Source organism: Theobroma cacao, chromosome 2, assembly GCF_000208745.1.
Source record: "Theobroma cacao cultivar B97-61/B2 chromosome 2, Criollo_cocoa_genome_V2, whole genome shotgun sequence".
In the NCBI taxonomy this organism is placed as follows: domain Eukaryota; kingdom Viridiplantae; phylum Streptophyta; class Magnoliopsida; order Malvales; family Malvaceae; genus Theobroma; species Theobroma cacao.
In genome coordinates, this window is record NC_030851.1 from 32644767 (window position 1) to 32705714 (window position 60948).

The window sequence follows — 60948 nt, forward strand, 5'->3', positions numbered from 1 at the left end:
CGTGCCTGTTCACCGGTAAGGCGATACCAAATAATGACTTCCAACATTGCGAAATGTGTTAACTCATGCTTGAAGCATGCAAGACAAATGCCAATCACTATTTTGATCAAGTTCATTAGAGACATGTTCCAACGTTGGTTCCATGACCATTACGAGGAGGTTGTCAAGGTGACCACGCCTCTTAGCCTTGGGGTTGCCAGGTAGTTGAGCAAATGGTTCAATGATGGACATCGCTTTATGGTTAAACCTATCAACCGAGTGGAGTTCGAAGTTAAAGACGGAAAGATGGACGGACTTGTAAACCTGTCCACGAAGATGTGTTCATGTTGTGAGTTCCAAATAGATTTACTACCATGCAGCCGTGCTATTGCAGTAATAAGGTCAGAATATCTTTATTTCTTATTTGAATCTTAATTGACATAGTATTTACATTGTGCTTGAACATTGAGTTCATTGTATTTTTCATTAAATGCAAATGTGAAGCCATTGAATTTTACGATAACGACTACAAGACAACCGTTTTGGTGGAGGGTTATACGGGGTTCATTCACTCGATAGGGCATCCTAGTGAGTGGGACATCCCTCTTCATGTGAAACAAATTGTCATTTTGCCACCACCTTGGCGAGGCCAAGCGGGAAGACCTAAGAGGAAAAGGATTCCATCGACTGGTGAAGGCAGTTGAGCACGGAGATGCTCGCAATGCAAGAGGTACGGCCATAACAAACAGAATTGCCCATCACCATTTGCAGTTCCATCCACAAATTCGCCACCATCTCCAAGTCAATTAGCGCCTCCAAGAGTGCACCGACTGAAAGCATGTTCAAGTTGCAGACAAACCAATCACACACGCAACAACTGTCCAATACGAAAGACAATGTCTAAAAACTAGGGTGTCTTATGGATGAAGACAGCTTGTTGGCCTAACTAAATGTGTATATAGATGTGTAGCATAGTTTCCTTTTGTAGATGAGTCTTTATTTTTTTTATTAATTTTGTAGATATATTATTTGATTATTCATTTCATTTTGTCCGTAGTTTTGAATATTGAATAGACTTGTGAAGTCCATATACTGTTGCCTCCTTTCTCACATTTTATTATGACTTGTATTAAACAATTAATGATTTAATTTAATTCCTTTCTATTTCATTTGATTTAACCTTTTATGTTCTTACAATCAAATCTCTTAAGAGATATAAAATTAATTCATCTAACTTTAGTAGCTTTCTAAATCCTCATATTCAATTTGTTTTTGTAATTTTTTAATCACAACGTTTATTTTATCTTATTAATACCTCCATATAAAACTTTAAGCCAATCACTTAACAAAATAATAATAATAATCTTGTACCAAGGAGTTTACTTCAAAGGATGCAAGTCTAGAAAGAGAAAATTTTGGACTAATTAAAAACATATGATATGAAATTTAATATTAAAACACAAGATTGACCAAACAAATTTAAAAAATTTATGGATCATCCAATCAAATTTCATCTATGAATCATCATAATTAATTTTTATTAAATTAAAATATTTAAAAAATAAAATTAAAATATAAGGACCAAAATTCCTGCAAAATATATTATGCTAAGTTGACACGTTGAGTGCATGCAGACTTCTGTAGTGACACACTAACTTCTTGCATTATTGTAGGGTGACACGGCACACCCCATCTTGTGGTGACATGCTGACTTCTTGCATTATTGTAGGGTGACACAGCACGCCCCACCTTGTGGTGACACGCTGAGTGGAACCAGATAGTTAGTGTGACATGCTGAGTGCATGCAGATTTTTGTGATGACACGTTGACTTCTTGCAATATTGTGGGGTGACACGGCACACCCCATCTTGTGGTGACACACTGAGTGGAACCAGATAGTTGGCATGACACGCTGAGTGCATGCAGATTTCTACGATGACACGCTGACTTCTTGCAGTATTGTGGGGTGACACGACACGTCCCATCTTATGGTGACACGTTGAGTGGAAATAGATAGTTGGTGTGACATGCTAAGTGCATGCAGATTTCTGTGGTGACACACTAACTTCTTGTTATATTGTGGGGTGACACGACATGCCCTAATTGTGGTGACATGCTGAGTGGAACCAGATACTTGGCGTGACAAGCTGACTTGTTCCAATTTTCAGGGGTGACACTCCATGCCCCAATTATGTGACATGCCACGTGGTTGTAGTATTAATTTAAAGGTAGTGTGCTTGAATTGAGAAAGAAAAAGTAATGTATAAAATGTACGAATATTAAAATTAATCAAATTAATTGTATATACAAAAAATGTACAGACAAGGGTCGATATGTTCAAGGTTAGCTCTCACAACTGTTGGAAAAAATTTCTAGAGCGTATTGACGACGCATATTTGCAATCATATTCTGCTTAACTCTAATCGATTCCAATTGTAAAATATCGTCAATGTACCCTATCATGAACATACCGCAACTGACACTATCATCTTGTCGATGCACTTGAGCTTTTGGCAAATGAATTTCCAATGGCATTGGCGTCAAATCCCGTGTCTTCCGACGTGTTTTGTTGAAATAACCGACTTGGTGGCAGATGATTAGCATAATTGTCGTAAGGGGTGTCATTTGAGCCGCTCGCACTTCATTATCCTTAACATCCGAAGTTCTTGCGGAGTCCACCACCTTGATTGCCCACCTCACCAAGTCGATCTTCGCTACCATCCAATGCCCACCCACATTGCAAGGCGCGAGGATGAAATCGACATCTTCCCATTTTTTCCCATATGTCAGCTTCTCACCCTCCACGTACGCTTGCAACTTATCTAGAATTTCCATAGTCGACCGGGCATCTTCAATTGGAAATGAGGTGTGTAGCATATGGATGGTGTCCTGTGAAACATGTATACATTAGCTTACACTTAATGTAATAAAAAACATAGTATTTTCAGAATTGAAAAATTTTCAAATAAACTTACGAAGAATATCGTGTCAACCACACATGCACGGGTAGTGTACAGCTTCGACTTCGGCCCTGTCATCCGCTTATAAAGTACGCTGAGGCATGCGTCTATATGTTCACTACTCATTTCTTCTTTGGGATCTTCTAATGTTGTGAAAAAGTCAGCCCTTGATCCTCTAAGATCCCGACGTTACTCCTGCATATGTAACAGAATGAGTTTAAAAAGCTTTGGTGGATTAATGTTTCATTAAATAACAATATTTACAATGCTATTTATGAGTTTACCTCGCGTACTCGTCTTTCTTGAAAGCTTTGTACGTTTCAACCGTTGTCTTTTTACATCCCGACGGCTCACTAAGGGGTTAACGTATGGGCTTTCCCTATATTTGCTTGCCATTTTCACCCGTGTCTACTCAGTTGGGTCTTAAATTTCTGCTGCACGATGATGGACATCAGATGACTCTGGTGATGACAACCGTGAGCCCCTGGCTTCAGGAGTGCTTTGAGGAAGATGGTCCCCTCTTGCTGTTGCCTCCACTAATGCATCGGCCAAAAGAAGATCCTCTCCTTCAGCCACGACTGAGTGAATGTCCCCCTCCCCTCCAACAGATGCATCGATAACCAGATCGACCTTAGGAATAGGGTCTCCCTCAGCACTAGTAATGTCATCGTAAATGTGCACACCAGGTTCATCATGGTGCCCATCATCAGCATCATCGTGGTCCTCACCAGCACCGTGAGATGAAGGACTACCCTATAGAACGAGACAAATGGAAAAATTTCTTAGCTCATATAATATCACAAACCATAAACCGAGAAACAAAAATAGAACTGCACCTACTAAACGTAAACGACCAATATATGAGCAAAGATAGAACAACATACTTGTGATTTCAGGCCGTCTAGAATTCAACCAACGACACGGTCCTCAAACATTTGCATCACCAGAGTCAACGACTGAATTGAAGCCTTCAGCTCCGACATGTCTTTTTTATACCGGTGCATGATCCGTCGCAGTTAACGCTTCGTGACTACTTCGTCATTGACTTTTGTCGAATGGGTCAACTGTAATAACATATATTACTATTTTATTCAATAATCATATATGAAAGTGTTGAACATTACTCGTTAGAACTTTAATATCCTTACCGGTGGCTCGTTACCACTTTGGGTTGAGCAGGACCGATTTGTGGTTGAGGAGTTGTGGTTGCCTCCCTCAACTACAATAATAGAAATTAATGTGTTACTTGATAAACATATGTGAAAATATTGAACACAAATTGTTAGAACCGATCTTACCGACGGGGTCGTTAACACTGTGCGTCTGAGGAAGACCTCTCATTGGTTGAGGAGCTGTCATCATATGGTCCAATTGCAAACACAAATATGTTATTCGATAATCACATATGAAATTATTGAACATAAACCGTTATAACCGTCTTTACCGGCTCCTCGTTATCATTGTGAGTTTGAGGAGGACTTATCGGAGGTTGTGGAGCTGTCGTCGCATGGTCCAACTGCAAACACAGATATGTTATTCTATAATCACATATGGAATTGTTTAACACAAACCTTTAGAATCGTCCTTATTGGTTCTTCACTACCATTGCCATAGTCGTCACCTTCCTCCATAAACTCGAGGATCGACAGCAGCGACGGTGCACCTCCGCTTCATGGAACTAGTGGCTCTTTTCTACTTCAAGTTTCTCCTCTTTTCCCTCGCACTTAAGCCCTAGTCCATCCCGATCCTCCATGTGCCCTATTGGCACATATTGGTGGCCCTCAAATAACGGGACATCAATGTCCACAAAATAATCTCAGTTGGCCTCATCCGGGGTGGGTTCCAAGGTCTCCACTACCACAACTATAAAATAGGGATTGCGATTAAATTTTTGGAAAAATTATTATACAAATTCATAGAAAAAATCAGTAGTTGTTCACTCACTTGTTGAGATGACTCCAACATCTCAATTGCATTGTAGAAGTCTTTTGGCTTCTAGTTGCATTGCCATCTGCACATGTGTGGGTAGATGTCCTTCGGAGTAGAGGGGGCAACTATCTTTCACAAGGCCAAAATTGCCTCCATTGCCCAGAACTGCAAGTCAAATGTAACTATTACTAGACTGTAAATGATAAACGATTGCAACCATAAATTATTATGTCAAAAGGAAAATGAAAAATGTTACGTGATAGTACCTGTATCACCCACGTTAATCCCTAAATGTTGTATCGTAAATGATCCTTCTGCACATTTCAGGAAGGCACTTCGAACCCCTTCAAAAGGTAGTCCAAGGTCAGCCTCCAAACGTAATGACCCCATGGGAAGACATTCCAAGCGTCGATGTCCTCCACCAACGACAAGAGCCAAAACGTCACCCGTCTATCGTAATCTTGACCAAATAAAATGTTATTTGTGATCAAGATGACTACCATCTTGGTCGCGTCTCTCGGTCGCTCAAAGTTGCCTCAGCGGAACGTATCAAGCAAGGCTTGTAGCTTAACACTCTGCTGCCCGTTCTAGTATCGCGCATGAATTTCATCTACAACAACCTCGTACGATCCTGTGAACACATCCGGCATTCAACGAAACTTCAGTTAGGTGATAAGGCAGAACTCTTGCTTTGATATGTGCACCTTACTTTTCCCAATGGAAAACCATAACTCATGCTCCATTGAATCTGTCATAGTGATTCGACGGATCATGATGTTATGTAGGTGACCAGCGGATAAGTAGCCTTGAGGATATACGTCCAGCAGCATTTTGAAGCATGTACGCTTCACTGCATTGTACTCCCTTTTCTCTTAGAGGGTCTTGTTGATGTAATGCAGTTGCGACCATTTACAGTGGGTGTTAATAGCGACATTGAATGCCCACTTCTCCCTCAGCATAATAAGCAAACTGTCAAGATCCTCATACTGTCTGGACTGCATTTGCAAAACATGACACACATGCACGAGTGAGTTAACCCATAATATGGTAATACGCCATGCATATAACGTATAATGTGGTAACACGCCATGCATATAACATAAAATGTGGTAACACGCCATACATAAAACGTACAATGTTGTAACAGGCCATGCATATAACGTAAAATGTGGTAACACACCATGCATATAACGTACAATGTTGTAACACGCCATGCATATAACGTAAAATGTGGTAACACACCATGCATATAATGTAAAATGTTTTAACACGCTATGCATATAACGTAAAATGTGGTAACACGCATGCATATAACATAAAATGTTGTAACATGCCACGCATATAACGTAAAATGTGGTAACACGCCATACATATAACGTAAAATATTGTAACACGCCATGCATATCAAGTCAAATGTTGTAACACGCCAACGCTGACACGTCAATTACTATAATTCTTGTGTCCTTACACGAACTGGCCTAAAATACCCGTGGAGTGTGACATGCCAATCAGTGTAATTCTTGACCCGTTGCACGAACTGCCTTAAAATAACTAATGTCGTGACAAGCTAAAAACCCCAAAAAGTAATTTACCCACTACACGCCATATCTGTTGTATTTCAAAACTTTGGTACGACCCTAAAACCGGGAAGAAAACAATTTAAACATAACAATTGAAAAAGATTGAAAAAACACGAACATATCACACAAACCCAGCAAAAAATCAACGAACAGAAGAAAGTTTTAAAAGTTTTATTTTCAGACTGACTGACCTCTTCACTGATAACCGACATTGTTGTTGTGGTGTCTTCAAGCTTGCAAAGAAGAAAGTCAAACACTCTGCTATATTTGGGAATGAGGAATGAGGAAGAACATAAACGTTTGCGATTTATGGAAAATATTTAATTAAAATGAAATGGCCTCACAATTTTCTCCATAAATATTCATTTATTGAATTCATTTAGTTGAAGTCCAATCGGTTTCCTCGTTATTTGCCTGCTTTTTTTTTCCTTTTTCAAACCATGTCATGTCACCCATCAATTGCCATGCCGTGTCACCCACTCTAAACCTAGTGGTGTCACGGATCTCTATGGAGTCTGACAAACTCTGAATGCTGGTGTGTCACAGATTCCCTCCATGGCATGTCACAGATTCCCTCCATAAAGTGTCACCAACTCTAAACGTTAGCGTGTCACAGCCGTATCACACATTCCCACCATGGCATGTCACAAATTCTAAACCCTGCAGTGTCACAGCCGTGTCACACATTTCAACCATGTCGTGTCACAAACTCTAAACCCTGATGTGTCACAACCGTGTCACACATTCCCACAATGTCGTGTCACACATTCCCAACATGTCATTTCACAAACTCTAAACCCTACCCTACCACAATTGTCTCACATATGGCTTGTTGTAGCACGACCACTTCGTGCTTTGGATTCACATCTTTCTCTTTTCGATTCACCACCGTATCAGGGATTTCTAGTTTCACATCATTCTCCAAACTTTCGATTCATCACGACCGGTTCCTCGTTCGGTTTAATATCACTTTTCTCCTATTATCTGAATACCATGTCCAAAATCTCTGAAAAACCATTTCATACAATATTATTTTGTTTTGCACAAGTTTCGAGAAAAAAATAGATGTTTTGCATAAAATTAGATGTTCGCAATTTCTTTACATATTTATTTTCTCATTTTCTGCTTGTTTGAGAGTGCGCCTCAACTAAGATGGCTCATTAAGGGTATTTTTGTCCCAAAATCTATTCTTGTAGTTAAAAATAGTTAAAATTATCTAGAAGCTTATTTACAAAAACACTTTATTTTTAAGAGCTAAAAAAAAAAATTTCCCCTAATTTGAATAGTAAATGCTTGGATATGAGTAAAAACATAGGTCGCAGTATGAATACTTAGTCAATTCTTATAAAAAGTCTCTTACATAAAAAGTAACCTACTTTTATACACATTGTAAATCGTAATAAAAGTTAGAAAAATTTAACTCGACCTTAATTCAAATCTATCCAAAGTTATATATATGTGTGTGTGTAAATTTCTCATTATAATTGCGGAAAGAGACTAATGTTGAGTACAAATGAGAAAAAAAAAAGAAAGAAAAAAAATTAAGAAAGGTTTGTTTCTTAGCTTCCGTATAAGATACATACTATACTTATTAATAATAAAAGAAAAAGTATGGCACCAATCTGTGACCTGTCCGCGTGTAAGGAGAAAGCCAGAGACAAATCGTCAGTGTAGCTCAACAATCCCTGGCTGCCCATACAACCTACAAATTAGGGTTCAAATTAGGAGGGAGCCAAAACCACTTTTTCACCCATGTTTATCCCCCACGTCTCGTGAACGTGAGAACCACTTTCCCTGCCTCAAGCCCAGCGTTAGGGGTCCTCATCTAATGACTCAACAGTCTAAACTGCCTTAACTTTTGTTACTTCACTCCAATATTTTATGTCTACTTCTGTATCGTTTCTTCATTTTTTTTGGACTTTAAAGTAGTCTACCTAGCTTAATTTCTATAATTCTTTAAACCAATGCTGGCTGTCCTGGAATATTTAAAAGTAAGTTTCTTTTTGCTATTAAACAAGCAGAATGTTGGTGAGAGGTGCCTCTCAGAGTGACCGCTCAAGTGGCCAACTTTCATTTGTCTGCAACTTAAAACCTAGGACGACGATGACCTGCCTCCAGTTTGTGCTCTTATCTTAGCACATTTTTCATCAAAAAGTTAGGAATAACAGGCATTTGTGAGGTGGATACGTTTTTGTTTTTCATTTTAATAAATTCGTAAGTGTTTTGTAGTCCTGCCAAAAGTTATGTTCTTCAAAGAGATAAAATAAAAGTTTCAATAAAAATTGGTGAACCCTCTAACAGAATGAAAAGTAGTAGCACAGTAAAGGTACCTCCATTATCAAACTAGGGGTGTCCAGATCATTATCCATTAGAAAACTATCCAATAATACAGTAGGCGACTAAGTAAAATTATCCAATCAAAAGATATAACTTAGGTTGCTTTCTTTATCCAACTTCCATTAAGCCAAATAATGGAGTGCCCTTAGGTATACATATGCATGCTAAATGAGGCAATGGCTGTAAGGAAACAGTGAAAGAAAGATGAAATTATAACAGAGCAGATGCAATCATGTATTGCTCTGGTACGGAGAAGAGAAAAGCTAAAAACAGAGAGGAATATGTTAAAGGTTCATTGTCTTCATTCAACTATGACCAAAATGTTTATACAAGTTATACGAGATTACACCTGTTAATATAAGAGACAAGTGTTATAAAGCTAACCATGCACAACGACACCTCATAACACACTGGTGTACAACACTTAACAACCAGTACAATGAAGCAAAATACATAATAGACAAAATGATAAAGTCGATGCATGCTTTAACTCTAACAATGGCGACTAAAATCACTTATTGCCAAACAAACTGTTAAACTCTAGTACTATATCGCTGAGGATTTTATCCAACAGTCACTAATTTTGAACCTTGATGCTATACCTACATTATCCACTGCTTACTTGAAAAGAATTAATCACTACGATGGAAAAAAGAAAAAAGAATTAATCACATTTATTAATTATCTTATATTCCTAATTGAAGGGCCAGCTTTTGCGTACGATTTCCAGTCCAAGTGGCTAATGTTTGCACCCTGGGGGTTAACAGGGGCATTATTTAACAAGTTCAGATTTAGGGTACCCTTGCAAATTAGAACCCAGACAAGGCTATTTTTGTAAAACTGGCTTTATATAAACTGTCTTTTAACTGCCTCACCTTCCTTGTTTCAAACAGAGTATACCACCTGAGCTCCCTTCATCACTTGCTAACTAGAAAGAAAAGGAGAAAGCTCGAGATGAGGAGAGATAAGAGTTTATATCTTCTAGCACTTGTGGCTATCATGTTTCTTGTATTCATCACATCTTCTATAACCTCAGTCGAGGGAAGAAAGCATAATGTCAATAAAGGCAAGCCTCATAAGCATCAAAAAGATAAGAACCACAAAGGTAACGGCGCTCCACACTCAAGCCCTGCACCAGCGCCTCTTCCTGGTTACGACTATTATCCAACTGGTTCGAACATTTTTGATGTTTTGTCTTTTGGAGCCAAGGGTGACGGAGTTTCTGATGATTCAAAGGTAAAATTAGTGGTGCAAATAAATCTGTCTTTAGAGAAGGAGACGATGATTTAGTAGTGACTTAATGTTCTAAAAGTTGTAATGCTTGAAAATGTCAACTAATCAACAGGCACTTCTAGCAGCATGGAAAGCTGCCTGCAAGGTGCCTGGGGCTACAGTAGAAATTCCATCAGAATTCAAATTCCTGGTCAAGCCCTTAACTCTTCAAGGTCCATGCATGCCTAACCTTGTTTTTCAGGTATGCTTTCTCTTCTTTTTAGCTGATCTCCCTCACCCTGACTCTCAAAAAGTATTTTACCTAAAAAGAAATAAAAACGGCAAGAAGTATATTCTGTGTCAGATTTTAATACTATCTCTCTTTACATTAAAATGCCCAATGCACGAAGCTAATCCGGATGGAATTCCAACAGATAGATGGAGCTCTGTTAGCCCCCCCAAAAGTGGGTTCATGGCCAAAGTCCAGTTTGTTTCAATGGATAAACTTCAAATGGATCCATAATTTTACTATTCAAGGTACTGGAGTTGTTGATGGTCAAGGCTCTCAGTGGTGGACTCCATCTGATCAGATTTATTATATTCAGGTTAATTATCTATACATACCATCTTATTTCTTGAAACTTCGAGTTGAAAGATTTTACAAGTACCTGAAATAATAGCTAAACCTCATTTTTAATGTCCCTTTTGCAGAAAAAATTCAAACACATTCCAAATTGGAAACCAACCGTAAGAGTTCATTAATCTTTTACAGCTAATTAGCTTCTTTTTAGTGCGACTATTTCACTAGTCACTGCTATGCCAAATTACGATTCTGATTTACTTTGGCGGGCCGTTACAGGCTTTAAGATTCTACTCAAGCTACAATGTGACAGTTCGCGACATCCAAATCATAAACAGCCCTCAATGCCACCTAAAATTTGATAGCTCAGGTGGTATCAAAGTAAACAACCTTACAATTTCTTCTCCAGAGAGTAGTCCAAATACCGATGGTATTCATCTGCAAAACACTCGAGATGTAGAAATTCTGTATTCCAATATTGGCTGTGGTAAGGTCCAAAAGAAATTTTTCATGATCAATATTCATCTTAAAATAGGACACAATGAATATGCATACTAGCTAGTAAGCTACAAAAACAAAGTTAATTGTGCTTTGTCGATACATAACCAGTAAAATATAATCAGAGCTTGAGATAGTGCACAGCACGTTATACTTTTTCAGTGAAAAAGTTACTCATCTTATAGTGAAGACGTATGATTGGTTTCAAGACCCTTTAAACGGTATAATAACTGTCACACCAAACTAACTTTTGAAACAAGCATGGACAAAAAGTAGACTCGAGCCTGTGGGGGCCTAGACATGATTATTATTAATTTATTATGTTTTGCCAAAGTTTAATACACTAATTAATTATATGGGTTTCTCTTTTCGGCAGGAGATGACTGTGTATCCATTCAGACAGGTTGCTCGAACGTTCATATTCACCATGTTAATTGCGGCCCTGGTCATGGGATTAGGTAAATTAAATTCCATGTTTGAAAGCCAAATATGAGTACATAAAATGCTTGCTTCAGCAATATGGACTAATTTTAATGTGGTAATGAAATCTGACACTTGGATATGCATTTTCCTTACAATCACAGTTTGGGAGGGCTGGGGAAAGACAAGAGTGTTGCATGTGTCTCGGATATAGTTGTTGAAAAGATCTCACTGCTGAATACACTAGCTGGAGTTAGAATCAAGACTTGGCAGGTACAAAGTTTCTGCATGCAATAAGTATTGTAAACTGATTTCTTTTTCAAAATTGGAGTAGATGTTACACGATTGCTTCAACTCTTCATTTTTTTTTCTAAATTCTTGTATCTGACGGATATGGATATGGAGTACAACCCTTTAAATCCATGAAAAACTTCGATGAAAATGGAACATATTGTGTCAGATACATACCCATATCCGATATTCACCTCCGAACGAGGGGCACAGTAGATTTCAGCTTTCACCAGGCTCAACCTCAATTTTGGAAATTTTATGATACAGGGTGGTATGGGATCTGTCAAGAACGTCTCATTCTCCAATATTCAAGTCTCTGACGTAAAGGTTCCTATAATAATTGACCAGTACTACTGTGACAAGAATGTTTGCAAGAACCAAACAGGAGCCGTGGCAATATCTGGTGTTACATATGATCAAATAATCGGAACTTATTCGGTACAACCGATTCATCTTGCTTGTAGCAATGACATCCCATGCACTGACGTTGATCTTATCGATATTCAATTAAAACCCTCCCTTAGATATCGAGGTTTCCATCAAGCATTATGTTGGAACTCTTATGGGAAATCACAGGCCCCTTTGCTTCCTTCAAACATAGACTCTTGCCTAAGAAGGGATGGTGGTTCAGTCAAGAGAATAGCTAGATCTCGCGAGCATGTTTGTTTTTAGCTTAGAAATTATAATAGTTAGGTCAGGTTTAATGTATTGGCTTCTTTTAATTTGCGCCCCGTTTCCTAGGTTTACATATGCTGTTTGATGCTTCCCTTCTACAATTTTTTGTCACTGAGAAGGTGATGCTTTGTAAAAGAATGTAATTTGTTTTCCGAAGTAATTAATGTAGCCTAGCTAATTGGTGTTTATAAAGTAAAAAGAATATGGTACAATTTTCTAGTGATCGTTGTTACAATGGCAGAGCAAAGTATAAGTTTAATAAGGAACGATAATCTAATGTTCACAATGATGGCATTCGAATTTACAAGGTAGGTTGAAAATTAAGGAAGCTCTTTCTGATCAAAATATCGAACAAACCCATCTAACTACCCCAAACATAACCTTTTAATTATGTAAAGAAACCACATATACTAACATATAGTCATAATGCTATTCTTCTACAATGAGATGCTAACAAGCAAATTAAGCAGTAGCTGCTTCTAGCTTGCAAATTAATCCATCGTGCCTAAATTAACTAATTTAGGTATTGGCACATGGTTCTTGTAGGTAGTCCTAGAGATTCTGGGGAAAGAGAGAGACATGAGGTTCATTATTAACTAATTTTCTTTTCCCCTTAAAAAGTAACAAAAGAGAGGCCAAACCTCAAAAATGGCTAGCCTAGGGTAGCGGAGTGCCCAAATGACTAGGGTTGTGGAAGCACAGGGGTTCCCATCCCACGAGAGTAAAAAGGAGACTGAGAGCTACGGCGTCTTAGACGACCTTTAGTCTGCGCTCCACCAATGCAACAAAGTAAGAGAATGGGGGATAGATCCTGTTTATGGGCTTACCCTCCTCAACTGGCTATATCATTGCCACGGTACAAAAAGGGGTGATTGCAAATTTTTATCCAGATGTTGCATTAAAAAAATTATCTCCAAAGGCTAAGAAAAGCAATTAAAAAAAACCAACTCAATTCGTTTTATACAGACACGAAAATAAATTGATCAAAGAGTGACAAGAATATGTTTCTCTTGCTCTAGTGGCAACAGCCACGAGCTAGAGAGCAAGGCCCTAGATGCTCAAGGCTCAAACCAACTCCCAAACAGCAGTAAGCATTCAAACATGCATCTACAATAATCCTTTTCTGTTCACTGAAAAAAAAGTTGAGAAGAAGGCAGAGCCTTGGGTTTCATGATATGCTACTGCCAGGGCTACATATCTTAATTAGTCATGTACCAGCTGGTGCAGGTTTTTTTTTCCTCCTCTTGCAGAGGTTGGTTTGGTGCTGGCTTTTTGAGTTAGTTGGGAGGGTGTTGGTTACCGAAAAGGTTTTTGGTGGTGATGGGGCTGATGGAGTGGTGCGTGCACCGTCCATTAACCCATCCCTTTTTTGAGAATCTCACTGCACGCGCATGGTTTCTAAGTACAAACTTTTAGTAGGGAAACATAAAAGGAAGACTAAAACCAGAAAGGGTAAAAGAGGAACGTGGGGCATCGAACCAGAAAGGGAAATAAATAAAAACGTGGGTCCTTATTAGTTATTCCTCAATCATTCCTGGGCTTGCCAATCTCCCCTTATGAGATTGTGGCAGCCAAGTCTCGTGTTGAGAATAATTGTAAGACTTTAAATCAAAGCGAACAACACCCCTTTAATTGGGGTGTGGATTTTCATAGTCACTGTCAAAGCATTCATCAATGGAGAATTGATGGAATGTCAAAGCCTTGAGGAGGGAGATTTAGCAATCTCATTAACTTGAATTTACATTTATGAGAATTTGTGAGAATTAGTTATGTTGTATGATGTAAAAATTTAAATTTATAAGATGTTTTTTATGAACAAAATTATAAAATTTTATAAATTAACGCAGATAATATATTACAATGGAGTAAAATATGCCAATATCCACCGTCAGTATTAGAGCACTCAACAGTGGAGACTTGATAGGAACACCAAAGGCTTAGCAGGGAGATTGTGGCACCTCTAATCCAATATTGAAAATTTATAAGGATCCATTATAGTATAGGTGTAAAACTTGAATGTATACTTGAGACGTCATAATCTAAAAGGAAAAAGTTTTGGGGTTAATAGTGTATACTAAAACATTATAACTGAAACACATGAAAGGAAATAGGAACATCAAGTTGTGATATTTTCAATACTTTTGCTTCTACATTTTTAATATTTGGGATGTGAGAATAAAATTGGAAATACTTTGAATCAGAGTTAAATTGACATTTTATTAATTTAAATAATTATTATAATTTTCATAAAATAAAAAAAAAGTTTTCTGTTCTTAAATCTAAATAGATAACCATGTATAATATGTTACAAACAGTTGTCAATCGAGATGAAATTTATAAAATGAGAAAGCGCTATTTTTCATGGTGTAATATAAACCGCATGCATAAAAAAATTGACATGTTATAAATGAACTCTAATTTTAACTAATTAAAATAAATCAAAGATCTTTTATTCGAAAAGCGAAATTGGAATCTCTCGCCCCTCCGTAAAGAAAACAAAAAAGAAAAAAGTCACATTCGTCTAAATGGGCTCATTTAATGGTTAGAAAAATAGTAGAGGAAAATCACATGTCGTGTAAATGGGCTAATTAGTATTTTTCTTGGTGAATTGAGAAATGGGCTCACTAATAATCAAAGGCCCCAATATCTCTCGGCCCAACCTTTCATCTTTTACCTCTGGTTAGCGGCTTAGCGCTCACGGTCGTTCGTTATCCATTTTTAGGATGGATAACTGGGAAAGTCTGTAGCTTGCTTTATGTATATATGTATATAATTATATACAAGACACGCTCTGACAGAAACAAAGTGTTTGATTTGTTTAACAAAGGAATATCTTCTAGGGTTTCGATACTGCGGAGGTATTATGTTCCTTCTTTCTTCACATGATTTGATCTTGCATTATAAATACACTCAAAACCTATGTTTTCTTCCATGGGCCATACATTCTGTTGCTGATTTACTGTCTTAACCAACATGTTTTACTCCTTAAAAATTGCTGGAATTTTTAAGGGTATTTCCTGTTGGTTTCTATGTGCAAGTAATCACTGTTACAACCTTAAAATGGACCATATTAGACAACTTGACTCATGTAGTTCTTTCTTAGTTTTAAACTACACTTCCATGGCTGTTGATAAAATATTTTTTGACAATTGTACACCAAGCCATTATAATAAAAAAACTTTTCGATTTTGTCACATCACTCTATCTGTTTGCATAAACGAGTAGATTTCTTTGTGCGCGGGGGGTTGGCTATGATTTCCTTCTGCCTTTCTTCGTTTTGCCATGTTATGATTCTTGGTTTGTGGGGTTTTTATTTTAAATGCAGCTATCTCAAGATGCTATCTTCCAAATCGGCGAGAATTAGTTGACTGGTGCTTGTTTGTTTGTCACTTATGTTTAACATTTAAACTAATAATAACATATGGTAACCTTGACTTGGATTTATTTATATTAGGTAATGAGTGGATAAGCTCCTCTTGATTTCTTGAAATTTATCATTGACTTAGCGGTGATCTTAGCATTTAAAATGAGACTCACAACCCAATTCAAGCTAATCTTGTGATGTTTGGGATACTGCTTTTGGTTCTCAAGCCATTTTGGGTGCTGTGATAAAATTTATGTCAATTCTGATGATAGGATTATTAGTGAAATGACCACTTTGATCTCCAATTGGAAATAGATAGATTAAGAAATTTATGAACTTAAGACCTAAGTTAACCTATTAGGAAGGATTTGCGTTAGTGAGGAGAATTATCTTTTTCTCTAGGATTGCATGTCCATATATTCGTACATTTGGTCCCTTAACATGTAATGATAAATCATTTCAACTAGTCAAATATAATATTACGTTTTGTTGTATATAGAGTCAAATCTCTTGCTTTTCAAGTTCAAAAAACGGTTTTGGTGCTGTTCACAAGAAAATTTTCAATTAATGAAAATCCTATGTAATAGCTAGGATAAAGGGTTTAAAAAACATTAAGGAGAAAACCCAAATCAGAAGGACCAAAACCAAAAAAAAAAAAAAAGAACAGAGAGAAACCCTATATAAACATAGATCTCTAAGGTGATTAATTAACAAATGTCTTTATTGTAACTTTGACTACTTGCAACCATTAACCTGCTCATGAAAATACTTTGGCATAAGAAATATAGACAAAAATTACATGCAAAGATAGTGGGAAAACTTGTGGGAGTGGCTAAACAGTTGTAGGTGGAGTACCATTAGAAGGCATAGCTGCAGAGTGTACCCTTCTTCCTCTTTCACTTCTGCTGTTATCAGCAAATTTCAAGCTTGCCTGATGTAGACCTTTTTCCTTCTCGTTTGAGCTCCATTCGGACAAGTAGTAGTCTTCTTCTGTGGCAATCTTTTCTGATGATGGACCACAAAACATCCCACCCCATTGTGGGAAGTATATTAGAAATATTGGGAGGGTGCAGCATACGATCATGACACCCATGAGAGTAATTCCAGTTTCTTTAGAATATTTGGATCCCTTGAAAAAAATTAATTGAGTCAAAATTGCACCCACATTTCCACCTCCTCCTGTCATCCCAGATATTACGCCCAAGGACCTGAAAGCAAAGTCAAGATATTTGGAGGATTAAGAGAAATAGGCTTTAAATGAGAGGCTGCACCAATTGCAATGAGGTATCAATGTAAACAGTAAAATCAGCCTTTTTCTATTTCTTTGTGCATGTGTGAAGTAAAGAAATGTCATGACTGAGAAGAGAAGCCCATTGATGTACGTCATATGATTTGAGAGGCAGTAGAAGTTCTCCATCTATTTTGTTTGTCTGGAAAGGTGATCCATCAGAAGTTTAGCATCTTCTTTTTTCTTTGGTTTGGTTGTTCTGCCCTTGCTTAATTGGTGATCCCACAATTTAACAAAGTCATAAGTTATACCCTACCGGAAAGCAAACAGACCTAAGGAAATAAGGGAGATATCGGACAAAAAAGACTGCTTGAATATTTTTCCGTTCTCACAGAGATAGTTAAAGAAAACTTTTCACTGTTTTGATCAATTGCTCATAAGTTCATTATTGCTAATATGCATATATATTATACAATGAGTTAGATGATGTCTGAGTTTGGCCCTTGCATTTCTTATTCATTGATGATGAGTTTTTGATTGAAGACTAGTCACATTTCAGTTTCTGTATAATTGTTCCTCAAATTATCAATATTGATCAATTTGCTATCATGAGCAGCAATGTGTGGCAAATTATTTGTGAAAACGATGCAGAAGTATAGTCTAGGTGAATTATGGAAACCATACCTCCGGGAAACAAAAGGAACCACTCCAAATGTAAGACCACAAGCAGCTTGGACAAAGACTGAGAAAATAATCATCACTATGATGGATGCGCTCAAAGATCCAACCTGCCCAAGAATGATACAGAACACCCCTCCCAAGGTTTGTATTATCCATAAGGCCCACAGCCTACCCCGCATTCCAAACCTGCTTGCCATCCTGTCAGAGATTATACCTCCTGCAGGTCTTGAAAACAAATTTGCTAAACCAAAGCTTGCTGCAATAATTCCTGCTGTATGGAGTTTCAGATTAAATCTGTCATAGAAATACTCTGCGATTATGTTGTCCACTGTCAACTCCACCCCAAAACAATATCCATAAGTCAACGCCAAGATCCATCCTCTGTAATTTGTAATCCCATGGTAGAATACACGTGAGAATTTATCTTTTTGTTTAGCCCCAGATTTCTGCAGCCTTTGATAATTCCCATCAGGTAAATCCTGGCCAAAGATCAGAATAGCAAAGGCTGCTAATGTTTGAAACAGGGCAGGAATGAAGAATGCAATTCGCCAAGCTGTAAATTTGACTGCACCAATGTCACGGATGACGGAAAAAACAAGGGGCATGATGAGCTGTGTTGCCCCACCTCCAAGGTTGCCCCATCCGGCTGCAACACCATTAGCAGTGCCAACTACTGGAGTTGAAAACATGGAGCTCATCCAGAATTGTGTTGACACAAAAGTAGCAAGGGAGAAGCCTGTGAAAAAGCGGACAAGGAGGAAGGAGACAGGTGATGAGGCAATGGAGGTGAAGTAAACTGCTGGTGCAGTGAGGAGGATCAGGGATGCAGAAGCAAGACGTGGTCCAAATAAGTCACAAGCAGTTCCCATGGCAATCCGGGCAAAGACTGCACCAGAGACTGATGCAACCCCTGCATTGCCAATGTCAGTTGCTGTGAGGTTTAGGTTGTCACGAATGATAGGGAGGAGGGGTGGAGCAGCAAAAGTGGATACAAAACAGGCAAAGAATGAGATCCAGGACAGGTGAAATGCTCTCATGTGGGGTGCAGCTACTGAGAATAATCGGAATTCAGTTGCCTTGTGTTCTGAATCCACTGGAAGAGCAAACTTTTGAGGCTGTGTTTCTGTAATGGTGCTGGATATTTCCATCTCTTATGCTTGGATAGAGATGGACTAGGTAAAAAGCAGTTGGAAAGATTCTAAGGTTGCACTCTTTCTTGGCTCATTTTTGAGGGAAAATTCTCTTTTATAGTGCTGAGTCTGGCACTTTAAGTCCCATGGTGTTAATTTCTTGTGACATACGCAAATCTTTTTTTTTATTTTAGCAGAATAGGATATGTCTTCTATAAAATTGTGGAAAGAATATGGATATTTATGTATTAAATAAGAACAAGTTGCCTATTGAAAGATACAAGGTAGCTGTCATTGTCTTTTGAAAATCGGTAACACTATGAAATTTCACAAAGGTAATGGTTTTACAATGTGTGACTTGGAGGATTGTGTTGTTCAGCAATGACTGTTTGATGGTGAAAAAGGCAACCTTGAAAGATGAGCAGAGCTCTGCCCATGCGCCGAGTCTCATTGTTTAACCATACCTTAATATGAAAAGAAGTTGAAAAGTTTGGAATTCAAAGTTTAGTTTAGTCTTTTAGCGGCCGATGGCATCAAACCAGAACGATTTCTGTGTACTAAATGAAGAGAACGCTAGTATACAAACATTGACTTTGGAGGTCTGGGAGCTGGGGGCCTCAGTTTCGAAACTGAACTTGGTATCAGATTCTTCTCTGACGTTTCCTTTCGTGGTGTGAAAATACCAATGTGCCCGGATCTTTCTCTAGCAGAGGTACAACCAAGTTCCTAAAACATGTGGTAATTTAGTGCTTAATGATACCTTTCCACAAGAATTGTGGGAGCCAAACATGAGTAGGACAATAATTCTGACAAACAGTGATGTGGACTAACAATAGGATATTTTTGTTGTTTCCATTCTCCTACAGTTAATGTACTTTTTGGTAAATTCAATCAATTTACATCAAATTTTTCAGAATATTGATTTCTTTACCTTTAGTGAAAAAAAATCTAGGCTAATTGGGCACTTCTTCCAATAAGGCAATAATCCAGGTTGAGGAGTAATGGCTTGAACTTGTTTAGACTGTTGCAATTAAGAGTATTTTGGTCTTTTTACATTTGGTTTTTCTTTATTAAAATAATGCATTAATTTGGTTGGGTGGGAATATTCAACGAGGCTAATAGAATCACTTAGATAATTCTGAGAATATTCAATGCCGATTACAGAATTATTGGCCAATTGCTTTTTGCTGTAGTCTTGAATCGTACGGGCCGCAGGCGGTGCCAGTGCCAGTGCCAGTGCCACGTGGATGATCCAAACTTGTAGCCGCAGCCTACAGAGTCAAAGTCAGCTATCAGTTTGCTCACAGGTTGGGCCCCCCTGCTGCCTTGCAGGAATTTCTTTTCAAGCCTCCTACCTAACAGGTGCAGCATTCATGCCCCTTTAATAATTTAGCAGGAAGGAGTTGTCCGTCGACCATGACTAATAGGAGACAGCTTTGATCCTTCGTCCTTGGACTACCTGTTGATATCTTTTACTAGCAGTAGCCAGTAGGCCAGGTTTCGGTTCATAGTCCTTGTTGAAGGAAATTACTAGCACTACGAAGGTGTCTTCTTCTTCCCGTCTCTGTCAAGTTACTGCAATCTGTGATTTTTATTGCCCACCGTTGGACAATAATATCAAAGTTAAATACTAATATGCTCTTAATTGCAGAAGCTGGACCATTCAATCAAATAAGTTGCTGACTTTTTATACGGTTGCCCCAAGCAGTTTTCTTTTTTTTTTTTTTATCTCAAATTGGATATTTTTTTTGTAATCTTGTGGACTTATTTTATTGGGTTTGGTGGGAAGGGTACTTATGTTGCGTGTGAATTGTAAACGTGGTTTACGGTATTTCCACTTTTACCTGGAAGTCAAATTTTGATCACAGTGGGGGGGACTGATTTGAATCAAAGCTGAGATTCTATACAAATAATACGGCCTTTTCATTGGTATCCGATCAATTCTTTTGAAAATTTAGGCAGCAGAACTTGGGAAAAGCTTAGTGTTTCTCAACCTTTTTGGCAACTTTAGAAAGCTCCCATTTCCCACGGATTTCGAGAGAGATCATAACAAGAAACAAAGATTGCATGTTCCTAGCTTCTGTCCAAACTTGCATAAGCATGGCCATTCTGATTTGCCTCACGTGAAAATATTGGTGTGGGATTCGGATAAAATATTAGCGTTTCTAGTTTCTACCCAAACATTGGCACAATTATTTATTGATTTTGCCAGTCATCAACTTTCCTGGTAGCACCTGACTACTCCAACTAACCTTTTCTCCATTGCCATCGGTTGAATCCAACTTACAATCATACAAGGGACAAAAAGAAAGGACGAAACAAACTTATGAGGGATCGGAATTGCAAAGCAACTTTAATGGCCAGTTAATGCGATGATGTTGCAATTGAACTTTGATTGTTTGAGTATTTTTTTAATCTTAATGCTTGAACCTCTTAAATCATATGAGCAGTAGTTTTTACAGTTAAAAACCTTGTAAAAAGCACTGTCTGGGGAATTTGGTTGTTGTGGGTAGTCGTTCAAATTCTTTGCAGATAGGTGTTGAGCAGTATCCCCATTAGCAGACCACAAATGGTGGTGCAGATGATAGATTAATTTAAAGTGTAAATACTTGTAAAAAAATGTCAGTGGAATATTAGCGGTGCATTTTCTTCACAAATGATTTTAAGCACATGGGACTTACAAGAATCTTCTAAATTGCTTCCCCATACTTGAGGCCGCGGAGAATGAATAGGAGATCTTCCACATTAAGCCTGCCAAGTCTGTCAGAGACAAAACAATACTTACTAATCAAAGAGTAGTCTAAACTCTCCCAGTAAGCATCACCTATAACGAACAATGGCATCTGAAAAATAAAATTCTCAAAAGAATGGAATAAGGAAAAATTTTGTATATGGAAAATGGAACCAAAGAAACCCTATTGACAAATGAAATTAGAAAAACCTTGTTCAAAATAATAGAACGAGAGAAAACTCTATTCAATTTTATTATGAAACATAAAAAGACAATTTATAGAGATAATCCATTTTAAATCTATTTGTAACGTAAGTAAATTAAATAAGTATTTTAATCTTAATTTTTTTGAGTGCAAGTAAAGTAAATGAAATAAAAATAAGTGTCCTAAAAGTTAAACTTACTTGTTTTGCAAGTAAAGTAATCAACAAGTAAAGAAAACTTAAATATAAAAAATATTCTAAATTCCTTAGAATACTTTTCTTGATTGTTACTTTTTTAACAACTATTGGACCTCTTTCATGTTGGCCATCCTGTGTGCGTTTGTCTATGTGAGTTGTATGCGTATGGCTCTCTTACGTGTATAACTCATATCTTAAGTTAATTCTCCTTTATTCTCTCTCAAGTTGGAGTATGAAGATTGGAAATGCCCAACTTGCCTAAAAAAGTTTGAAATTGCTCACAACCAAGTGTCTTATTGAATATGTCCACTAGTTGATATTAAAATGAAATCAATCGAGGTAAATGCCTTGTCTGAGTGCATTTTGAGATATTGAAGAATTCATATGACGACATCAAAGTGTAGTTGTCTCAACTTGTGCATAAATCGACTCAGGATGTGCACTGCATAACTAATATCCAAACACGTGATCATGAGATAAAATAATCTACCAATGAGACATCTACACTGTTTGGGATCATCACAAAGTTGTCTTGAATCAAGATCAAGTTTATGTTGTTGATTCATGGGTGAGGAAATCAGTTTGTAACTCGATGCTCCCCTTATTTGGTAAAGCCCTAAGGAATCTTCATGTAGACTTCTTTCTTCAAGATTACCATGAAAAAAAAAAGCTATTGACATTTAACTTATGGAGTTCCCAATTGCACACTAAAGAACAATAATAAGGCATTACGTTGTAACCATTTTGGCCACCGGGGTACATCTCTCTCATGCAAGGCCTTTAAGTGCGCGAGTGTTTTAATCAAGACCCTTTAATGTGCAATTGATCAGTTTGGGGTCTTGATGTGCGCAGTACTCCAATACGAGGCTGTTTGGGGCCCGTCCATTGTGTGCGTGGCCTCGTTGGGTGTGAATTAGGTGTGCACGACCCACTAGTGCGAGACTCCCATGTGTTAAAATTGGAATATATCTCAGCTTCAATCGAGGGTGACTTGATGATGGTTTGAATAGGTGGAGATGAGGTCACGAGCAGCAGCATGTGACTAGTCTAAAGTAGCAGTTTATGTGTTGGTTATTTTCAGTTTTTTTGTCTTCAGCATTATGTCAATTTAGCAACATGGATTTACCATGTTGAGTTGTGTTTGTTAGGATGTCAGCCACTAATATCATGCTACAACTAAACGATTATTGGTGGTTTAATTGCTTAGTTATGTACTGGTTTTTTGTTTTGTATTTTCTCTCTCTCGGTTCTGTAACTACTGCATATATATATTCAATGAAAAACAGAACAGTTAGTGTCTTTGTCTTCATAATATTCTCTTGGCTTGATTAAGTCTCAATGCTTGTATAATTCATTCCTTTTTTGAACATGGTATTAGAGCCTTTCATGTGTTCTTAAGGGACTTGTGAAAGCAATTTTTTTTTTAGAATACTTAATCTTGCTGTCTCATTTCTTCCATTAGAATACTTAACCTATGGCTTCAACCAGTTTCAATGTTGTAGCTCCACCAGTGTTTAACGGAGATGACTACCCAATTTGGGCAGTGAAGATGAAAGCTTATCTCCGTGCATTTGACCTTTGGGTAGTTGTGGAGGTGGGTGGAGATCCTCCGGTTCAAAGGCATGCCAATCCTACAATGGCACAATTGAAGCAGCATAGTGAAGAGGTTGCTAAGAGATACAAGGCCCTTTCGTGTATCCACTCTGTTGTATCCAACTCCATATTCACTAGGATTATGGCTTGCGAGAATCCTAAAGATGCTTGGGACAAGTTGCAAGAGGAATTCCATGGAAGTGATAGGACTCGACAGATGCAAGTTCTTAATTTGTTGAGGGAATTTGAAGTTTTAAAAATGAAGGACAGTGAGACTATTAAGGAGTATTCTAATAAAGTAATGAAAGTTGTGAATCAATTGAGGCTACTTGGGGAAGACCTTTTAGAGAAAAGGATTGTGAATAAAGTCCTAGTAAGCCTACCGGATAAGTTTGAAGCTAAGATATCCTCACTTGAAGAGTCCAATGATATCTCACGCCTTACTGTCACAGAGCTTGTTAATGCTCTCCAAGCACAAGAACAAAGACGAGCTCTTAGGCAAGAAAACACGGTAGAAGGAGCCTTCATGACTCGAACAAAGGAGAAATGGAGTGACAACAACAGAAAGAATGATTCAGAGAAGAGAAACAAGGACAGGAGATCTGGAGATGGAAAACAAGGCAAGCCGAGAGTTAAGTATCCTGTTTGTTCTCATTGCAAAAAGAGAACACATCTTGAAAAATATTGTTGGTATCGTCCAAATGTTAAATGCAGGTCATGCCATCAATTAGGACATGTTGAGAGAGTTTGCAAATTGAAGGGAAACAGACCTGAGGAGAAGGCTGCTGTTGCAGAACATCAGGAAACAGTTGATGAATTTTTATTCATGGCAAGGAAATCTGAAGTTTCAAACAAGAAGCACACATGGCTAATTGATAGCGCTTGTTCGAATCATATGACCGGGAAGGAAGAAAATTTTATTACCTTGGACAAGAGTTATAAATCTCAGGTTGAGATTGAAAATGGACTTAATTTGCAGATTCAAGGGATAGGAACAGTTGCGGTGCATACACTTGCAGGTATGAAATCAATTTCCAATGTTATGTTTGTACCTGAAGTTTCTCAAAATCTACTTAGTGTGGGGCAATTGATTGAGGATGGATATATTTTGTTGTTTAAAACCAATGCTTGCACTATCCTTGATGCCTCAGGCAAGGAACTTTTCTCTGTTGAAATGAGAAATAAGTGTTTCTCTGTAGATTGGATGAAGGTTAAGCATAAAGCTTACCAATGCTTGTCCACTAATTCTGAAATTTAACACCGTAGATTGGGGCATGTAAATTACCGGTCTTTAATGCATATGATATCCAACAACTTGGTTGAAGGACTCCCTAGTTTGACTCAAACAGATAGAATCTGTAGCACTTGTCAATATGGTAAGCAATGCCGAGTCTCTTTTCCAAAATCTAGCAATTGGAGAGCAAAACAAAGGCTTCAATTATTGCACTCAGATGTGGGAGGTCCTATGAAGACTCTATCATTGAATGGGAGTTTATATTATCTGATTTTTGTAGATGATTATACAAGGTACAGTTGGATATTTTTTATGAAACACAAGTTTGATGTGTTCAATTTGTTTACCAAGTTTGTTGCAGCAGTGGAAAATGAGTCTGGGAGCAATTTAATGATTCTTAGGACAGATAATGGAGGAAATTTCAACTCAACCTAGTTTAAAGAGTTTCTCGCTCGAAAAGGAATCAAACACCAGTTGACGGTTGCCTATAACCCTCAACAAAATGGAGTTTGTGAGCGTAAAAATAGGACAATGATGGAGATGACACGCTGTTTGTTATTTGAGAAAGATTTGCCAAAGAAATTTTGGGCTGAGGCTACTAATGTTGCTGTGTATTTACTAAATGTTCTCCCAACAAAAGCTTTAAATGTTAAATGCCCCTATGCAGCTTGGCATGGTACAAAACCATCAGTAGCGCACCTCAAAGTTTTTGGGTGCATTTGTTATGCCAAAATTCTTGATGGTAAGAGAACAAAACTCGATCCTAAGTCTCAATTGGCAATTCACTTGGGCTGCAACAACTTGTCAAAGGGATATCGATTGTATGATCTGAAAACTAAGAAGGTTTTTGTAAGCCGTGATGTGAGATTCGACGAAGACTTGAAGTGGAATTGGAAAACTACTGCTACTGAGAAATCAAAGTCAAATAATACCACTAGTGATGTGAATGAAGGTTTGAAGTGGAATTTGGAAATAGCTGTTGATGAGAATAATGCTGATGGTGATGAGAATCTATTTGATGATGAGGAAAGTATGGATGAGAATGATGAAAGCTTGGCTGTTCGAGGAACAAGACCACTCCAAGAAATTTATGGTAGATGTATTATGGCAGTAATTGAACCAAATGAAGTTGCAGAAGCTTTAAAAGATAAGAAATGGAAATAAGCAATGGATGCTAAAATCCAAATGATAGCAAGGAACAGGACCTGGTACTTAGTAGACAAACCTCAAGGGCAAAAGGTAATTGGTGTTAAATGGATATTTAAAACCAAGCTGAATCCAGATGGATCTGTTAACAAATTAAAGGCCAGATTAGTTGTAAAAGGATATTCACAAGTTCAAGGAGTGGACTTTGAAGAGACTTTTGCACTGGTGGCTCGATATGACACCATTCGAGTCTTAACAGCACTTGCAGTCAAAGAAAATTGGTCCATTTGGCATATGGATGTGAAATCAGCTTTCTTGAATGGGGTTATATCAGAGGACATTTATGTTGAACAACCTGAAGGTTATGTGGTACAGGGAAAAGAAGACAAGGTGTGCAAGCTTGTCAAAGCTCTCTATGGACTCAAGCAAGCCCCAAGAGCATGGTATGACCGAATTGACAGCTACATGCGAGAAAAAGGATTTATTCGCAGCAACAATGAAGCTACACTCTATGTTAAGAAATCTGGTAATGCCGTGAAACTGATTGTATCATTGTATGTTGATGATTTGTTAATAACAGGGCCTGATGATGAGTTTCTAAAAGAATTTAAAGCTCAAATGAAGTTTGAATTTGATATGACTGACTTAGGAAAGATGTTTTACTTCCTAGGCTTGGAGTTTCAGCAATTGGAAGGTCAAATTTGTCTCTATCAAAGTAAATATGCTGAGGATTTACTTAAAAAATTCAAGATGAACTTTTGTAAACCAGCTCCAACGCCACTAACTATGGGTTGGAAACTCAGCAAAGATGATGGTGAGATTAAAACTGATGCTCGACTCTATAGAAGTATAATAGGATGTCTTCTATACTTGTCAGCTACCAGGCCTGATATTATGTTTGCCACAAGTCTCCTATCTCGATTTATGCAGGAACCATCAGAAATGCATATGAAAGCTGCAAAAAGAATCTTGAGGTACATCAGAGGCACAACAACATTTGGGCTTAAGTTTGTGAAACAGGACAGTAATCATCTGCAAGGCCATTGTGACAGTGATTAGGCTGGGAGTGTGGACGATTCAAAGAGCACCACTGGCTATTGTTTCTCATTTGGAAGTGAAATCTTCTCTTGGAACTCAAGGAAACAGGAGGTGGTAGCTCATTCTTCTGCTGAGGCAGAATATATAGCAGCATCTTCTGCAACTAATCATGTGTTATGGCTCAGGAAATTGCTTGATGATATGGGTTTTAGGCAATTTATTGGCACTGTCTTATGGGTGGATAACATGTCTACAATTTCGATAGCAAAGAACCCAGTGCAGCATGCAAGAACTAAACATATTCGAGTGAAGTTTCACTCAATCAAAGAGGCTGTGAAGAATGATGAAGTTGTAATCAAGCACTGCAGCACCAATGATCAAGTTGCTGATATATTTACAAAAAGCTTGAACAAAGATAAGTTTTATTTTCTCAAGAGCAAGCTTGGAATATGCGAGATAAATTCCAAGGAGGTGTGTTAAAACTGGAATATATCTTAGCTTCAATGGAGGGTGACTTGATGATGGTTTGAATAGGTGGAGATGAGGTCACGAGCAGCAGCATGTGACTAGTCTAAAGTAGCAGTTTATGTGTTGGTTATTTTCAGTTTTTTTGTCTTCAGCATTATGTCAATTTAGCAACATGGATTTACCATGTTGAGTTGTGTTTGTTAGGATGTCAGCCACTAATATCATGCTACAGCTAAACGGTTATTGGTGGTTTAATTACTTAGTTATGTACTGATTTTTTGTTTTGTATTTTCTCTCTCTCGGTTCTGTAACTACTGCATATATATATTCAATGAAAAACAGATTAGTTAGTGTCTTTGTCTTCATAATTTTCTCTTGGCTTGATTAAGTCTCAATGCTTGTTTAATTCATTCCTTTTTTGAACACCATGTGTGCACAGCTCGTGCGCATTTTCTTCCCATATGATGCCCATGTCCATGCCTTTTGGGCTTGTTGTAGGTGCGCATTCCAAGTATACATGACTGTATTACACATAGCTCTTCTTGTCGTGGGGCTATGATGTGCGTAGCTCACTGTCGTGCAACTTGTGTCTGCATGCTCTTCTGGCATGCGAGCTTTCAGTGTGCGCGGCACATACGCGTTCTTTGCGCATGTGCAGCACTCAAGTGTACAGTCTTCTTGTGCTCTTACTACTTGTGCTGTAGGGCTTGTCTAGGGGCTCTTTACTAGTGCGACTTGGCTCTGCAAGTGTGTGAAGTGTCTAAAAACCTCCAATCGATGATGGTTAGATGCTAGTTGTCAATGGGTCCCCTAGTGATGTCGCTCCAAGGCTGATATGTGCGCCAATGGCATGTGCAGCACAAATGTGTGTTGTTGGTCCATGCTTTTTGTCGAGCTGGACTAGTCACGGGATCGCAAACCACCATGACATTCTCTCCCACTTGTGTAACATCTTAACCTCCGCATGTTAGAATGATTGAAGTTGCTCACTAGGCTCAAGAGTGAATATAGGTTCCAAGTTAAGAATATTAAAGATTTAAATTATGTGCTAAGTAGAAAATGAAGGAGAAAGGCTTAAGATAAATAAAAGAATAAAGATGGAATGGAAAGAGGATGAAATGGCAAAATAAAAGAAAGGCAATGAAACAATGGAGGATTAAACTTTATTAATGGTGGATAAAATGAGTAAGTGAATGATTGAATTGAAAACAATTAAATAATACTAATAATAATAATAATAATAATAATAATAATAATAAAAGTTTAAAGATCAAATAAAAAATAAAAAAAATCATTGGAGGATTAAATTGTAAATGATAAAATATTTTAGAACTAAATTAAAAAGAAAATAAAGATTGGAGGGCTAAAGTGGAAAAAAGTAAGTAAAACTGGGATGACTAATGAGTAATTGATCCAACATGTTTTATTTATTTTTCTTTTTATTCCTAAGACCACATTACTTTGGTAGAATATGCATGCAATTTTTTTTTCTTTCCTCAGTTAATAATGCCAAGTCTTGTTGGTAGCAAATGCAAGAAATCCTTATCTATTGACTATCTATTGCATGCAAATCTTATCTTATTACATAGATATTAATGGTAAGGATAGGGAAACTAGATTGAAAGGCCATTAATTTTATTCTCTATTCTCTTGCCAAAACCGAACTTATCTTGAAATCTAGAAACTAAAATACTATTACTAAGACCACATTACTTTGGCAGAATATGCATGCAATTTTTTTTCTTTTCTAAGTTAATAATGCCGAGTCTTCTTGGTAGCAAATGCAAGAAATCCTTATTTATTGGCTGTCTATTGCATGCAAATCTTATCTTATTACATAGTTATTAACAGCAAAGATGGTGAAACTAGATTGAAAGGCCATTAATTTTATTATCTCTTCTCTTGCCAAAACCAAACCTACCTCGAAATCTAAAAACTAGAACACTACAAGCATTCAAAGTTTCAAGTCTCTCATACCAATGGTGAAGGTTAAAGCTGAAAATAGAAAATGGGAAAGAGAGGGCTTGGGCAAGAATAAAATAAAGGAGAAAGAGAGCTACGTCGAAAAGTGAATTGCAGAAAAGTGAAAAAGGCTCAACTGAAAAAAAAAAAAAGAAGGAGAGAAAAGAAATAATGATTGGGGTTTGATTGGAAATGTGCACTAGTTTTGTTGGGAAAATGGTAAGTGAATTCAAATAAAAGCTGATTTGGTTGAGTTGTTTGGAATCAATTTAAAGAGTTTAAAATTTTATTTATGTTTGCAGCCCATTCATATGTAGTAAGTTGGAATTTGGATTGGATACCAAGTTACTTTGATTTCTTGAGGTAAGGAACCTTAAGTTATGATACAAAAATTGAATCTTAGATTTTATCATTAATGAATGGAGCATGATAGATGGTTTTGAAATTATGAATTTTTATTGAATATTTGACGTTAGGAAAAATTGACAAAAACGTAGTATAATGGTTGGAATGTTGATTTGAGGTTGAAATAAGTGATACTATTGAAATTGATTGGCCTCCAAGAGTAAATAATTGGGTGTACATATATGCTATATAAATTGATGTGCAAAGTGATGATTGAATGATGACATGGGGTGCTGGAAATTGATCTGAAATATTGGAAATGCTATCATACAGGTTTGATTAAGAGCTTAAAGCTTGTTGGAAAACTGAATCCAAGGCCTAGCTAGCACTAAAGATTTGGTTGGGATAATTAATTCTTGAAAGTAAGAATGGTAAGTGAAATATGAAACCGAAGCTGAGAATTTTTTTGTGGGAAGCATGTGTAAAATGAAACGATATTGACATTTCTAGTTTTGAATTAAGATACTTGGCCCTTGAATTAGATACAACATTGATCATTTCAGGTGTATTTGGTATTTTGGTGAGAAATCGCACCAATTGAGATGAGTGGGTGAACTATCTTGAACTATACTTCCATACAAATTATAATACATAAACATCTTCTCAGATACTTGAATCTATTGTGGAAAGCATGAGTTGATAGAAAACAACTAGGTTTTTTTGTGATTGTGCCATTGATTTATCAATTGCCTTCGAAAAAAAATAAGAACGTACATACTAGACTATATTTATTGATTTAAAAATGGGAAACAAGCCATTAACTAAGACCTTGCTTCAAAATCTACCTTGCAAATGATTGTGTGTTGTTTAGGTTGAGAATAGCCATTGAGTGATTCAAAAAAAAAAATTCAACTTTCACCCATTTGAAATTGTGAATATGCATGATGGTTTTAGGATATGCATCATGGCTTTTAAATGAGTTTGTGCATACTATGTTGAATTATAAAGTATATTACCTACTGCTCCATTAGTGTGTTTTACGCTTGAATGAAATGAATATGATTTTACATTAATAAGCACTTGGGTATAGGGCTTGTTACCACACCAGGCTTGTGTGGTCTTTGTGCATAAAGTAATAGTTACTTGTTAATTGATGTTTGATTATAAATGGGGACTTAAAGCCCCAATTAGATATTTGGTGATGTGGGGAGTCCCACTAGTAGGTAAAAGGGGACCTGAATCCTTGATTTATATTTGGTGGCATAAGGAGTTTCCACGAGTAAATAAAGGGCGACCTAAAGCCCCGATTATACTTGGTGGCGTGGGGAGTTCTTGGGAATAGGCGATGATGTTATTGACATGAGAAAGTAAGCCTAAGGGCTATATTAAACCTGTGAAACCTCAATCTTCATAGACACGTAACTAGAGATAGAACTTATGTTTAAAGGTTTAATTTGAGCTAATGATGCTAGTTTTACGTTACTTATAATTATTTTATGTCATTATAAGAGTAGGATTAAAAAATAATTTCAATTGGTGAAGAAAGGTGCATAGTGGGTTGTTGCTCTATTTGCATATGTTTCGGTTTTTCAATCATATCTCCCACCACAAAAGTCCAAATGATATGATTTTTGGACCATTATAAATCTAAGAGTCAGGGCTATAACTTTTATGTTTACTACTTTGCCTAGTTTTGATGGAAAGGTGGTCACAATCTTTGTTGAAGTAAAAGTACTGCGCTAAAAAAACAGATTCGAACAGAACATTTGAGCGTCGCGGCGCTGGAAATTAAGAGCCGCAGCCCTCACCGTAATTTTCACAAATAACAAGTTTATGGGATTTTTAAAACTTGGACTTTTGGGGGCTACTTAAGGGACCTCTTTCAGAGGATTTTGGACCTTTTCCCAATGTCAAAAGAGTAAAAAGATTGCAGAAAAAAAGGAGGAAGACAAGTGGCCTTGATAAGGGCATTATTGTAATTGCATGAGAAATTAGATAAGCTTTAACTATAAAAATCTCATCTTTTTCAGCTGCTTCTACATATCTCTAGCAACTTCTTCTTCTTTTTCCTCCTCCCATCTCACATTTCTCTCATCTTCCATGAAAGCTTCTCTCAAGCTTCCATCACTCTCTCAAACTAACCTTAATTTTCATGCTTTACACACCTTGCTGTAGGGTTTTTCATACTCTTTTACTCCTTCACCTTAAACAAACCCTTAAAAGTCTTTCTTCAATACTTTCTCTCACCAACTGAACTTTGTAGAGAGAGAAAGAGAGGTTTCATGTTAGCTTGAGGACTCTTGGGAAGAAATTTCATTACAATCCACCAAGGTGAGTGATGAATTAGGACTATTTTTAAGTTGTTGATAATGGCTAGTAATTAGAGTTATGAGTTATGTTATTTGCTAAAATTGTTTATCTATTTCTAGGGTTACTAAAGTAGAGAAACGAAATAGCCAATCAAATGGTAATTGAAAGATAGATAGGAAGAGCTATTGAAGTTTGATTTGGGAAACAACTTTTGTAGTGATATTAATGTAAATTGGATTGGCTGTGATGTTTTTATGCGTGATAGGTTTCAACAAGGCCCCTCAACCCCATTTGGACCATTAGGGAAGTTAGAGTCGATTAAAGGTTTAATAAATACCGGTGAGTGAACTTGCATTAAAAGGTTTTGGGATATACACATATATGTTTGATTGAATCCCTTAAAACGTTTTACTTGGTTCTTTCTTCAAAACTTGCACGGGAACAAGCCCTTATGAAATGTTTTTATGTTATGAAATGGATTGTGTGATGAATTCATATGTTTCTGTATAATGTTGACATATATATATATATATACTATGTCATAAATGGTACCATTATGTGACAAATGCAACCGTGCATGTGCGGGGTGAGTGTGCACTTGCTAGTGATGACGGTGGTGAGGGAGATGGATGGTGATACTGCCCGTGTGCACGATGTGGGGGGATGCACACGATTGCATTAATTGTGCACGATGTGGAGGGATGCACACGATGACTCTGGCTATGTGCACGATGTGGAGGGATGCACATGAGCTGGATGAGATAGGATGTCCGGCTATGTGCACGATGTGGGGGGATGCACATAAGCTGGGTGAGATGGGGTGGTATACGAATTAGTATATGCTTAAATATATGTATATGTAATAAAAAGATCATGATTATAATATGTGATTGTATGGTATGATGAATCTTGAAAATTTCCCATTGACTTGCAAATTGATTTTATTACAGTGAGAAACATGATGTTTATGCTGCCTTGCTTGGATGATTGCTGAAAATTTTCTCTTTTTCCAATTTCATGCCGAACATGGTTCCTTCATCATTAAATGATTTTACAACCGAGGGTTAAATGAAAGGATTTTAGTAAGAACTTGAACTAAGTTGCATTGTTTTCAAATAAGTGCATTATGATTATCAACTTTCCTTATCGTTGCTTGTTCCCTTCTTATATTCACTCATTGAGTTTGTACTCACTGTTTTCAACTTCATGTTTTCAAATCAGGAGGCAATTGGAGCCTAGATTGAGGTATCCTTGTAGTTTCGTCTTCCTAGTAGGTATCTTGGCATTCAGTAGCCGTACCTTCACCTTGGTCACTCCGCTCGAAGCCCAGAGTCATTTTTGTTTATAAATATGTACATGTGATGTAAAGTATTAAGATGCATGCCTTAGACCATATATGTATATTTTGATCGGTAAGCCACCATGAGTGGCAATGGTTAATATTATTTTGGGTTAATATAAATGTAGTTTTTGATTGCTATAGTTATTATTAAAGTACTTAAGGGTTGAAATTGTGAGATGTAACTTTAAGAATAGTTGATGGGATGATGAGCAGGATTACGTAAATAAGCTTGCTTAGGCTTAGTGGACTATGTCCATTGAGTTCATGCGTCGGTCATGGCTCAAAAATCGAGTCATGACAAAACCTACCCAAGAGTTGTTCATTGTTATCATCTATTATTCTATTCTGAAAGCAATGAACCAAGGCATTGTGATTTGAATTTGTTTTACATGGCATGGTTTTACATTTACATGTGCTAGTGACTTGATTTAATGTCTTATGTGCACAATGTTTTGAAACCACATTATGATATATACTTTCCATGTGTTTTGCGATAATTCAAGTAAAATATTGAGTTTGAAATGATTTTAGCATGCTATGGTTATTATAAATTATATCTATTACTGGGTATGCACATATACATGTTATTTGGGAGCAGTTTTACTATACAACATATTTTAAAATAAGTATGGCATGAAACATATATTTTATTCATATAATTAATTGGGAGCTGCCATGGTGAAGGCACTTCAACTTACTATATTGTTAATTGACGTCTCATAGCACTTCCCTTGTGTCACTCTACTGTCTAGATGTCAAGTTGTCTACTGTTTTTAAATAAAGTGATGTATTCATAAGATTATTTTGAGGTCGAGACCTACTGTTTGATTAAATTTAAATAGCGTAATGCTTGAAGGTTTACATTTTAAGATGTGTTATACATATATTTTAAATCTCTTGTTAAGAATTTTTATGAGTGTTTAAGAATTAAATTTGCAATTCTGGTTATATAGCGTTGTTAGTTTACAATGAAGGAAAGAATTTATTTGGTGAGATTAATATATTTAAAAGGCTTGTCGGGTTGTGTGAGCTTGCTTACATGACTTATGTGTCGGTAACAGTCGTAGGAGTGGGTTGTTACAACTTGATTCAAGCAACCCCCTCATTGCCTCATGGTCTCTTTTCACCACAATCTTCTTCGGTGTCCCCACTGGCTTCGTAAGTTCATTTAAGGTAGCTTTTCAGTGGCTGTTTCGAAAACACTTTCAACTCTAGATGCATCTATTGTAGTAATGCAATGAATCACTTCAATTCATATACTTGGAGTGTAATTCCCTGAGTATATCGCTTATCTAAATCCAGTCATAATTTTCTTAAATCACGCATGACACCAAAGCAATCGACGAAGAACAAATCATGTACGGTGTCGAAATTACCATCGAAAAACAAATCATGTATGGTGTCGAAGCTATCGACAAAGAATAAATTACATATGGTGCCAAAACTGCTAATGGAAAATGAATCACATACAACACCGCAATTGCCAATGGAGAACAAATCACGAGAAAAGGACTTCACTTTACCACAACCAAATCAACCTCATGGTTGAAAGAAAAAAAGCTCGGTTTGGAACTTGCTCTGATACCATAAAAAAAGTTATCTCAAAAGGATGGATGGAATCAGAGAAAACCTTGTTCATGGAGAATGAAAACAAAGAAACCTTATTTGTGGAGAATGAAATCAAGGAAACCCTGTTCAAAATAATAAAACTAAGGAAAGCTCTATTCAATTTTACAATGAAACATAAAATGGATTATTTATAAAGATAATCTATCCTAAACTTACTTATAATACAAGTAAATTAAATAAGAAAGTATTTTAATCTTAGACTTTTTAGAGTACAAATAAAGTAAATGACATAAAAATAAATATCTTAAAAACTAAATTTACTTATTATGCAAGTAAAACAATAAACAAGTAAAAAAAACTTAAATATGAAAAATATTCTAAATACATTAGACTACTTTACTGAACTTCTACTCTTTTTAGCCGCTATTGGACCCCTTTCATGCAGGTTGTCCTGTGAGCGTTTGTTTGTGCTGGACATTTGCGTACAGCATTTTTGTGTGTGTAGCCCATATCCTAAGATAATTCTTCTTTTAACTTCTCGGAACATAGTTTTACCATGTGCAGTGCGATGCGCTCACACATGGAAAACTGCTGTTGATGACTTTTAAGGTAAACATCCTAGCTAGCTTATTTTAGGAAATATTGGATGCATTGAATGCCATAGCACATGAGAAGACGCCAAAACAGAAAAACTCTCTGTGCTAATTTAGTAGGAAAGCAAGTTCTACTGATTGACTTCCACAGCAAAAATTTTTGGCTTATGTTAATTAGCAACATTTTACTATCATATTTTGGTGCCACAACCATAATTTAATAACCCAAAACTGCAACATAAAACCCAATATATTTTCATTTTCCCATTTGATGATATTGAATCTATCACGTGTTACATTTCTCTCATAAGTTTAACTGAACTTGGTGCCTTAGTTTGTGCACTAGGACTGCCCAGCCACAAATAGGCTGGCTACATTAAAAACCAACCTCTTCCTTCAGTTTTTGAGAGTTAAGGATCAAGGCAATAAGTTGGTGTTACTTGGTTTCATTTGCTGAGAGTTGTAGACTGTTTAAACTTGTGTAGGTGATGATTCATCTGTAGGCAAGGCTGCAGCCTTTACTCTTCGGCCTTTTTCACTTCTACTGTTATCAGCAAATTTCAAGCTCGCATGATGTAATCCTTTCTCCTTCTCTGTTGAACTCCATTCAGACATGTAGTAGTCCTCTTCCGTCTGCTTGTCTGATGGACCGCAAAACATTCCACCCCACTGGGGGAAGTATATCAAGCATATAGGAAGGGTGCAGCATATGATCATGACGCCCATAAGAGTAATCCCCGTTTCTTTTGAATATTTGGATCCTTTGAAAAAAATTAATTGAGTCAAAACGGCACCCACATTTCCTCCACCGCCTGTCATGCCTGATATTACCCCTAATGACCTGGAGAACCAAATTTTTGAGGGAAACGTATGTAAAATAATATGCACAAAGATAAGGTTAAATGAGAAAAAAAGGAGTAATTTCAATTTCAATGACACAGCATCCTCTGTAGCTAAACAAGACTGTTTGGTCCTGTTGGGCCTAAATCTCTGAACGACTCCTGCTAATGCAAATGATCTTGCTATGTTGACAGTTCGGATCTTGTTCAGACAGAACTGGTTTGTGATTGGTTGAAGAATTTCGATTCCCCTAAAGGACAGCAGATAGGAAAAGATATTATTTCACCCCACTTTGTCTAGCTTTGCGTCTTTGAATTGATTAGTTGACAATGAAAGGTTTATTTTTGTTTTTTTGCTCCCACTGATAACAATAACAGCAAAATAAATAACCTAACAACTGAAGACTTAACGCTATAATGGGTTGAATTATTCCATTTGTTCATTGAAGTCAATAAATTATCCATCCAAAAGGGACAGAGATTGTGAAATCATACTAAAAAATCTTTAAACATCGTCCGATTTCTTCACTCTACCTGTTATAAATAGTATTTAAGACTCATGCTAAGTCAAGAGATGAGCTAATGTGTGCTTCAAACAATTATCAAATCTCAAGAGGATATCTTCTTTTGGTGCATTCTCAATACAGCAAAACTCTTGGAAAGAAGTATTCTTTATGAATTTTTGATATTGAGATATTTTTATTTGACAAAATCATATGATCAAAGCAGAAAACTAGAAAAATATAGCTAAGAATTCATGGAAACCTTACCTTCGGGAGATGAAGGGAACCACTCCAAATGTGAGCCCACATGCAGCTTGAACAAACAAAGAGAAAGCAATCATCACAGCAATGGATGCACTTAAAGATCCCACCTGCCCAAGAATGATACAGAACACGCCTCCTAAGGTCTGCACCACCCACAAAGTCCATAGCCTACCTCTCATCCCAAACCTCTTTGCCACTACATCAGATATTATCCCTCCTCCAGGTCGAGAAATCACGTTTGCTAATCCAAAACTTGCTGCAATCATTCCTGCAGTGTGGAGTTTAAGATTGAATCTGTCATAGAAGTACTCGGCAATTATGTTATCCACTGCCAGCTCAACCCCAAAACAATATCCATAAGTCAATGCCAGAATCCATCCTCTGTAATTTGTGATGCCATGATAGAAAACAAGTGAGAATTTATCTTTTGGTTTGTCCCCCGACTTCTGAAGCCCCCTAAAGTTCCCGTCCGGTAAGTCTTGGCCAAAAATCAGAACTGCAAATGCTGATAACGTTTGAAACAAGGCAGGTATGAAAAATGCAATTCTCCAAGCTGTAAAGTTATCTGCTCCAGTGTGACGGATAAGGCCAAACACTATAGGCATGATCAGCTGGGTTGCGCCACCTCCAAGGTTGCCCCAGCCACCTGCAACACCATTAGCAGTACCAACAACAGGAGCAGAGAACATGGAGCTCATCCAGAATTGAGTTGACACAAAAGTAGCAATTGAGAAGCCTGTAAAGAAGCGAACAAGCAGGAAAGAAACAGGTGAAGAAGCAATGGAAGTGAAGTAGACTGCGGGTGTGGTTAGGAGGATTAATGAGGCAGATGCAAGACGGGGACCGAACAGGTCACAAGCGGTCCCCATGGCAAGTCTGGCAAAGACCGCACCAGAGACAGCAGCAATCCCTGCATTGCCAATGTCAGTTGATGTGAGGTTGAGGTTGTCGCGTATAATAGGAAGGAGTGGAGGAGCCGCAAACGTGGATACAAAACAAGAGAAGAAGGAAACCCATGCGAGATGAAATGCTCTCATGTGAGGTGCTGCCACTGAAAATAGCCTAAACTCTGTTGCCTTGTGTTCTGTGTCCACCGGGAGAGTGAATTTCGGAGGGTGAGATTCCGGTACAGTGCCCTGCACCTCCATAATTATATGGGGTGAAAGAATAGAAGAAGCTGTATGCGAATTTTGGAAGATTAAAGCTTTCTTTCCATTAAGCTAGCGCATTCTTTTCTTCCTCTTTTACTGGAGAAAGGTTGAGAAGTAAACGGTGTCTCAGAGCTGAAACCATATAGAGCTTTTAAGTCTTACAACTTGCAACTGATGTCACGTGGGAACTAATTTTTGGACCTGTCCCTTTCAAACAATGTTTGTGCATTAACGGCATCTAGTGTGTTCGAAATTGATTCTTATTGGCTGGTGGTGTGAACTCAGACGGATTTCATGCCAAAGTGATAGAGATGTTAAAGGAACAAGTTCGATGAAGCATGACTTGGAGTTTGCAAAGCTTTAATTTGTCCAAGAACCGAGGGAGTTGGATTCTTTGACTTGGCAAGATTCTGCTTTGTTTTTTCATTTTTAAGAAGAGTACAAGCAAATCCAGCTGGATTCTTCATTATTATATAGGATATTAAGACCGTAACAATCTTGCTGAGGGATATTGGCCAATAGTAGAATTATTTCGTCAACTCAAATGTCATTTAATTACTGCCATCAATATTTTTCATTGTTAATGCCTTGAACTTACTATTTATTTCTCCTCAATATTTGCCCCGTGTTTGACTTGGCTTTCTAGCAGTAGCAGCAGTAGCTGCGTTAGTTTTTTCTTGATTTAATCTGCTCTGTCCAGAGGGGAAATTACGCACAGCTGAGATGATGGTGAAACTGAAACGATAATGCTGCAGTTTCACTCAACTCAATTCATGAAGGAATTCCAAGCGTGTTTCCAAGAGCTTCTCCTGATATTTATTTCTTATATAATGACAACTGACAAATCTCTGATGAGCAAATTTCAAAAACTTAGCTCATGATCATCCCTACTTATGAGGACTATCTTTGACCAAAATCTAATCAGAGTAAGAATTGTGAAAGGAGAGAGGGGGCAGTGGGAACATTGTGCCGATACCCGGAGACCGTCCACTATAACAATGGGGGGCCCTACGGTTATTTAAAGCTGTCTCGAGTTTAGAAAATTACGAAACAACGTACCACAACGATACACCAAAAATAGGACACCTCTGACAGGTTCATGACCTCTGCCTTTTGCTCTCTTTTTGATTCGAACGGAGCTTCATGACCTTTCCTGTATAAATCCCAATCAGCCCCCTATTACAGTTGCAGGAGGGCATCCCATAAATCAAGTTCAAAAACATGGCTAACAAGCAGCAAATCTCTTTCTCATTGGCATTTCTTGCGGTTGCCCTATTCGTCCTGGCCGGTCAGGCCACGGCTCGGCGTGAAATCCTAAATGCTGAAGTTGGTGGAGCAGCGAATCCCAAAGATGCTGTAGAAATGATTCTAAACGAACTGATCAGTAGCACACAGCGCGTAAAGAACAAGGTTTCTGTCCTTGGGAACAGTCAGATGGTTCAGGCCTGCGATAAAGCCTATGCGTCGTCATTGGAAAGCCTGAACAAAGCCATGGGTCTCGTCAAAGGCACTGCAGGCATAGACACCGGAAACCTCAAAGCCAGCATCACCGCAGCACTGCATGGCTACGACAACTGTGATTACGCTTTTGCAGAGTCCACCAGGCCATCTCCTTTTATCCCTAATAACGCAAACTTGAAATCTTTGGTCTCACAGTGCTTGGAATTAACGTCGAAGCTAGCTAACAATAATTAAATTCACAAATACGAGATGGTGTGTGAACAATGAATAGAAAATGGATTTAGCTGTTTGTTCTGATTGTTGGGCATATTATATATCGGTGGGGAACCCAAAATAAGGTCGGTCCATCCTTTGGAGTGCGATTCTGTTTCTTCTGCTATATATTTACTGTTTTTCGCAACAAAATTTTCTGGTGATATGTTAGAATATATAGGTAGAAGTGCTGGTCATTTAAGATCAAGATATCTGTCATTATGTATTTGACCATATAATCAATGGCCTTGCTTGGGAATATTCAAGATATAAATTTAATTATTTTTTATCAACTTTTAGATCTGTATTTTAAGAGCATTTGTTAAAATTTATATTTAAAACATATTTAATCATATATATATAGAAATCAATCGTGCTTTGCAAATTAAGTTGACAATTGAAACTGCACAATTCGAAATAAAACTAGCTGGCGCCTTGGAAAAACTTTTTATTGATTTGAATTAAAATTGTTTTTTTTTTTGAAATTATAATGTATACATCAGTATCCACTCATCGTAATCAACTCATCCTAAGTCCCTGTACTTAATCGAAGAGTCTTATTAAAAACCTTCCTATGGAAAAAGCCAATGAGATAAAAACCATAGATAAGGAAAAATGAGTACCCTTACCGTCGTATAATCATTGGGACATTTACATCCCTTTTCAACTACCTAAAATAATCAACTGGAGTCTGTTGCACTTTTCATAGTATAAGTTTTCTAGTACATGAAGAACACTGGATGAACAAAGTACAAATCAGCGAAGAAGAAGAAGAAGAAAAAACGAGAGATCAAGTGTTTGATATATGTGAAATCACAACAAAATTCATTACGTATTCAGCTTACGTGCATCACTTAAAACTGAAAAACTGATTGAAGACGAAGATGTAGCCTCAAGAAAATAAAATCAATACTTTGTGAGCTGTGCATAGAAAACAAGATTTATTTTCAGTGCCTGCCAACGAACAACAAAGAAAATAAACACATGCCGATTGTGCTTTAAACAGAAATACACCAAAACAACAAGGAAAGAAAAAATTTAAGTCTCAAACATAAAGAAACGACATACAAGTTGTTGTTTAACTAACTCAATTAACAAGAGAAATAATAAAACGGCAAGAAAGCTTGACGTTTAACCAACCAAGACCTATGAACTTAACAAAAAGACACTACACCCTTACGTATTGCTAAGAATAAACTGGTAAATGTAAAACGTCTTTGTTTTGGCTTATCCCCAATTGTTCTTTTGCTTCAAAGGATCGTTGCTTCCGGCTTGAGTTTTTTATTATGCTTCCATACAGATTCATGATCATCTTCCAACACAGCCCCATGATCATTAGTATGGTAAACACCCAACCAAGATCTCAACATTTCAAACCTATCTTTGGCTAATCCCTTGGTGAATATATTAGCTAGTTGAGCATCAATAGTACAATACTTAAGCTCAATTTCCCGATCTTAACAACTTCCCTCAAAGCATGGTATTTTACCCTGATATACTTTGTGCGTCCATGTTGTATTAGATTTTTGGTTATAGCAATTGCAGATTGGTTGTCAACTTGAAGCACTGTGCCTTTGCTTTGATGAAATCCCAAATCTGAAAGCACCTTTCTAAGCCATTGAGCACGGTTTGTTGCTATAGCAGTAAAAATGTACTTAGCCTCAATAGATGACTAAGCTACCACCTCTTGCTTTCTTAAGTTCCAAGTGAAAACTACATTGCCAAATGAAAAATAGAACCCACCCATGCTCTTTGAGTCATCCATAAACCCTACCTAGTCATTGTCATTGAATCCTTGTAGTTCACCACTTTCATGCTTCAAGTACCTTAGACCAAAACTGATTGTACCTTTCACATATCTAAGAATTCTCTTTGTAGCAGTAAAATGTATTAATGAAGGTGATTACATGAACTTAGATAGTAGACTTGTAGCAAACATGATGTTTGGTCGAGTTATAGACAAGTATAATAAAGATCTTATCATGCTTCTGTGTAACTGTACATCAGCTTCAATTACCCCATCAATTTTACTAATCTTAAGATAAGTTGTGAATGGAGTGTGAATAGGTTTATAGTCACTCATATTGAACTTTTTCAATAGATCCTTTGCATATTTTGATTGATGCAAGACAATCTTGCTAAAGGCCCGTTGAACTTCCATTCTAAGGAAGTATGTCATTAAACCTAAGTCTGTCATCTCAAAAACAGTCATCATCGATGCTTTGAACTTACTCAAATATCCATCATTAGGGCCAGTAATCAGCAAATCATTTACATACAGGGCTACTGTGAGTATTACTAAGCTATTTGAGCTTTTCACTTAGGGAATAGATTTAATGATGCTTTTACTGAAACCTTGACTTCTGAAATGCTCATAAATTCTCTCATACCAGGCTCTCGAAGCTTACTTAAGACCATATAGAGCCTTAGTGTGTTTACATACTTTGCCTTCTAACCTTTTTTTTGTATATCCTTCAGGTTGTTCTACATAGATATCTTTTGTTAGAACACCAATCAAGAATGCAAACTTCACATCCAAATGATATATTTTCCAGATTTCCCTAGTTGCTAATGTTGCAAGTAACTTAGTGGTATCATGCCTAGTAACAAGTGCAAATGTTTCAAAATAGTCAATGCCATACGTCTGAGTATAAACCCTCACCACTAACCTTGCTCTAGATTTGTTTATTGTGTCATCTGGATTTAGTTTAGTTCTGTAGATCCATTTGACTATAACAACACTTTGATTTTTTAGTCTATCAGCAAGTATCCAGGTTTCATTCTTTTTTATCATATTCATTTCGAAATCCATTATTGCCTTCCAATTTGCATCAGATTTAGCTTCAGTGAAGCTTGAAGGGTCTGTTATAGCAACATTATACCTACTATAGATATCTTGAAGGGTTTTGGTACCTCTGACTGCTTGAGCTTCATTTTCATCATTAGTAAATTCATCATATTCAAGCTACAACTAATTGTCTCTACTAGAACTTTCATTTCTAAAATTGTTACCTATATCATTTTTCTAGTTTCAATTTTGCCCTTCATCAAAAACATCCCTGCTAATGAACAACTTCTTGAAATTAATGTCAGACAGTCTATATCCTTTTAAAAGTTCATTGTAACCAAGATGTATAGGTAGCACTAACTTAGGATCCAATTTGGTTTTCTTTTCATATGGTACATTAGCATAATAGATACAACCAAAGGTTTTCAAATGAGTTACTAAAAGTTTGTGATTGTACCACATTTCTGATAACTCTATTATATAGAGTTATCTTGTCATATTTTAATGATAAAATGGCTAAGTCTTTGAGTTTGGGTAAAGTTTTAAGTAGTTTTTTTCGTTTTTCTTTAATTAGTTAACTCATGATTGAGCTAGTTTACTTCAAGTTACTTTAGTTCATTTGTGTGGTAAAAATGCCTACTTTTAGCTATGGCTGATTTAGTTCCTATGTTTTTAAGGTCCTCAAAAGTGAAGGGGTCAAGTGGCAAGGAATTGCACAAGTTGGCCAAGTGCAGACTTCACCAAATATGCTATGCTATTTTAGACATAATTCAAGCTAAAAAAGTCCAATCAACATGATTCTTAAACCAGTGGAAAGCTAAGAAGAAGGGCTACAACTTTTATGTTTATCACTTTGCCTAGTTCTGAAGAGAACATAGTTAAAATCTCATTAAAAGTCGCTAGATGGCAACAGCTCTTTAGTACGTAGCTTGAAGAGCCAAAAAGACATGTCTCCCACACAAAACAATGAGCTAGGTGCCGCAGCGCTGGCCACTCAGCACCACAGCACCCAAACAGGCTTTTTAAAATCTACAATTCTTAATTTTTGACTTTAGGGTTTTAAAGGAAGTATATTTAAGCCATTTTAAAAGGGTTTTCAAAGAGAGAGGTTAGAGCAACTTCCAAAGAAGAGAAAAATCATAAACAAAAAAAGAAAGGAGGAAAAAGAAGAGGAAATCAAGAGCTTTGAAGGATCAAAAAGATGCACCAAAGAATTTCTCACACTAGTTTGATTTTCTCTCTCTAACTCTTTTTGTAAAAAATATTTCATTTTGCTGAGATGTGTATTTGTCTTTTGAATATGTTGCGTTATAACTCTTAATCTAGGATTATGGTGGATGCTATTAATCTAGGATTATGGTGGATGTTATTACGTAGTTTGGATATTTTGGATTGATTTCTACTTGCTTTTATAGGAATATCAATGTTTATTCAAATTTGTGCTTATTACTTCATTTGTTGCTTGATCGCCAACACGTTGAGTATAAGGTTTTAGATGATGCTTGACAAGGATAGTCTAAACAAACCTAAATTTGAGTAGTGTATGTTCATTCCATGTTGAGAAATTAAGTGGGTAATTAATTAATAGGATAGATATATATCTATTAATTATACATAGTCAAATATAGGACCTAAACTTAATTAACTTAACTTTAATTAATTTTCTATAAACATATAGATAGTTAATGAAGCTAGGCAATTACGTGATGACTCGATGGAGTATTATGCATGCTTAAGGAACCTAGACTAACATTGATCCCTATAAAAAGTAGGTATTTAATTGATCTTATATCCCAATAAAGCAATAGTTGAAATCATAGTCCTAGGCCTTAATTACATTGTTTCCCCCACTATCATTTTAGTTTGCAAGTCTTAGATTTACTTAGATTTTTAAATTAAATTTCATTTCATTTTAACAACTTGTCTTTTTTTTTTTTTTAGTGCTTGGATAAAACTTAGCTTGTTATAATTTTAATAATTAGCAACATGTAGAAACCAATTCCTTGAGGGATCGACAAACTCAACTTATCATTATATTACTTGTTGATGACCATGTGCACTTGCATGATTTCCTTGCTGAATTGAGAAAATCTTTAAAATAAATATCTTAGTAATTTAGCAAGCAACAATTTCATAGGTGTTTTGAGTGTCAAGGCTCTGGTATAGGTCATATTCATCAAATAATTTATAGTGTTCACTATTTCTACCCAAAATACCCTTAGTAAGTTTGTTTGGTACATCAAGCATCTTGCCATCTCAACCAAGGTCATGTTCTTCCTTTCTGAAACTCCATTCTATTGAGGAGAGTAAGTCACTACGAACTTATGCTTAACACTAAGCATTGCTAAGAAATCTTCAAATTCAGCTACAGTGGACTCAAAACCATTATCACTCCTTAGAGTTTTTATTCTCAACTCTACTTGATTTTCAACTGAGGCTTTAAATCTTCTGAAATGCTGCAAGGCTTTTGACTTATACTTCATAAAGAATATCTAGTAGTATTTAGTCAAGTCATCAATAAACAGAATATAGAACCTGTTGCTATTCAATAAGAGAGTTTTCATTGGTCCACATATGTTAGTATGTATCAATTCAAGCTTCTAACTAGCCTTTCATCCTCTCTTATTTGGAAAAGGATTTCTACATTACTTTCCATACGGGTATTCTTGACAAACCTTGTTAAGTTTCACTATAACAAGAAGGCCTTCAACTAAGTCCTCACAAGCCATCTTAATCATAAAGCCATAGTTTACATGCCCAAACCTTTTAGGTCATATATCTAATGAATCATCTTCACTAACAAATGCATTGTGATCTGTTTCCATAAGATTCATAGGATAACACGTGTTTTTAATCTTAATTGTTAACAATTTACATCTTGTGGGATCATATATAGTGCATTGCTTATCTTTAAATAACAAGGCATATTGATTATCATCTAACTAACCTTCATAAAGTAAGTTTTGGTCAACTTCAGGCACATAATGAACATTATGAATGAACTTAGTACATGTAGGAGTATCAATAGCCACTATACCAATGCCATGAACGTTAACAAAAAAAAAACACCATTGCCAATTTTAATTCTGGCCTTGAAGCTTTTGTTTAACTCAAAAAACAGGTCCTTATTAGTAGTAATGTGGTTTGAGCATCCACTATCAATCAACAAAGTGCTTCTTCTAGTAGAATCTTCCCTAATCAAAGCCATAAATAGCAGCTCTTCAAACTTATCAGCTTGTTCAGCTACAACAGCTTTATCTTCATTTCCATTTGTCTTTGTCTTGCATACCTTTTCAACATGTCCTTTTTAGTTACAAGACTTGAATTTCACATTTGGTTTATACCAGCAGTATTTGACTGCATTTCACTTTTTTTTCAGGAAGGTATTTCTCTTATTGCTTCCTCTACTTCCCGTTTTCAACTTTGTTTCTTTTACTGTCAAGCTTTTTGGAGCCACCTCCTTTAACTCTCAAGCCCTTAGTTTTTGCAACTAAGGTATTTTTAATAAAGCTTTCACTCTTGATGGCTTTTCTCTACTCTTGTGTGAACAAAACATTGATCAGTTCATTCATAGATATCTTTGTTAAATCCTTTGAATCTTCCAAAAAAGAGATCTTAGCTTCGAATCTCTCTGGTAAACTTACAAGAAATTTGTTCACCACTCTTTTCTCCTTTACTTCATCTCTTAACAATCTCAGCTGATTAAAAATTCTTAAAACCTTATCTGCATAAGCTTGAATACCTTAATCATCCTTCATTCTCAGTAATTTAAACTCTCTTGATAGATTCAAGACTTGAATTTGCCTAGTGTGATCACTGCCCTGAAAACTATTCTATGCAAATTTACTTTATTAAATGTGAATGACTACCAGACCTAAGATTATGATACCCCTCAATACTTTATCTGATTATTGTCTCTCTCTATTAACTCGGTTTAATGATTTAAGTTGCTAACCTAGAGTCCTAAATTATTTACAAGTCTCTATCCAGTTTCTCAAAAAATACATCTCCCAATTAATGTACTATATGTCTATGCAAATTAAATTGAAAAAAGATTCATTAAGTTTGTGCTCTAATTTTGGCTACGTATAGCTTATAAGTGTATGTCTACCCTATATGCAAATCAAACCACCTAATCAACTAAGTGTGTTTGATCATACGCTATTCTATTCAAGGTCTACCTAAATCTCCTTCGTTAAGGTTTAACCTAGGTTTCCAATTCAATTTAATTGGTGATCAAGCAATTAAAAGTATTAAGAATAGAACAAAATAAACAACTTAAATTCATCAAACATAAGTAAAAGAGAGATAAATAATTCAGACTACATAATGAGTTCAATCATAATCTTAGATTAAAAATTTAGTTCCCCATCAAGTCATACATCATCATTGAATAAATTCTAATCATTAAAACCAAAACCAAGAAAATAAGTGAATAAAAGAAAATATAGCAAAACTCAAGAATTGTATTCTTGATCTCCAAATCTCCTTGAATCCTGCAAATTCTTCTTAGCTTCAATGACTCTGGGGTTTGACTCTCCGTTGTTAATCTGGTGTTTTCTTTTTTGTTTTCCTTTAAGTCCTTCGAAAGGTTATTTTTATAGACTTTAAAGTTAGGCCTAGTTGGGTGAAAAAAGAGGTCAATTTCAGCTGAGATTTTCTCATCAAACTATGTCAAACCCTGTTCTATAAAATAATTACGACGTCATTTACATGCTCAATAGAATGTTTGCATATTTAGAAAGTTCGAGAAATCGTTAAAAGACGATATTGCCCCTAATGGTACCATTAAGTCGATTAAGTCTCGAACTGGTTCAAATAGGAATTTTAAGGTGAAATTAAGAGTTTCACAATCTAGGGATGACTCAAAATGGTGATTCAGCATTCGAGGATCAATTTGGAGTCAAATCGAAATTTTCACTATCAATGGGCAAAATGGTCATTTGCCACCTGGGGACAAAATGGAAATTTTAGAAAAGATTTTTTGGCCCCATTTGACTTATTGGAGTATGATTTGAGGTTTAGAAGTGAAAAATTTTAATTTCGATATAAATTGGAGTACATGGGTGAAATAGTAATTTTACCACCCCTGGGGCAAATCTATAATTTTGCACCCCCAGAGCATTTTTCCAGCACAAGGTCTTCACCCATCATCATTTTTGACCCTTGAGAAATGTGTGGTGGAGAATTAAAGAATTAAAAGTCAAATATTTAAAATTTGTACCAATAAGAAAATGACAAGTGTCAAGCTCAGGATATTTTATTATTTAACTTAAAAATCAGTATAAATCAGCCCATTATCTCTCCAAATATTCGGCCAAGCAAGGAAGAGAGGGAAAGAAAGGAAGAGCAAACCCTAGGTGAAGAATTTCAAGAGAAAAAGTGTGAAAAATCAAGGAAAACAAGTGAAAAATGTAGGATTTTTCAACTTAAGCTTGAAACCTATTTTCCTTAAGCATTTCTCCTTATTTTTCATGCTTAAATTACATGTTTTCATGATGAATTCATGGCTGGTCAAAATGGGTAAGGAGAGAGAAAGATATTGGATTGATTTGATTTTAGGATATGTTAGTGTTTTTAGTTAGTTAAGCATGTTTAGAAACAAAACAACAAAAAAAGAATCCATTTTCCCCATGAATCTTCATTGGCCGAATCTTCTATGATGTGTGTGGGTGATGGATTGTTATTATTCAAGAGAAATGGCTTAGAAAATGATGAATAATGGTTAGAAAATTAAGTAGGAAAAATCACGGTGTTAGTGCACTATAATGGTCGAATTTTTCCATGAAGAAATGAGAGGGTTTTGATGCTGAAATTGGTATTATTGGAATTGTATTTAGAGAATTGAAATATTAGAAATGAAATGGAGCAATTTTGAGCTAAATCGGACACAATTGTCATTTAATCGGGTAATAAGCTGAATTAGGTCAGCATCGCATTTAAGCGATAGTCGGATAAGTTACATATCATATCATGCATATACACCGAGCCTGAATTGATTTTATAATGGTCAAGCATTAATGTGGTGAATTATGTATTGTACATTGTGGATAGGTGGTGAGCAAATTACACTGGTAAAAGTACAGAGATTGTGCTTGAAGATTGGGATTAGGAGTACATCAACTCCTAGAATTGTGAGTGGACAATTTATCGTCTTAAATATCTAGAGTAACTATGCTTGTTTGATGTTTTTATTAAATGGTGAGTTTAAATTATAAAATATTATGTTTTCTAATTAAAATATTTTTTTAATAAAAATGAGATTTATACTCGTTTTGAAAATCAAATATTGTTTTGGAAAAATTGAGTATATGGAGATTGTGTTGAATTTATGATTTTATATGTTATTGAAATTGTGGCTTATGACACTATGGTAGCATGATGGCTAAATTTTTGGGGTTGGCATGAAATATATGAACAGTTCTGGATTAGTCTCGGTAGACTGGATTACATTTTATTCGTCATATTATGCTACTAAAAATTTTATGGGTCTGGTGGTATATTAAACGGTCACGGCAGTGATGGGGGTTTCCGTGGACTACCTATGAGAGGGACACGGTAACCCAATTATATATTTACCTCCTGGGGGAGATGTTGAATGAAGTATCTCTTGAGATAAGATTTGAGTGCACCTCACGTTCGGGCCACCACATGAGAGTTAGACTCAGCCAACGCTAAGGAACGGCTGTGTGTCAGATGCGAAAACATGTTTATGGGTATGGGACTTTTTAACAGCCTTGGCGGTCTTAGTGGGATACCTTGACAAAGGTACGCGTGAGAATGATTTTGACAGAGGCCAAGTTTAAGAAACTCATAAGCCAGGGAAATTTTGATGAAAAGAAATTGTTGGTATAGATTGAAACAAATTTTGCGTTATGAACATTATTGAAATATAACGTTTTTATATTGTCTTCATCTACTCGGCTTTAGATGCTTTTGATGGTAATTATTAACTCACTGAGATTATATAATCTCACCCCTCTTCCTATCCATTTTTTTCAGGCTCAGGATAGTTTATTAATAGTTAATTAAGACGAGAATTAATCTCGGAGTTGCATCCTACAAAGTAGAGGTTCGTAGCCCTACACCTTCTTGGTTAGTTGGGAATCCACGTGTCACTGTAAAAGTAATTTTATACTTTAGTTATCTGATTTAAAGTATGTATGAACATATTTAGCTTTTACACCATGTTTTTGGCGGGTTTCGGTATTTTCAAAGAAAAATGACGAAAATGCCCCTGTGAACCAAAAAATAATATTTTATTGTTTTGATTTGGAAACGACTTATGATTTCTTGAAATGCGAGATTTAATAACTGTCGCTCAACGGGGAGATACGGAAGCTGATACTAAGCCTTGTGGGATTCTGATCGGCATTCAAGGTAATGAGTGCCTATCCTGACATCGCGGCGGTTGTCACAGGCCCGATGGGAGTTCCGGGTCATGACAAACTATGTAAGTCGCAGCCTTGCCCAATTAATTAACAGAAATTGTAATTGCTTTAGGACTACTGCAGTATGTCAACTTTGATAAGATTTTTGACCATATTTCATGCTAAACTGAGTGAAGTGGTAAACATAAAAGTTGTAGATTTTTCTCTTGTTTTTCCAATGGTTTAAGAATCACTTCATTTGGAGCTTTGCACAGAAAATTATGACCAAAATACCGAAATATATGTAGTGTAAGTCTACTCCTCAAAATTACTCTCCTTCTTCCATTAAAATTCTTCTTTCAAACACTTACAAAAGCACAAATAAATCAATAACAACCTATCTTAACCATATTAACACTAATTTAAGCATAAAATTAACTGTGATTAGATTGACTCACCTAAAATAACAAATTTAAAATAATTAAATAAAATCTACTAATTTTTATGCATTACTACAAGAACTAAGCTAAATTATTATTAAAATTAAGCTCAAATAACTCTATATTATAGAGTTATCATTCAACTAAGGCCACAACTTTCAAAGTTTTATATGATACCTAGGGTATTTGGTAGCAAAGATGTTCACCCATACTTTCTATAATGTGTTCATTTAAATTTCATTGCAACGTTTGTTTTTAAACAAACTAACATAATATAATATTGCAATGCAATCACATTATAGTCAGTGGATGTAATGCAATTGTATGAAAAAACCAATGCAATTTCAGATTATAACTTATTCTACAATGTTTTCAAGCTTGATTTGACATTTTGTCCTTCTTCAATTAATAAAATCCTAAAACTTAATTTCTATCACTTTAAAAAATTAGAAATATTTTTAAATTTTTGACAAAAAGAATCTATAAACTTTGAAAAACATAAAATAATTTCTTTAATTTTTAGAAATTCTAAAAAAATTCAAAAAACCAAAAATAATTTTAAATATTAAAAACATTTTAGAACGATAAAAAATAAAAATAATTTTTATTTTTAAGAAATTATAAAAGATCAAAAAATTCATAAAATAAAAAATAGATTTAAACCTAAAAAGATAATAATAATAACAATATATTTTAAAATTTTCAAAATTGATAACAAATAAAAAGTTATTTTCTAATTAATATTAATATGGATTTGCTCAATGCTTGGTTATTTGTTGAAAATTTTATTTAAAAGATGATATCATATAAAAATTTACAATAAAAAACATACAACTATATTAAATTTTCATTTCAATACATAAGGGTAATTATGAAAATTAATATTACATTACTAATAAAGTGCTTGCAAAGCAAAAGCTACAATATTATCTTCTCAGCATTTTAATAACACTTTTCTTAATATACTAAATGTTGTAATGTTATTTTACCAAAAATTACATTCTTTACGATGTAAGGCACCAAATGCAGCCTTTATTGTCAAGTTAATTTACTTGTAAGTTTAGAGACTTTGTTGTCAAACAAGCCTCTTGCAGACTAACACTCTCAAGTTTGTTTACCAGTAAATTTGATAGAGTGTGGGTATTTAATCTATTCATATTACGCTTAGTATTGGCATCATTTTCTAATTCTATGTAGATAAAGGGTTATTTGCCTCTAAATAGGCTTCTCACTTTATTTGTAACTACACACTTGAATAAGATCTTTTTACACTCTTTAAATATTTTTTCTCTCTTTAAATACTTTGTCTTATATTTCTTTTATAGTTGTTCTTTCAAGTTATATTTCATAAGTTATTAGCACAATTATCTAATCTCTCAAGTTTTGATATTATTTTGTTTTCATCATCTCCAAGCTTTACAAGGATTTCGATGGTTGGTCTTTAATTTCTGATTGTAACAAATTAAATAAGTGGTTTGCTATCTCTTTAGTGTTTTCATTCCCTAAAAATCAACCTTAATATGATTGTAACAAACAGTTTTTAGTTTTTCTGACTTACAGAACAACTCATGTTTACTCTTAGTTGTGTGAAAAAATTAGTATGTCTGTTCACGATTTATAACGTGTTAGGGATGTAGAGATATGATATTTCTTTTCAGTTTAAATAAATTAAATTTAAATGTAATTAATCCTTATTTAAATTTAAACAAATGATATTTAAATATAATGGACTATTACATAGATAATCCTTATTTAAATTTAATCAAATTAAATTTAAATTTATATCCTATCCTAAACATTTTTCAATTATTCAATTAAGAAATATCATAACAATATTCAACATTAATTAATTAAATATTTGTTAATTATTCACAAATAATTAGCAAAGTTGCATACTATATGGACGCATGACATTTAAATGCAACAATAGTGATACTTCGAGCAATGGAGAGAGACGAACATCAAAGAGATAGAAACGGTGAATTTTGCAAAAGAAATAAAAGGAAAAATTAAAAGAAAGGATAAAAGAAAAAAAATAGAAACTAAATGGTTAGTAGGACATAAGAAGCTGACAAGGATTCTAATGTCGTTGCCACATCAACATTTTGTCTTTCAACTTTAACAGAGTAATCAAATTTAAAACAATTAGATAGTTTAGTGACTCAAATGGTACAAATTGAAGTTTGATGACTCAAAATGATCATTGCGAGTAGACATGTTCCTTAACTAAAGGTTATCCAATATGTATACTTAGTCTCTACCTTCGATGCATAAAGGTGGTTTCTTATAGTTATTAATGCAGTAAAATGCTATTATCATGCAACTTACCAATATGGAAATAGTAGAAATGGAAGATTTAAGGTTTTTATAAATTTATAACTTAAAGCCAATTGGATGACAGATATTATGATAATGGAATCAGATAACACTAACTATAAATACTTTTCAAAAGTAAATTGAAAACAAGTCGCACATGTCTTTTTGAGACCATAATGGATTGCCAACTTTTAATTTATAATCGCAAATAGAGTAGTGATACTCCTAAAGATACAAAAGATAACATCTTTCAATATGTTGAGAAAATATCACAAAAGAAAGCAAAATCTTAATATGTCAACATCACATATGATACCAATAATTGTTCGATATCAAATAGCTGTCAAACATTTATTATGAAAGAAATGTTAAAAATTTTAAAGAAAATAGTTAAACATTATGAATGAGTATCAAAATAGGTTTAAATATCATATTCAATGCCAAGCAACACCACTTTGAATAGAAAATGTAATTTGTATAGTAAATGTTTGAAAAAGAGTAAAAACAAATATGAAGGAAGGGAAAGGAAATAACTCCCTTGCATCAAAAGGAGGGGAAGGGCATTTGCGATAATAAAAGTGTCAATAAGGATGGCAGAGAGACTTACAATTAAGAGAGAAAGTGGCATAGTAGTAAGAGCTTCGAGCAATGGAGAGGGAGCGATATCAAAGAGATAGAAATGGTGAATATTGTAAAAGAAAATAAAAGGAAAAATTGAAAGAAAGGATAAAAGCATAAAAATAGAAAATAAGTGGTTAGTAGGACATAGTAAACTGACAAAGATGCTAATGTTGCTGCCATATTAGCATTTCATCTCTTAAATTTAAGAGAGCGATCAAATTTACAACAATTAGATAGTTTGATGACTCGAATGATACAAATTAAAGTTTGATGATTTAAGATGATCATCGGGAGTAGACATGTTCCTTGACTAAAGGTTATCCAACTTGTATACTTAGTCTCGACCTTTGATGCAGGAATATGGTTTCTTAGAATTATTAATGAAGTAAATGTTGTTACCGTGCTACTTACCATTATGAAAATAGTAAAAATAGAAGGTTTAAGCTTTTTATAAATTTATAACTTGAAGCCAATTAGATGACAGATATTATGAGAAGGGCATCAAATAACATTAAGTATAAACACTTTTCAAAAGTAAATTGAACACAAGTCCCACATGTCATTTTCTAATCATAATGGATTGCCAACTTCAAATTTATAATCCCAAACAGGGCAGCGATACTCCTAAAGATACAAATGATAGCATCTTTTAATATGTTGAGAAAATATCACAAAAGAAAACAATATCTTAATAAGTCAACATAAAATATGATACCAATAATTGCTCGATATCAAATAGTTGTCAAGTATTTATTATAAAAGAAATGTTAAAAATTTTAAAGAAGATAGTTAAATGCTATGAATAAATATAACAATTTATGTAATTTAGTATAACAATTTTATAACAATTTATGTATACTCGAAAATCCCTTCTAAAGGTGAAAAAATATTAAAAAAATCAGTTAGATATCCGAACTAATCTTCTTTACACAAATGTAATTCGAATAGTAAATACTTGGATATGAGTAAAAACATAGGTCGCAGTATGAATACTTAGTCAACTCTTATAAAAAGTCTCTTACATAAAAGTTAACTCACTTTTATGGTCATGGATATGAAAGAGATCGCCATAATAATTTAATAATTTACATTAATCACTATTCTACTTCTAAGGATAACTTTACCTACTAGAAGTGAATGGATAACTTTATCAACACACCAAAAGTGAATAACTCATCAATAGTGAATGAATACTTTTAACCCACCAAAAGTGGATGAATAATGAAAAGACAAAATCGACAGAATAACAAGAATATAGAAAATGTCTTGTCATCGTTGTGATATGAAAATAAAAAGTCATTGGTCACGTACTTATTATACGTAGAAATATTTTGTTGAACTTTATCAAACATCACTGAATGCTTAAAGAAAAAAACGTTGAATTTTATCAAGCATCACTAAATGTTAAAAGAAAAAATATCGAAGTAAATTTTATTCAAGATAAATTTAACTATAACCAAGTAGATATAACACATCAAGATGTCACAGATTTTCTTGTCCATCCTGAAAGAGTAATTGATCATTTGATTAGTAATGAAAATATCCAAGAAAGAAATTTTTTTAATAGTTTGTTGATATGTTTTAGTATAACTTTATATGAGGATATTTTTACATGTTTTTAATTATTATATTTAAATTATATGTTTTTATTTTATGTGATTTAATTAGTAAATTATATATTTAATGTTCTCTTATGTCAACTTGTAAGTTTTTTACTATATATTTTATCTTATTAAAAAAATATTGATATTCATCTTATTAGATCCAAGATCAATGATACAAGTATATGTATAGCAAATATTGCTACAATGCACACTATATTTAAATATAGGAAATATTTTTCTGACTTGATAATAGAAGAAACTAATGTCAATACAATATCTAGTAATACAAGATTAATTGAAGGTTTCGAAAGAGCCAATATTTTATTACCCAGAGGAATAAAGTTTATAATAGAAGATGTATTATTTCTACTAAATCTCAAAGAAGTTTATTAAGTTTTAAAGATATTTATTTGAATAGATATCATATTGAGACAATGAATGAAAGAGAGACTTAATACCTCTCTATATTATGTTGAGAAAAAAGCAATTACTCGTTTTTTTTTCTCTAGATTATACTACACAAATATTAAAATGATTAAAACTCATAGTAAACCAGAAGTTTAATAATGATTTTGATGTTTGGCATGATTAGTTGGGCCATCTTGGATCAATAATGGTGTTAAAATTATTCAAAATTAATGTAATCATCCATTGAAACACTATAAGAGTTTTCAGTCTAATAAATTTTCATGTGCCGCTTGTTCTGAAGGTAAATTAATTATAAGGCCATCACTAACCAAAGTTGCGATTGAATCCCTTACATTTTTTAAACATATTCAGGGTGATATATGCAGATTTATACATGCACCATGTGGATCATTTAGATATTTTACAGTTTTAATCGATGTATCGACTAGATGGTTACACGTGTGCTTGTTATCGACTTACAATTTGGCATTTGCAATCATTCGATTACAAGCACATTTTCCTGATTATGTAATTAAGACTATTCGTCTTTATAATGTTGGTGAATTTATATCTCAAGCTTTTAATGAATATTGTATATTGGTTTGAATAACTATTAAACAACCGATTGCTCATGTTTATACATAAAACGGTCTAACAAAATCATTTATTAAACACTTCCAATTGATTGTAAGACCATTGTTTATGAAATCTAAACTCTTAATTTCTATTTGGGGGCATGCCATTTTGGATGCAGTAGCACTTGTACACATCAGGCCAACGAGTTACAAAATTCTCCCTTATGCAATTGGTTTGTGGTAAAAAACCAAATATTTCTTATCTCATAATTTTTGGATGTACGATATATGTTTCAATTGTTGCACCATAACGCACAAAGATGGGTCTTCAAACAAAGTTAAGAATATATATTGGATATGAATCTTTATCTATAATTAAATATCTAGAATCCTTAACGAGGGATTTGTTCACAGTAAGGTGTGTCGATTATCATTTTAATTAAATAATTTTTTCAACATTAAGGGGGAAAATAAGTAATTGGAAAAGGAAATATCTTGAAATGCATTATCTTTATCTATTTTTGATCATCACACAAATCAATGTGAACAAGAAGTTCAAAAGATAATTCCTTTGAAAAATATAGCAAATTAGTTGTTAAACACATTTACTGACCTAAAGAGATTAACTAAATCTTATATATTAACTATAAATGCTCCAATTAGAATTGATGTAAGACAATCTACTATTGCTAATGAGTCTAAGACATGCCAAAAGCGTGGAAGACCAATCAGTTTCAAAGATAAAAATCCTCAAAAAAGAAAGAGCAAATATTCAATATGGTCAAAAAAAGAAAACAAAAACTCCAAAAGAGACCTTTAACATAATTCCAAAAGAAATTCAAGTACTTGAAATCAATGTAAATAACAGGTCTCAACAAATTGTGTCATAACAAGATAAAATGAAACCATAATTAAATAAAAGTCGACAATAATTTGTATATAATATAGTGCTCAATATTATGAAAGAAAATGAAGATCATAAACTTATGTATATTGAAAATGTAGAAATAGAAATAATTGGCCAATGTGGAAATATGCAATCAAGGTGGAGTTGAATTCACTTACAAAATATGAAGTTTTTGGACTTGTAGTCCGTACACCAAATGGTGTAAAACCAGTGGGATATAAATGGGTATCTGTGTGAATATGAAATGAGAAAAATGAGATAATTAGATATAAAGCACGAGTTGTTGCACAAGGTTTTACTCAAAGATCTGGTATTGAGTATTAAAAGATATATTCTCTTTGATGGATGCAACAATTCTATATTAACTAGTCTGGTAATAAATAGGAAAATTGAAATGCTTCTGATGAATGTAATTACAACCTTTTTATACGGCTCATTTGATAACGATATCTATATGAAAATCCCTAAAGGATTTAAGTTGCCTAAAGTATAAAATTTGAATTTCTAAAAAATTTATTCGATCAAATTAAATAAATCTTTATTTAGATTAAAGCATTCTGGACGCTTGTAGTATAATTGTCTCGATGAATATTTATTAAAAGAATGTTATAAAAATGATCCCAAATGCTCATATGTTTTTATAAAGAGATTTGGATATGAATTTTTTATAATTGCTGATAACTTGAATATTATTGGAACTCATGAAAAGTTATCAAAAGCCGTGGATTACTTAAAAGAAGAATTTGAGATGAAAAACCTTGGAAAAACAAAGTTTTGTTTGGGTCTTCAAGTTGAATACTTGACAAATAGAGTTTTTGTCCATCAAAAAATTATATAGCAAAAGTAATAAAACGATTTTATATGGACAAAGCACATCCATTGAGTTCACCAATGGTTGTAAGGTCACTAAATGTGAAAAAAAAAACCTTTTCCAACCTCATGAAGATGATGAAGAATTTCTTAATCCTAAAGTATCATATCTTAATGCCATTTAAGCACAATGTATCTTGCTACCAACACATGACTTGACATATTATTTGTTGTAAATTTGTTAGTAAGATATAATTCTTTTCCAACTCAAAGGCATTAGAATGGAATTAAATATATATTTCAATATCTCTGAGGAATAATGGGTATAGGTTTATATTACTCAAATGTATCAAAATCAAATTTAATTAGTTAAGTAGATGCAGAATATTTATTTGATCCACACAAGGCTTGATCCTAGACATTTTACTTCTTCATATGTAGAGGTATGACTATTTCATTACATTTTGTAAAACAAACTATAGTTGCTACTTCTTCTAACCCTGTAAAAATTTTAACAATTCATTAGACAAGTCGTAAATGTGTCTGGTTAAGATCTGTAACTCAATATATTCGAGAAACTTGTGGCTTGTGAACCAAAAAAGAAATTCCAACAATGTTACATGAAGATAATACTACCCCCTAAAGACTTAACTAGCATTTCTAAATATGTCACCAAATGCCATTACAATGTTTAAAAAGGAAACATCTCCCCTGAAGGTACAAAAGACTTAATCTCTTTAGCAGTTCTACCTTGTCATAGCTTTATACAAGGTTAGCTCATGACATTCAACATACACCCTATAATTTTGAGTGATCAACTATGAAGTTGATCTTTTTCAGGTTATTGAGTTAGAAAGCTTTTAGTTTTGGAAGAGTTCTAGTGGAAAGCTCTTATATATATTGAGCCTTATACATGATAATTCAGCTTCTGTCAGCCTTAAATGGGGCATTCTATAACTTGAGGATCGACCCCCAAAATCAAATAGGTTGATCCTCCCTTCACTAGAAAGCTAGAGTACAATCTGTTGTAAACTAAAGATCGACCCTAACTATAGATAAGTCGATTCTTAACTCATCCAAAAACCAAGTTAACATTCTATAAGCAATCCGAATCGAACCTTAACACTTGGGAGGTTGATCCTCAGTTCTGTACGTCTTTAGGTAGATTTTGTTTAATGGGGGAATCGACCCTCAATTTAGCTAAGGTCGATTTTGGACCCTTATTCCTGAAACGTTGAATAATTAAATGGGCTTTTACGTCAGTCCTTATTGATATTATATCTGACTTAAATAAGCTTGGAAGTTTAAATCTAATTTATATAAATATGCACATGCAACGCATGTTCTTAAGTCATGTTTTTTGGGGAAATAGACCTCTACGTTGGTAAATTTGGGCTATTCTATGGGCTTGTAAATCAACCCTCATTTGGTATTTTATTTAAATTATTATGCCTTAATTTACATATCTAGTTTGCGTTACATATGTATAAATACAACTATTCATTTCTGATTAAGTTTTACATTAAATCCCTTCTAGTATCCACACTGGTTTCCTTTTGTGCCTACTCACTGAGTCTGTGAAATTTATCCCAATTAATTTTTGCCATTTGCAAATAATTAGCATTGTGGGGAGCAAGTAGCTAACGTCCGTTCTGTAGATTGACTTGGCATCCGGTAGGCAATTTCGCTCTATTACATCCACTTCGCTAGTCCAGGTCTAAATCTATTTCTGGTTTGATGGCAACTATGTTACGTGTGTGTTGTATAGTTGTTTGATAAGGGCTTGGGCCTATTTTGTTGGCCACGAAGTGGCCATTTGGTTTATGGAACGTGTAAACATTTTTGTTTTTAGTTAAGCAAGAGCATGTTGACTTACGTGCCCATGTGCAATGAATGTAAATAAATATTTGGAATATATATTTATGAAATAAGTCTGTTATAAATCAAATTATGTTTTTCAAATTCGAAAATAAGTGCTAAGGTGCAAATATGTTATTAAACTTCATACTGGTTATTTAAATAAATTTTGTTACCTACTAATTGTTGATCCAATATCCGATTTTCTAAAACTTGCTTGGGTCTCGCGAGCTTTTCTTGCTAGATCCTCACGTCGGTCATGACCCTCAAGTTTGGATCATGATAAATGCGTATAAAGATTGACATGAAAAGTTGTCATTTGCCTTATATTTTTAGCAAGCATTTGTATGCTCATCCACAAGAATCACTTCATTTTCACTAATATATGGAATGAAAGCAGTAATACCCATTAAAGTGGAAATTACTTCTTTGAGAGTTTTAAAAGAAGTTGAATTAGAAAAAGTAGAGTGGATCTATGCTCGCTACTAGTAGCTAAATTTTATCGAGGAAAAGAGATTTACGACACTTTGTCATAATCAGTTGTACAAAAAATGAATGGTGCGAGCATATGTTAAGGAAGTTCGCCCTTGATGTTTTCAGGATGGGAAACTGGTCAAAAGAAAATTTTCCCTCATCAACATGATTCTTAAAAAAAATGGACATCAAATTAAAAAAATCTATATGTGGTGGAAAAAAGCCTTTTCGAGTATTCGTTTTGAGAGAAGTGGATGAAAATGATTTGCTAAACTCAATAAACAGAGGTCATATTCTTTTTCGATCGATTTCCAACCTCAACAGTTCATCAAAATTTTTTATTAAAAATCAATTAAAAATATTGAAAAATAATTTTTGATAAATGGAATTATTTTGAAGAAGTTGTTTTCGTAAGAGAAGAACATTTTATTTTTTTGGGTAAAATACCCTCATCCTCCAAAATTTTAATTAAAATTATACTGAAGTGTATTAGTTTTTAAAATGAATAATCCGTTTTAAAAAAAATATCTTCTACTGGACACATAAATCCAACCGTTAATCAATTGTTGATATTTTCGAATGACATAACAATATTAAAAAGATAAATTTATCATTTATTAATTTTAAAAATTACTATTATATAATTTATTAGTTTTTTATTAATTTTTTTTTTAAAAAAGAGAGAACCCAGATCGAGCTCTCTAGGGGAGCA

General features: G+C 35.0%; 4 protein-coding genes across 4 annotated transcripts; 2 read left to right on the forward strand and 2 right to left on the reverse strand.

Annotated features, from left to right (window-relative positions):
• On the forward strand, positions 9674-12673 carry LOC18609518 (polygalacturonase At1g48100). Its single transcript, XM_018115112.1, has 8 exons — positions 9674-10021; positions 10131-10259; positions 10432-10602; positions 10709-10744; positions 10857-11064; positions 11452-11533; positions 11660-11768; positions 12054-12673. The coding sequence occupies exons 1-8, from the start codon at positions 9740-9742 to the stop codon at positions 12456-12458; spliced, it is 1422 nt and encodes a 473-aa protein (XP_017970601.1). The 5' UTR covers positions 9674-9739; the 3' UTR covers positions 12459-12673.
• Positions 16507-19174, reverse strand: LOC18609519 (high affinity nitrate transporter 2.5). The gene is made up of 2 exons (XM_018114495.1): positions 17738-19174; positions 16507-17033 (listed from the first exon to the last, which is right to left on the reverse strand). The coding sequence occupies exons 1-2, from the start codon at positions 18880-18882 to the stop codon at positions 16658-16660; spliced, it is 1521 nt and encodes a 506-aa protein (XP_017969984.1). The 5' UTR covers positions 18883-19174; the 3' UTR covers positions 16507-16657.
• LOC18609520 (high affinity nitrate transporter 2.5) lies at positions 35829-38487 on the reverse strand. The gene is made up of 2 exons (XM_007044664.2): positions 37206-38487; positions 35829-36437 (listed from the first exon to the last, which is right to left on the reverse strand). The coding sequence occupies exons 1-2, from the start codon at positions 38348-38350 to the stop codon at positions 36068-36070; spliced, it is 1515 nt and encodes a 504-aa protein (XP_007044726.2). The 5' UTR covers positions 38351-38487; the 3' UTR covers positions 35829-36067.
• On the forward strand, positions 39493-40348 carry LOC18609521. The gene has a single exon (XM_007044667.2). It carries the CDS (start codon positions 39575-39577, stop codon positions 40046-40048), a length of 474 nt encoding a protein of 157 aa, XP_007044729.1. The 5' UTR covers positions 39493-39574; the 3' UTR covers positions 40049-40348.

What these genes read in the sequence shown, in the direction of transcription:
- LOC18609518 (XM_018115112.1), top strand. Translation starts at nt 9,740, where the DNA reads ATGAGGAGAGATAAGAGTTTATATCTTCTAGCACTTGTGGCTATCATG. An exon ending in GAGTTTCTGATGATTCAAAG is followed by an intron (nt 10,022 to 10,130) that starts GTAAAATTAGTG and finishes ACTAATCAACAG; the next exon opens with GCACTTCTAGCAGCATGGAA. An exon ending in GTATTCCAATATTGGCTGTG is followed by an intron (nt 11,065 to 11,451) that starts GTAAGGTCCAAA and finishes TCTTTTCGGCAG; the next exon opens with GAGATGACTGTGTATCCATT.
- LOC18609520 (XM_007044664.2), bottom strand. Translation starts at nt 38,350, where the DNA reads ATGGAGGTGCAGGGCACTGTACCGGAATCTCACCCTCCGAAATTCACT. An exon ending in GTTCCCTTCATCTCCCGAAG is followed by an intron (nt 36,438 to 37,205) that starts GTAAGGTTTCCA and finishes TTGGTTCTCCAG; the next exon opens with GTCATTAGGGGTAATATCAG.
- LOC18609521 (XM_007044667.2), top strand. Translation starts at nt 39,575, where the DNA reads ATGGCTAACAAGCAGCAAATCTCTTTCTCATTGGCATTTCTTGCGGTT.
- LOC18609519 (XM_018114495.1), bottom strand. Translation starts at nt 18,882, where the DNA reads ATGGAAATATCCAGCACCATTACAGAAACACAGCCTCAAAAGTTTGCT. An exon ending in GTTCCTTTTGTTTCCCGGAG is followed by an intron (nt 17,034 to 17,737) that starts GTATGGTTTCCA and finishes CTTTGCTTTCAG; the next exon opens with GTCCTTGGGCGTAATATCTG.